This window comes from Solanum stenotomum, chromosome 10 (genome assembly GCF_019186545.1).
Source record: "Solanum stenotomum isolate F172 chromosome 10, ASM1918654v1, whole genome shotgun sequence".
NCBI lineage: Eukaryota > Viridiplantae > Streptophyta > Magnoliopsida > Solanales > Solanaceae > Solanum > Solanum stenotomum.
In genome coordinates this window covers 25,324,151-25,381,187 of record NC_064291.1, presented here as the reverse complement: position 1 = coordinate 25,381,187, position 57,037 = coordinate 25,324,151, and the positions used below count along the sequence as shown (strand labels likewise).

The window sequence follows — 57,037 nt, the reverse complement described above, 5'->3', positions numbered from 1 at the left end:
ATAATAATAATAATAATAATTATAATAATAATAATAATTATGATAATAATAATTATTATAATAATTATAATAATAATAATTATAATAATAATAATTATTATAATAATAATTATTATAATTATAATAATAATAATCATAATAATTATAATAATTAATTATTATTATTATTATTATTATTATTAGAGGGTAGTTTTGTCATTAGTTAATCTAATGCATGCATTAAAACCACTGCATTGCTAATACCTAGAAATCTATGGTATTTGCAATACACACTTTAATACACAATAGAGTGTATAACTAATGCAAGCATTAGTTATACATAAGTTGGAAAAGAGTACCAAACAAGGTACTAGTAATACACAGTGCTAATGCATGCGTTATTTTTCCTAATACACTCTACCAAACGACCCCTTAAAGTTAAAATGAAGTTGTTCTTACCCTCGCCGTTTACTATACTTGTCACTAGGGGTGTACAAGCCAAACTGTAAAGTCAAACCGAACCGACGAATCAAATCAAATCGGAAAAAAAAACTGATTTGTGGTTTGGTTTGGTTGGTTTGGCGGTTGAAAAAAAATCGACCACTCTTGATTTGGTTTGGTATTAAAAGAAAAAAAGGCAAACCGAACCTAAACCAAATCGACATAATATATATATATATATATATATATTGAAAATTATAAACTAACTAAAAATATATTAACAAAGTAAATTATAAATAATATTTTTATAATTAATTTAGCATAATGAACGTTGATATTTAAAAAAAAATATTTTGTACTCAAATGAATTTTACCGTCTTTTCTAAAATTTCTATTCATTTAACATTTTTCAAGTTTAGCTTATCACATAGGTAAGTGAAAACATATTTGATCTCTTTTTCAAATATCGTATAATTGTAAAAAATCGAAAAAACTGAAAAACCGAAAGAACCGACTAAAGCCAAAACCGAAAAAATTGACTTTATATGGTTTGATTTAGTTTTTAGATTTAATAAACCGACATAATTGGTTTAGTTTTTTTTAATGAAAAATCAAACCAAACCGACCTATGTACACCCCTACTTGTCACCCGTACCCCTCAATTGAATGGAAAACTCCAAATCAACTAAAATTACACAATTTCAATTAAAATAACTCGATTTCCTATTTTAATCCAAACCGACCCACTTAAAACCAAATGAATTCATACCAATTTAAAACTCCAAAACCATCTCTCTAATCTTCTTCATCTCCTTCACCATTCTACTTCAAATCCACTAAAATTACCTAATTTTCCTTTTTTATCCAAACCTAACTCACTAAACCAAATGAATTCATACCAAACTAAATCTCCAAACTCATTTCTTTAATCTTCTTTCTCTATTGGAACACTTTTGAATCTTCATCGACTCCTTATGTCCATCTCTACATAAATCATGGTTTACGAAAAATAAGTAACGAACACCATTACTATTATAGTCAATTTACCCACTTGGCAACCGTAATTTGCCTAATATATTTTTCCAAAAATTCAAAGGCAGGAAGATGGAAACATCTGCCACTGTAACATGGTTGCCTTCCTTCATTGCATCAGTCTCTATTAATATATAGGAGGGAGAATATTGGAGAAGGGAAAGCGTGAAATGCTGAGATCTTGTGGTGAGAATAAAAAATCAACACGAAAGTTTAGGAGAGAAGTTATAGTGATACATTTGTTGATGGAGTTCTTTGTTGGTTTCATCATCGTCATATCAAAGAGGATGCGATCTTGACTCAACCACACAATTCTGCAGATACCCATTTACAAGGAAAAATAAGAAAATAAATACGAATTCAATATCCCTCAAAACTTTGACATTCTATTTCAATGACAAAGGAGATGAAGATAAAAGAGATGGATTTGAGATTTTAATTTTGATATGAATTTATTTGATTTAGCAGGTTAGATTCGGATAAAAAAAAAAAATTGGGTAATTTTAATTGAAATTGGATAAGTATAGTTGAATTGGATTTTTCATCCAATTGAGCACATCTCCAACCCTACACTCTATTTTCATCTTCAAATATAAAGTTTTCTATTTTTTCAAACAACCAACTTCAATCCAATTTTTTATTACATTCTCTAAAAAAAATAAAAATAATTCTCTCTCCTTAATATTATATTATTATTTCTATTTCATTCTTATTTTCTTATTTCATAATATAAATCCTTTATTTTTTTCCTAATAATTACTTTATATAAATTATGAAATTTTTTATTTAATATAAAATTGTATTTTATTCTAAATTTTTAAATAACATAAATTGCAAGAAAATATTATATAATATACAAATTAATGGACAAATTCAAATAAAAGTGAAATACAATTACATAAACACTCAATTTTTGAAAGTATCACGTTACTCCCATAAATGCTCTATTAATGCATTAAGGAGTTCAAAATGAGTATTTTTGTCCTTAATTTTTTTATATGTCTAGCTAAAAATTGTTCAAATCGGAGATTTTCATCTACCACCATTTCTGTCGTTGGGGTTGGAACCTTTACGACATCTTGAATTGGTGCATAAAGATCACGTTCATCCTTAATTATCATGTGCAGTATAATTCATGTAATCATTATATCATGTAACACTTTCTTTCTCCAAAATCGTGACAGTCCTGCAATAATTGCAAAACGTGATTGCAAAACTCTGAATGCACGTTCAACATCTTTTCAGCATGATTCTTGTTTCATCGCGAATTAATTATTATGTTATGTATTGTATTGTATTTTATCTTGTATTTAAATTATCATATTATATATTGTATTTTCAAATTAAAATTTTCATCTAATCTTTTTTATTTTGTGTATTCTTTATAGTGAAAGTTAATAATAAAATCAAATTATATTATTGACGAAAATTAGAAAAAAAATAAAATACTATTAATTCGGGATGAAAGTAGTATATATAAAATAATATATTTTTTAAAATATCATATTACGTTTAAAAAGAATTGTTAATATTTGATATTTAATTAATGACATTATATGTAAAATAATATGTTAATTAGAAAGTTATAGAAATAATAATAAAATAATCAAAAAGTGAAATAGAGAGTGTGAATAGTAGTTTTCCAAATTTGGAGAACTACTATTAACCTCTCTAAATATGAAGAATAGAGAGTGATATGGAGGTGGGTTAGAGTGTCCATTCTCTATTTTACTCTCCAAATATAGATAATGGAGAGTAAAATAGAGGTGGATTGGAGATGATGAGGGGTATAAATGACAAGTATAGTAAAAGTGAGATAAGAATAACTTTATTTTAATAGTAAGGGTGAAGTCAACTAATAACTGAAAGTTAAGGAATATTTTTAATCAATTTTTTTAATTATTTATGCATTAATTTTATAAAATAATAAATATTAAAAATTATTTATTTTTAGCAATCACAACATATAAATCGAAACGAAGGAATTATATAAAAGAACACTCAAGTAGAAGGTAGGAGAGTTTGACGAAATGAATTGTGAAGGAGACTGCTTGACAAGGGAACCTACAAAACACTTGTCAAAAATAGAGATGTGACAACTATTATAAAGAAAGCTCTTATCCTACAATAACACCACTATTTATTTATATAAAATAATAAAAAAGATACAACCACCCACAAAAAGTAAAAAACAAGTGTTTGTTTTAATATTTTATACATATTAAAATTACCCTTCAAGTATAATTTAATTAATTTTTATTTATTTCAAACACAAGGAGAACATCCTTCAAGAAAACTTGTACATTTTGACCCAAAAACTATGTAAAAACAAAATTCAACTTAGGAGGGGTATGCGAAGCTCTTCTTCCTAATGACCTTATATTTCAATTTATTCAACAATACATGGCTAATAATTACTTGAGTATATTTAAATGGTGAGAACCAATATGTTTAAGATGAGAAATAAATCAAAACATTTTCTTTAATAAAGCGAATGAATTTGTTTTATAGAGTGGGAAGCGTTTTACTAGTTGTCTAGTTTTGATAAACATGTTAGAGCAGTGGCAGAGTCAGAAATTTTAATAAAGGGATTCAAAATCTGAGAAGTAAGTACACGAACTAGTGGAAGGGGATTCGACATCTATTATACATACCTAAAAAATAATTTTAACCATGTATAAATAGTAATATTTTTCGCTGAGGGATTCGGATGAACCCCTCATTTTATGTTGCCTTCGCCCCTGTGCTAGAGTTTTAATGTCAAAGTAGGGGTGTGCGGAAATCTAATCGATCGATGAATCGAATCGAAAAAGTGTTATTGATTTATTTTATTGGGTTATTGAGTTAATGATTTTTAATAGTTTTATAAAAAAATCGGGTTATTAGTTCGGTATTTATTTTTTAATATTGGGTTATTGAGTAAACCAATAACCCACTAAGACTAGTAATTTATTATTTTTACTTGTACATAAATATTATATATTAATCTCAATATCTTACTAGTTACTGTCTTTGTCCTTTGACCTTCAATTAACCACTTCACATTATACAAAACGTCTAAATCTAAAATAAGAACTCTATTCCTCTTAGTTCTCTTTGACTTACACTTGTGTAATTCTCTACATGTAAAGTTACATTATTGTGTTGTCACGCCAAAATTATTAGAGAAGTCATATATTTGTTTTATAAGTATTTTCTTATTGGTTAAATTGAGAATCGAATCGTTAAAGAACAAAACAGATAAAAAATATCTTATTGATTTAACCTATTTAAAAACCAAAAATGATAAATCGGACCAATAATATATAAAACCGAACTGAACCGACCGATGCACACCCCTTCAAAGAATCAATATATAATCCAACGAAATTATTAAAAAAAAAAAGAGTGAGAAAAATAGAAAGATAATGCCAATGATTATTACCTATAATAATAATAATAATAATAATAATAATAATAATAATAATAATAATAGTATAAGTTTGAGACTTACCTATATAAGACGGCATGATTGAGGTGTGAAGTATTATTCTATTAAGTATATTTTCCTCCCAGCCAATAATACTTGTTTAAAAATTGGGTTATGTCCATATTATGCCCCTATCTCTATATGACTAATGAAGGCACGCCTAGGACAAAGTTATAGAATTTGAAAATCATTTTAAATATTTGCATTATTAGTCACTATGTTACCTACTTAAGAAAATAAATATTTATAAATGACATTAATGTTTCTCCACCATTCATTTGACGGCAATTCCACATAGGATGCCCTGGCCCCTAACCTTCATTTGTCCTGTCCACTAATCATTACTTATCAACAAATGACATTATAATTTAATTTCACTGCCATTGCAAACAATCAAAGAAGAAAAAAAAGTAGTTGTTGAATGTTGATGGAAAGTCATGCCTACAAAGGACATCAGTTTTTGCTTACTTCCATCTGAACTTATCCAATATATAATCCTTCAACTTTCATTGCCAGAGATTATCCAACTCAAATCTGTAAATAAGTCCATTTTCTCTATTATTTCTGATGGAGACTTCATTCGTAACTACAATCATCAATCAAGCTCCGCCACGTGGCTGTTCCTTTATAAAAAACGTTGGCGTCGTGAAGCCCTTCTCTATGGTTTTGCTGATTCTTCCAATCGTTGGTTCAATATATTGATATGTGATATGTTGAAACAAGTGGTACCACCAGGTGAAGATGTCTACTTTTTGACAGCTAATGCTAATATATTCCTCTTCGCTTTGAATAATACACAACAACTCATGTCAGTTGATATTATGACTAGGATTGTCAAAAACATCCCTCCAAGTCCTTTAGGTCCACGTGGTACATCCTCATGGCGAAGATCCGGTATGAAATTATTATCTTGCCCTAATTCTAATTGTAACCATTTTAGATTCTTGTTTGCTGAATACCATCAAAATCGTCCAACTTTATTTGAGTATAATTCAAGAGTTGAAACATGGGAATATAGTTGGGGAACATCAGATCATGAGGTTGTTAGTCAAGACTACTATTTGGATGATGAATTTATATTCTTAAGTGCATCTAATGGAAGAAGTGGAAGTGTTATCATAGGCGTTGTGCGATCTTATGAATGCAACACTACTATCACTACTACTCCGCTAGTCATCAGACCAACATTCAATGAGCAGCATGCCGAAGATCATCGATTAGCCGTTGGATTTAGTTGGGGGGATTCCATAGATCTATTACACGTCTATGGTGATGGGAATATGATGACTATTAGATCAGACAAAGTCAATAATAATAGTAATAAAAGAAAGATAAAGAGAATAAAGTTATGGGGTTTGAGCAGAAATAATGGGAGGTATTGGGAATTTGTATCAACAGCACCAAATGAGTTGATTCATAAAATAAGTAAACCATATGGTGCTATGATGGGGTGTATGCAAAAAACACAAGGCATAACAAGGGCAATTTTGATGACAAATCTTGAGGGTACATGGGAAACTATTTGGTTAAGCTATAACAACAACAACAATCATTGGGCCTGCCTTCAGTTACCTGATTGCAACATGACAGGCTCAAACCTGGCTGGAGTCACATTCTCCTCTGGTTTAACATTGTCCTAGCTACCTACCATATATTCTAGGCACAATGCTTAAACATGACCCTTAACTTGACGTCAGTTGACAACTTTGACCTTTAACTTTGGATGTGCACAAGTAGACACTTAAACTTGTATAAAATTGAACAAATGAACACATTCGTCCTATATGGCACCCTATATGACAATTTTGAGTTCTACATGGCGTCCTACATGTATTGTGCCATGTAGGACACTTATGTCTAATTGTTCAATTTTATACAAGTTTAAGTGCCTACTTATGCATATTCAAAGTTGGAGGGCATAATTGTTCGTTGAAGTCAAGTTAAGGGTCATGCGTATGTATTATCCCTATATTTTAATTGCAATTTCAATGTCACATATACATACATGCATACCATCAAATAATAATAATCAAACATTTACACTCAAATATTGTCTTTATTACTTTATGTTTTGCCTTGTATCAATAAACATTAACTTTTTAAGCGCCACCTAAATATATAATAATAAAAATTAATTATGCCTGGATAATAAAATATAACTAATAGACATAAATTAAAAGTTCCTAAAAAATGATAAACGCTTAATTATTGATCATGCTTTGCTAACTCACTAAATGAAGAACCCATATTTTACAGAATTATCCTACTATTTTAAATATCAATGAAAACTTGAAAAATTAAAACAAACTAAATATTCATGGGTATATCAACTAAAGTACCCTTGATATAATTAATTATTAACATACTTTGTACTTACAATGATATATTTAAGTGTGTATATTCTTAAAAATTTTGTTTGGAATCATCAAATAAAAATAAGATGTACATACAGCTAGACTTTTGAATTTAAAATATATTATTATTCATCATGTTATTTCTTCAGAAGGTTATTTTCACAACTCAAACTAGTAGCCTCTGGCACATGACAATAACATTATCAATTATGACAAGGCAACCTTTGTTTATTAGACTTAACATATATTTATAAACTAAAATTATAAAATAGCACAAAACGAATCTTACTTAATGCCATCTTGGAAATTACTTTTATTTTCCCTGAATATGTATATAAACCTAGAAAGTCGCCGTCACTGGTACTTTTTTATTAGAATTTTACTCTATAGGTAGGTATCGGCGGGGCTTGCGTAATGTAGTTGTAGTTAAGGCTGAAGTAGCGCTTTTTATTTTAGAAGATTTACTGAAGTACCAAAGGCGAACGGGGCTCCCAGGAAGTGTTAATATGATGTAACTGAGTAGTTCTTATTTAAAAATTCATTACCAAAATTACCAAATTTTTATAGAGCAAAATTACCAAAATTTTATCGCAAATAGCAAAAGATCGAAAATCCAAAATAGCAGAAACAGAAATAACAGAAATTCTGATTTTTGTAAATCCTACTCAGTACTCCCTCTCACTCGGTGTCCTATCATGTTTATCTCAGAGAGTTTAGCCTGCTTTTTCCCTTTTTTTTTTTAATTTACTACCCCGTTCATCTCTTTCTTTTAACCTATATTCTTAGTAACTTCTTCTTTAACCCCACCACGGAGATGGCCAACAAGATGTCCTGTAATTTCTGCGGACTTTTTAAGGCCTTTAAAACATCCTAGGAATTTATAGATTAATCCATCGTTGTTATCAAGAAGTTAAAAGCTTAACCATATACTAAGGATAGTTCGTAACATAATATATAATTTGAATACAAACATAACGTGAATACAAACATAATTTACATAATTATTTTTAGGGAAAAATGCAGAAAAACATAAGCGACTTACATGATTTAGACGGAGAGAGGTCTCCCTTTTGGGAATCCGACTGACCCTTACACACTAAAAAACCAACTTTTTTTAGAGGTCTTTGGTTTGGGTAGTGGAGAGGATTTTGCGGAACATTGACAAGGGGAATATGTTGTGTTTTTTTTTTCTTTCTTTTGTTTTTTTTTTCTTCTTGCCTTCATTTTGTGTGGAGTGGTGTCTTTTTATAGAGGAAAAACACAAATACTAATGCCCTAACGTGGCAGACACACTAAGGTAAAAGTGGGATAAAAAGTAGTGGCCTAGAGTTGGCCGACACTTTTGAAGATAAGATCAAATAATACACGTCGGCTACACATTTGGGCCCCATCGTCACTGACTTTGACGCGTGCTTATCAATTTTTTCCTCTTTAGAGGATAATGATAAAGTAAGCACTCACACGACAAATGTGGGCATACTCACATGACACACTTTTATTCCTACCAAAATTATTGTCTTTGCCTTGTTTGTCTTCAGGTATCAAGGTTGTGCAGAGCTATGGAATCAAAACTCATTCCGGAATCATCATCTTCATTAGGATCTTGATAATATGAATGTTCTCCATAGTCTTCTTCTCCGGAACTTAGGGATCTGGTTATGTTATTACCCGAAGTGTCTCTCCTTGAGCTTGCATTAGTTCTGTCGCGTTCTGTATCTGGTACCAGTCTATCTCCACTTGGATCTGGATTTTGCAGAGTAATTACGTGTTTGTCCTGTCCTTGTTGAAATTTTTTTTTAAAAATCCTTTTTATTATGCTTTCTATTTATCTTTTTTTTTTATTGAGCATATTTTTCTTTGTTATTGTCTCTACCTGAGTAAATGATCTGGGTAACCTTCGTCTTGATGAAGAACCTTCATCTTCACTTTTTGGCAAAGTGAAAGCCATAAACGGGTTTGATGTGTCTTTATCAGCTATCGTTTGAACCGGACTAGTTGTATCTTTATTATTCGATTCAATGGATCTTTTTGCATTCGTTGGGGAATGCACACCCTGCTCATCCATTTCATCTTGAGATGGAAAACTCGGTTCTGAAGTTTGTGTGAATCTTTTGACTGGAGTCTTGGTCTTTGAATAACTTTACATGATCCATTAGTTTAGCATTTTCTTGGAGTAAGGCTTCTACCTTTGCATTTAATCTTTTGAAGGCTTCAGTCATTGAAGAACAGTGGTCGCAGAAGATTATTTTATCTATGTCTTTTTGGATGTTATATTGCGGGGTCTTTTGTGGATTTTGTCTGAGAGCTGGAGATATATAGTAATTTGGACCAAGTATCCTCTTGCATAATCTAATGCTTCAGTGAAATCATTAAAACATTTAAAAAGAAGAGTTTTAACTCCGTTTATAGAGTCTAGTACTTCTATCAAAGTCTGAAAAATACCATTAGTTTTACCATGTATCACCACATATATTTAAATTTGTTCTCTCTACTTTTGTCGGTAAAATATTGACATAATAAGGCTATAAAATATTTACTATCTTTCTTATTATCTGTAATCCATAATTGTCTGTTAAACATTTCTGAGGTTTATCTAACACACACTCTGACAGTTCTCTAAAAGATAAATTTGAATTTGGGTAACATATTAAATTATGCTTACCGAAGAATATACGGTCCATCATTTCTATTGATGTTGTCTGAGGTCTAAACTTCATATTACCTAATAGAGTCTGAGCGTATGTGACTGATGCTGAGGCTATTCCTTTGTCTATTGAACCTGTTGGTCTCATGCTGAAAACAAATGTATAGTTAAGTTATTTTTATATTTAGTTTACTTAACTGATCTGCTAGACTGTTATCTTTTCCTTTTATATATTCAAAGATAACATTTGGATAAATAGATATAGTATCCATAAAGTTTAGCCATCTTCTCTTGCTACTAGCCTTTTGGTTTATCTTTTGATGAAATTTAACTATTGCTTCGCAATCAGTCCGTACTAATATCTCATTTTTATTTAAAACATATAACTTAAAACTATTGAGGCCATATATTATTGCTAAAACCTCTGCATCTATACTACTCATATTTCCTTTCTCTTTATATTTTCCACTTTGATAAGCACAAATCTTTTCTTCTGTCTTATCACTGTATTTATTTGGTGGTCTAGCTTTTAATACAGCTCCCCATCCTTGGAAACTGCCATCTGTTTTAATTATTAAATAATCTGTTTCTAGTGGTATGCTTAATTCTGGAATATTTTTAACTTTTTCTTTAATTTGTTTTACTAATTTAATGTCTTCTATGTTGAATATTTTTTGCTACCTGTTTTTGAGTATAATGGTCCTGCTAGTCTTCCTAAGTCTTTAATAAAGTTTCTAGCATAATTTACCAATCCTAGGAATTTTTGTATTGTCTAATTTATCAGGCATATCTAATACTTTTGTCGCTACATGTGGTTGTAATTTAATTTTTCCTTCTCCTAATGTTACTCCTAAAAAATTTATATGGTTCTTACATAATTTCATTTTCTTTTTACTTGCTATTATTCCATTTTTCACAAATAATCGAAACACTGTCTGTAGATGTCCTAAATGATCTTTAATGTCTTTACTGAATACTAAGATATCATCTACATATACTAAGACAAAACGTTTATAGTCTCCAAATATATTGTCTATTTTTCTTTGAAATATTGGCGGGGCAGATTTTAGCCCAAATGACATAGCTAACCATTCAAAATGTCCTTCAGGGCAAGTGAATGCTGTCCATTCTATGTTTTCCTCATGCATTTTTACCTGCCAATATCCTGACTTACAATCGAATTTACTAAATACCCTTTTTCCTTGGATTCGATTGATTAATTCATTTTTATTCGGTAATTTATATGCAGCTGTTCTTGTATTATCATTAAGTCTTTTGTAATTAATTATTATTCTTGTTTTACCTCGCACTATCTCATTATGATTTCTAACCATGAATGTTGTTGATCTATGTTTTAAATAAAAATGAGTAGTATAGATGCAGAAGTTGTAGTAAAACTAATGGTATTTTTCAGACTTGGATAGAAGTACTAGACTCTATAAACGGAATTAAAACTCTTTTTTTTAAAGGTTTTAATGATTTCACTGAAGCATTAGATTATGCAAGAGGGATACTTGGTCCAAATTATTATATTTCTCCAGCCCTCAGACAAAATCCACAAAAGACCCTGCAATATAACATCCAAAAAGACACAGATAAAATAATCTTCTGCGACCATTGTTCTTCAATGACTGAAGCCTTCAAAAGACTAAATGCAAAGGTAGAAGCCTTACTCCAAGAAAATGTTAAACTAATGGAGTAGGTAAAGTTATTCAAAGACCAAGACTCCAGTCAAAAGATTCACACAAATACACAAACTTCAGAACCGAGTTTTCCATCTCAAGATAAAATGGAGGCGCAGGGTGTGCATTCCCCAACGAACGCAAAAAGATCCACTGTATCGAATGATAATGATACAGCTAGTCTGGTTCAAACGGTAGCCGGTAAAGACACCTCAAACCCGTTTATGATTGTCACTTTGCCAAAAAGTGAAGATGAAGGTTCTTCATCAAGACGAAGGTTACCCAGATCATTTACTCAGGTAGAGACAATAACAAAGAAAACTATGCTTCATAAAAAGAAAAAAAAAATGATAAAATAGATAGCATAATAGAAAGGAATTTAGAAAAGTTTTTCCAACAAGGACAGGACAAACACGTAATTACTACGCAAAATCCAGATCCAAGTGGATATAGACTGGTACTAGATATAGAACGTATAAATACAGAACGCGACAGAACTAATACAAGCACAAGGAGACACTTCGGGTAATAACATAACCAGATCCCTAAGTTTCGGAGAAGAAGACTATGGAGAACATTCATATTATCAAGATGCTCAAAATCCTAATGAAGATGATGATTCCGAAATGAGTTTTGATTACATAGCTCTGCACAACCTTGATACCTGAAGACGAACAGACACCTAAAGACGAACAAGACAAAACAAGACAAAGACAATAAAATAAAGTAGGAATAAAAGTGTGTCATGCGGGTATGCCCACATTTGAGGCCGACACTTTTGAAGATAAGATCAAATAATACACGTCGGGTACACATTTGGGCCGCATCGTCACTTGCATTATTGTCACTTATTGACACAGACTTTGACGCGTGCTTATCAATTTTTTCCTCTTTAGAGGATAGTGATAAAGTAAGCACTCACACGACAAATGTGGGCATACCCACATGGCACACTTTTATTCTATATATATATTCTATATATATATATATGGCACTTTACCAAAATTTAAGTTTAAAATATTGAACAATACTAATGTAATTTGATGCGATAATAAGACCGAAAAAGATTTTGGTGTAATAATGATATAATACTTTTGAAAATCAAAATTTTCAAACCAAAACTTTTAAGAGTAATATAATCCGAACCGTGCCATAATTAAACACTCCTAGGAACAAGTAGTGAAAGATCTATGGAAAAACAAGTGAAACAAATTTTCAATCCATTATTTTATACAATGGAAGATGGGATTTTTAAAAAAGAGCTATGGAAAACAAGTGAAAGAGAGAACTGATCACCAAATGATATGGCGCAGTGGAACCAGAGGTCTCAGATTCGAGTCATGAGTATGAAAAAATCCTTGGTAGGGGTAGCTACCTCAAAATAGAACCCTATCTAGCGTGAAACTAAATTAGTTGGACTCCAATACGGGTACTAAACACCGAATGGAAAACCAAACAAAAAAAAGTGAGTGAATTGTGTTACAATAGAGTGTCTGTAAAAAAAGAAAAAAGAAAAAAGAAAACAGAAAAAAATGCAAAAGGGGAACGTAGGGGAGAAGGAGTGCTGACAAGGAGGGTCCCAACAAAAGCACTTGTCCATAATAGAGAAATAAAACGTTCCTCCCAATCAAACATTTACATGCATTCTTAACATTTTCAAACAGCCAAAAGAACAAAAATTCTCCACCAAAGACTATATATTTCTGAGTGCCAGGAACGAAGATTTACAGTGAAATATATCAAACGTAACATATATAAGCCCCTTGTGGGGCCAAAGGAGAGCTCTGGCCACTAGTTTCAGCCCCTTCCCATCGTACACCAAGAAAATTAGTAAGGGGGGTAATCATATCATGGAACTAGACGAGTATTAAAATTCGATTAGGGAAAGCTCTTAACTGGCATTAAGGGCCCATACATACATCATCTGCACTCTTACCTGGCTTTATATGCATACATATATCCTCTAAGTTTCCTCACTTCTTCAGATGACACATTTAGTAAATACTCTACGTAAATGCACACTCCAGCTCCACTGCAATTGCAAAGATCAATGCAAGTTTTTCAACAAAAGGAGTAATTAAGAATGTGGAAACAGTCAAGCAGGCTTACCTAATGGGACCTAATGGTAGCCATACAACATCCCATCTAAACTTTGCCAACCTGCAAAATGTAGGTCAAAACAACAGCTTTGTAGGGCCCACGGATCCAAATTGAAGAATGCAGGCAACGACAAGTGTATGACATAGGTGCATAGGCATTCAATTATTTTTTACATGGATATGCCAGAAGTGATACAACACAGGCATATCAACGATAATAGGAAATATGATGGCAATTTTTAACAGATAAGTCGGATTCATCATCGTATCATAGTATAAAAGTAAAAAATCTCTAAAACTAAAGTTGAATCACCAAAATTACAATAAAATTCGGACGACCATGCTACACTTCTTTTGAACTCTTATAAAATATTTGTACCAAAAAGTAAATTTGATCTTCTAATAAATGATAAATAAACTTACAACTTTATACTACAATCAATTCCTGGTAAATGAAAAGGCAATTGCTGTAAGATAGCTAAAGTAGACCAAGTAAATGATAAAGTTGCATTGATTCATGGCTGCACCCTTTCAACTCCTTGATAAATTGCATTACTGCAGCCTTCCAAAGCCTTAGAATTACTTCCATCTTCTCTTAATCAAACCATTGTAATGGAAACTTCTATTTTTCCTTACAATTAAAATTTTCAAGGAGGTTGTTAATGGTGAAACGGCAGAGTACTAGAAAAGACAAAAACATCTTTCCTTCTTTGTTGCACCTTAATCAGAGTTGTATTTAATTCTGTGTTGCCTTTCGCATACCAATTTTTTGAAACTGTTGAGGGAAAGGAGTAACAAACTTGCGGTTTTTACTGGATATGATCTATTAGATTTTGCTACTAAAATGAGTTTCTTTTTTCTCTTTCTAGAATTCTTTACTTAACCTTATTGATTCTTCTTAGATTTTCTGATGATTTTTACATGGCATTTCAATTTATTTCTAGAAATGTTAATGAAAATTTCCCTTATACATATATCAGCTCCACAAAGGATGTGCAAATCATATTTACATTCCAAAAGAAAGAGAAAAGAACTCCTTGCTCTTCGATTAATTTCTCTTAGGGTCTGTTTGGAAAGCCACCTGGTAATTGAAATTGGTGTAATTACTAGGGTAGTAATTACCAGCCTAGTAATTACACTAACATGCTTGTTTGCCTCAGTAATTACACATGTCCTGTTTGGATGCCACAGTATAATTACACATGTTTTGTTTGAATGCACAATTGCAATCATAAAATTATATTAAATTAAATTTTAAAAATAAAAATTAATTATTTAAAATTTATACTAGACAAATAAGAAACTTTATAAATGATATTAAATTAAATATGTAAGATTTATATTATTTTTTGAAAATAAATTAATTAATAAACATATGTTCTTCACTAATATTATGAAAAAATAATTGATTTATAATATTTCAATTGAATTGATCATAAAAACTAAAAATATGAAGTTTCTACGAACATCGTTAAATGCATGTTTGATAAAAAGATTAATATATAAATAAAATGTCATAAATTATTAAAATGTTTGACAAAAAGATAATCTATCAAGTCTAATTAAAAAATGACTTGCAATGTGAATTCAATATTAAAGTGGTCTATAATCTGGTGGATGCCCAACAAATGGCCTTCATAAAAGGTAGGCAGATCATGGATACAATTTTGATTGCAAATGAATGTGTGGAGGAGAGAGAACAGTAAGGTGCCAGGCATTTTATGGAAATTGGATATTGAAAAAGCCTATGACCACTTGCATTGGGGCTTCCTCTGGAAGTCCTTGGAAAACATGGGATTTGGAGGAAAATGGCTAAAATGGATTAAGTTTTGCACTGCAACAGTGAAGTTCTCTATTTTGATAAATGGTGGCCCCTCTGGTTTTTTCTCATGAGAGAGAGGACTGAGACAAGGAGATCCTTTATTTCCTTCCCTTTTTATCCTGGCGATGGAGGGCCTAAATGACATGCTCAAAACAGCCCAAACAAGAGGATGGATAAGAAGATTCAATGCTAATATGAATGACAGACTAAGGTCTGGCCATCTCCCACTTACACTATGCTGATGACACATTGATATTTTGTGATGCAGACAGCTCTCAACTAAAGTACTTGAGAGTAATTCTGATCCTTTTTGAAGCCATCTCAGGCCTACACATCAATTGGGGTAAGAGCTTCATCTTTCCTGTCAATGAGGTGCCTAGGATAAACATGCTTGCAAATATACTAGGGGGGAAGGTAGGAGATCTCCCCACAACATACCTTGGCAAGCCTTTGGGTGACAAGGGCAAGTCAAAAGGTATTTGGAACAACATTCTAGAAAAATGTGAGAAGAAGCTGGTGAACTGGAAAAGTCAATATTTGTCCTTGGGAGGAAAAGTCATACTCATCAACAGTGTGCTAGATGCTCTACCCACATATATGATGTCTGTTTTCCATATGCCTGCAAATGTGATTGACAGAATGGATGCAATTAGGAGGAATTTTTTGTGGCAAGGAAAATGTGATCCTAATAATCATAAATTCCATCTAGTGAAGTGGGACCAGTCATTCTCAGCAAAAAGGAAGGAGGTTTGGGGATTAGGAATCTGAAAATCCAGAATCAAAGCTTACTTATGAAGTGGTTATGGAGATTTGCCTCACAAGAACAAGCTCTCTGGAAGGAAACAATAAAGGCTAGGTTTGGTTTGGAGAATTTGTGGATCACCAATCTGTCCACACAACCTATGGGTCTGGAGTATGGAGATCCATCAGAAATTTATGGATCAAATTCTTTAACATATGCAAAATCAAGGTAGGGAATGGTGGAAGGACTTTGTTCGGGGAAGATAAATGGGTGGATCAGGTGACTTTGAGAAATATGTTCCCTATTTTGTTCAACATGAGCCTTCAAAAAGAGGCTACAATCAGAGAAATGAGAGATAATCAAGGGTGGATCTAAGGTTTAGAAGACATCTAAATGATTGGGAGGTCAATAAAATAGTTGAGCTACTTAACATTCTAGGGCAGTGCAAAGATCTAAACACAAATGAGGACAATCTATTTTGGAATCCAGAAGAGCAAGGCAGATTTTCAGTTGGCTCGGCTTATAGAAGCTCACAAAGACCTGGTACTCATATAGGTGGATGGCCTTGGAAGATGATTTGGAAAGTCAAGATAGCATGTTTCACTTGGCTGTTAGCCAATCAGGCTGCACTCATTCAACACAACCTCATGAAAAGAGGCATGCAAATCTGTTCCAGGTGTTGGTATTGTGAATGTGAGGTCGAGACAATAAACCATCTCTTTCTATATTGTAGAGAGACTGCAAAGTTGTGGCAGATTTTCATCAACTTAAGGGGCATCAGTTGGACTATGCCAAGAAACATCAAAGAAGCTCTAGCTTGCTGGAACAGAGATGGGAATCAGTCAGGACACAGGGAGAGATGGAGGATCGTCCCAGCTTGCATTTGGTGGTCTATATGGATGGAGAGGAACCAGAGATGTTTTAAAAACAAGAGTTGCTCTATGCAGAATTTGAAGCTGAATTGCCTGGTTCTTTTCTTTTTTTTGGTGTAAACATGAATATCCTCAAGATGCCGAGAATATTCCTAGTATTTTAGAGTTCTTATGACCTCCATAGGAGTTCTTTGATTTTTGCAACTTTTGGATGTAAATATTACTAGAATACTCCTTATGTATTCTTTTATTTATAATACAAGTTACCTTTCTAAAAAAAAATATTACAAAAACAAATGAAACTGAAAATATAACATAAGTTATAAATTCAATATAGAAAATTTAACATAATACTCTTATTGCAAATTTCAACATAGCATACATAAATATGATTTGTTTTTTTGTTTTAAAAAAACGTAAGTCTATAACCTTACTTAACAATAAATTCTATTTTAATTTAAAGATTAGAATACTAATAAAATTATGCTAATGAGAAAATAAGCATGGCATAAAGAATAGACAATACGAAAAAAATTTGCATAGAATCACGTGAAGGTTGAGAATGAGAAGAAAATGAAATATAATAATATAAAATAAAAAATAAACTTAGAAATTTTTAGAATAATAAAAATAAAAAAGAACTTAAAATAATAGAAATAAAAAAATTAAACAAAAAAATAAAAATAGAAATAAAAAGAACAAACAACAATTCACAGCCTCTCCCTGTGAATTGGAGAGTGTAATTACCCTGCTAATGGTGGCAAATGGGCGGGTTGGGCCAAATTTGGGTGGGTTGAAAATGGGTCCATTTCAACCCGCCCATATTTGATATGGGTAAAAATTGATTGGGTAACAAATGGGTTGGGTAATTTACCCATATTTTCATGATTAAATAGTACTCTACTTAAGAATTCAACATGGAAAAAATATTTTAGTCTTTTCTTAGATGAAAAATGTTGAAAATGCTTCATTTAGTTTTATTGTATCATAAAAGTAAAAAAAAAAAAAAAAAAATCATAACTTTTCAATATAAAATAAATTTATGTAATAACAAGGGGAAAATATTTTTGATTTCAAAGTAATTGAATAGTTGCATTTTAAGACTAAAACATGCTTAATGCACTTTAAGCAATGTCAATACTCAATACTAATACATGATTTGCTTATTTTACACTATTATTTATTATCCAATATAAAATTAAACAAATAAAAATATATAATTATAATTAACAAAAGAAATGTACATTTAAAATATATATTTTTGGAGGGCCAAAGACTTTATCTTTTCAATTATAGAGAAAAATAATTAGTTCTATAGAAGAACATAAAAAGGAATAGAAGTTACAAATTTCTTTTGTGATATCATGAATTTTGAGTGAATAAAAGTTAGAAGCTTAACCCATTTGGCTAATCCATATTTTACCCATATTTTTGTGGGTTGAATATGTGTATCAACCCATATTTTACCCATGTAAAAAAGTCACTCACCCAACCCATTAAAATATGGGCGGGTTACCAAAATATGGGCTCATTTTGCCGGCACTACCCCCTGCCAATTACACCATTACCTGCAGACCAAGTAATTACATGTCCAACCAAACAGGATAGACAGTGTAATTACACCCAATTACACCAAATCCAATTATTAGGGTGGCTTTCCAAACAGGCCCTTAAGGATTCAGCATCATCTAGGAGTTCTTCAGTACACCAAAAGTAAAATTAGAGCAAATAGTTCATCCTAATAATTTGTACCGAGTTGTAGGTTCCTTCAGAACCTTGTGTTTCTTTCCTACCACACAGTCCATCACAGGCAGGCAGGTATTTTTTGCCACCATTGTCTTTGTTTGACATTTCCAATAGTGTTATTCCAACATTCCAGCAGCTCTTTAGTAGACTTTGGCATAGTGCACTTGATTCCTTCCATGTTCAGAAATAGTTGCCACATCAGATCAGTAACTCTGCATTGTAAAAAGAGAGGATTTATGCTCTCTTTTTTTTAGAAAGAAAAAAAAAAGGGTTTATGCTTTTGCTTTATGAGTCCTTCCCAGACAAATCATTTTGAACACAACTGAAACCCCCTTGTCATCAAATTGTCTTGTGACTCACACATGCTTCTTTTGCAACCAACCATGAAAAACATGCCACCTTATAAGGAATCTTTGCTCTCCAAATGTGTTTTCAAGGCCAATTAATCCCCCTGCTGTCCAGTTTGGTTCAGAAATATGTATGCTGACTTGACTGTGCTGTGCAATCACCTTTCCATGCCTCTACCATATTAATATGTCCTCATTAGCTGTTGTACTTGGGAAAATCATCCAAATTTTTGAAGAACTCAGCTATTCTACTCATTTCCAGTCATCAAACAGACTTCAAAAGCTTAAATTCTACCCCTGTTCCCAGACTTAGTTGCCTCGGACTGTTGATTCAAGCTGAAAAATGTAGAGGAAAAGACCTTTTAGTGGTCCATTGGGCCCAATCCAATTATCATTCCAAATAAGAAGTGTTTCTCCCATTGCCCACTTTTATCCTAACATTATTGACAAGATAAGGCCAGAAAATTCTAATAGACCTCCATACACCGACACCATAAGCAGAATTACCTTTCTTGAGCACCACTTAACCTCTTCTCCATATTTTTCTCTGAAAACTCTCCTTCACAATGCTTGCTCTTCCAAACTAAATCTCCACAACAATTTCATAAATAAACATTTATTGTGAATTCTCAAATTCTTATGCCTAAGCCCCATCCATCATGCTAATGGTGAGAGTTTTCCACTTGACCATTTCACAAAATATTGTGCATTCTCAAATTTCTTATGCCTGAGCCCCCATCCATCTTGCTAATGGTGAGAGTTTTCCACTAGACTAAATGAAAGCACCTCTTATCTCTATTAGCTTGCCAAATGATGTTTCTTCCTCAAAGAATCAAGTCTATTCTCAATTTTTGTAGTCAAAAGGAATAATGACATCATGTAAGTGGGTAATGAGTAAGGAACTGTGTTTACTGGTATCATCCTACCATCCAGAGATAGATATTGGCAGTTCCACCGAGCCAATCATTTTTCCAACCCTTTCAAGAACTCCATCGCACATCTCCTGCGATTTGTTTTTAATCCCAGGGGCATGCCTAAATAGACAGTAGCAAGACAGTGAGCCTGAATTCCTGTTGCGCCATTTATTGGAAAAAGCAAGATCTTCCTCCAATTCACCTGTAGCCCAGACATCGCTTCAAACACTGCTAAAATGAGTCTCAAATGCCCAAGTTACTCCACTTTAGAGTCAAGAAAACCCAAGGAATCATCCGTATACAAAAAGTGTGAAACTTCCATGTTGCTTTTTTCATTGAAACCTCTTAACCAATTGCTTTGGTTTAGCAAATTTTATCATGTTTTTTAGCCCTTCCATTAGAATAATGAAGAGAAAGTGAGAGGGGATCCCCTTATCCCAATCCTCTTCGGGAGGAAAAAGACCCTTAAGGTGCTCCATCTAACAAAATTGAGAATCGTGCAGTATGATACAGAAGAAGACCTAGTTGACCCATTTGTTACCAAAACCCAATATCCTTGAACCTCTTAATCAGAAAGGCCCAATTTACATGATCATAAGCCATTCTGATATCTAGTTTGCACAAAGCTCTTGGATTCCTCTCTTTCATTCGGGTGTCCACACACTCATTAGCTACTAATGTTGCATCTATTATCCGTCCACCTTTAAGGAATGCCATTTGATGGCTATCCACCAGCTTGTGTATCACCTTCTTGAGTCTCTTGGAGTTTCTATAGGCAATTTGGAGATAATATTGTATACACTTCCTATTAGGCTGATAGGTCAAAAATGACTTAGCTCCGTAGCCCATTCTCTTTAGGAATTAGAGCCACATGTCGAATTAAAACTTCTCTCAAAAATTTCTCTTGAGTGGAAATTTTCCAAGTGTCATTATAAGGTCACTCTTGATGAACCCTGGTGTCTTATTAAGCACACATCTTGAATTCTTGATACAGCCTAATATCTCCTGTTCTTTTCAAATGGCCATTGTAGACACTACTACTCTTCCACATTGATTTTAGGGCATTTCAGACAGGTGAATTGGGTCTCCAATCTTCAATTTCATCATATAACTTTTGATAAAAGGACACTACCTCCCTTTTGATAGCAACTTGATCTTGTACAGGTTCACAACTTACTACAAGCTGTGAACATTTGCCATTTGTTGGGGCAAAAATTGTGTTTCTATCATCCTACTTTAGCCATAGAAACCTTGACTTCTGTCTCCCAGCTATCTCTTCATTATTGCATTCTCCTGTATCTCCATGAATAAGCTAACCTTAGGTATCAATTCCTCCACTTACAATTCTAAGTTCTTGAATGCTATCCAGTTCTGACATTTGATCCAAGAGCTTAGTTTTATTCTTCCTCAAGCTGTCAAAATTAGTAGAATTCCATTCCTTTAGTTTCCATTTAAGTGCTTCAGCTTGCAAGGATGTAATCAGTCTACCATAAACTTCAAAGAAGACCACCCAGACTTCACTTTATCAGTGAACCCTTCAACCCCCAACCACCAGTTTTCAAACTTGAAATATGATTTTGAATCTCCCCATTCCCCACACTGTAATGAAATGGGAGTATGATCAGAAAAAGCCTGGGCAACACAGCTTGTCTAATATTTTTGAATGTCTCGTCCCACTTTGTTGAGAATAAGAACATATCGAATCCTGAAGAGATCTGTTGATTATCCCCTTTTGTCCAGGTAAACTGTAAATCTTGACAGTTCAGTTCGTAGCCATCGTCAGAGGAAAGAACTAATATTACAAGAATTCATGAACTGTAAATCTGGCAATTCCTACCAGGATGGTGGGTCAGAGCGGGATCCTCCACTGAGGGGAGGATCTATGAGCTCCAAGTCGTCAATGAAATCTGAAAATCCGAGCATATCCCTTGTGAGCCTGTTGTTGTTTCTTCTTTCTGTACAATACCATGTAATATTATGATATTCACACACCACCAAATGTCCTGCACATACTCTGCTAGTTGCTGCAATTTTCCGCCATAGCTTCATATAAAGTTGTGGGGTACCAGCGACAATTTAGTTGAACTGAAGCTAATTGAACAGTAATAGTATAGACCCCTTTGTTTATTACTTTCCTCTTCCCATACCTTGAGCAAGCTGATGAAAGTGTGGCATATTTGTTTTTGAAGTGTGTGGTCTCCTCAACAATTTGGAGAAAGGTACTAGGCTGGCAAGGAATAACAAGGCATCCCATGGAGTGGTATGAAGAGTTGCAAGGGACTATCTCATTCTATAAAGGCAATAGTGCAGCTGCAGAAGTATACAGAATGTGCCTGGCCTGTGCTACATATCAGATTTGGAAGGAAAGAATACCGGGATCTTTCAACAGAAGCAGAGGAGTATAGAAGCAGTGATCAAGCAGATTGTACACGAAGTGCATGTTCAAGGTGCAACACGACTGAGAGTAAACAAAAGTTAGATAGTTTGAATTTTTACCCTTAGCTGATGTAGCAGGGTAGTTAGTTAGTAAGGACTGGAACTTGTTGCTTAGTTGCAGTTTTGATTTGTTTTGTGTTTTTCTCCTTCTTTGAGCTGTTCAACTGTTACTTTGTGAATAAAATCGTCCAATTATTTGCCAAAAATAAAGGATCATTTTCATAACTCAACATAATGTTCAATTAAATGCATGTGATATTTTTAAATTGTATACTCATTGATATGCGGTACAAGCACAAAACACATGGCCAAAGACTAGTTGTCAATGGTTTGGGCTTGGGACTTCCATGTTGGAGGTCTCAAGTTCGAAACCCCTTGCTTGCGAAAGCAAAGGGTTTGCCTTCTAGGTCGAGCTCGTCGCACCGGCCTTGCCTAGTGCAGGTTACCTCTCCTATGCGGTTTGCGAGCTATTGCATAGGAGCGGGAGTTTTGCCCTATGCGCACCAAAGGGTAGCGGCGGCAGGTTTCCTTGTCATAAAAAAATAAAATAAAAAAAAAAGGAATGATAATTAGAAGAAAAAGAAACTGGAACTATTACAAATGTGGTGGGCAAGGGGGTGGTGGTAGCTTATTTGTAGGAATGCAATAGGCAAAATTAAAGTCTCCATTTGGTTACTCCTTTAATTTCAGTTGTTTAGGTAGTTTCAATTCCCAAAAGTGGCTGTTAAACAACCATAATTAGAAGTAAATAAAAACTTTATTGTGATTAGCAGCTCACCTTAGCATATGATGCAACCAAAACACTGCCACTATCATGCCAATGCAGCTTGAAGACCATAGCCACCTCCTATGATGTTTTGATTCATGCAATAAGCCCTTTATGGTCATTAAGCACGTCATAATAGCTGCCCAATCTGAGAATTTTTCCAGTGAATGCCAACAATTAGGCTGTGAAATATTTCTTTTAGTGATAAGGGAACCTGCAGCTGCTACCCTTCAGGTGCGCACGGTAGGCCATGAAATATTAAAAACTGCTTTCTCATTTACTAATGATAGCATATATTTTCTAGCAAATTTAAGACTAAAAATAATGATCCTCTAAGATTATTGCCAAAATAATCATCTGCAGGACATGCTCTTTATGAAATAGGAACAATTGTCTTTCAACGGAAGAAATAATCAAATGCTAGCCTGCTTAACAGCTTTTTCACCCCTAACCAAGAAATAATTTTAATAATTACCAGTACCTTATCTGAGGTCACCAAGTCAGTTCCCTTGTTCATTGATTTTGTTTTTTGGTTTTATTTTCCATTTATCTACTTTTCAGAGGGTAAAACATGGTCAACAGAAGTTTCCAGTAGTGCTAGAAATAATTTAAAACTTGTGCCCCTCCAAATGAAGGAGGGGGTTATAGCCATGCAAGAGATTACTTGTTAAGTAAGCTTATACCAACACCCTTTTTCCAGACTCTAGCAAAAGATTTCTAGAATTTAGGCTACAAAGTTCTGATTTCACAAGATGTCTTTTGGAGTTGATATTATGATCACTTCAGAACCATTAATGGGAAGTTAGAACTATTTAGCATGGGCTTCATCGATTGAGTTGCGATGCAAGGGTCAACGTGCCCAAGATCACTTAACAAACAATGATAGTGTGGTAGATGAAAAGACAAAGGCTATTGAGGAAGATGGAAAGGCCAAAGCACAATGGGAGAAGGTTGATGCTTAATTATGTAGTCTCCTACGACGATCTATTGATTCCAAGTTGATGTCCTTGTTTCATCCATTCCAGACATGTTATTCAATTTGGGAAAAGGCTTATGTTTTATACACTAATGACATATCTCGTTTTTATGAGTGATATCTCAAATGACCAACTTAAAGAAACAATAATCCAATATGTCTACTTACTTGGGCTAGGTACAGGCAGTCACAGGGATTTGAAAGGTTGATGTTAGTCACTATGAACGTGAAAAAACAACAGGAGCACAGAGCGACGTTGTTTCTAGTTCTACGATCCCATCACAAAGTGGTTTCATCATCCATCATTAACTCCTTTTTTCTCAGATCTCAAACCATAGAAAAGAGAACATCTCAAGCTATGGAGAGTCAACAAGGAGGAGGTCGCTTTGGAAGATCTCGACCTAACTGTAGTTATTGTCATAGGCTTGGACACACTTGTGACATATGTTATACTCTTCATGATGAGTTCCTTTAGTATCAAGAAAGTAAGCGAACATCTCCACAAGTAGCCTCGGTTGCTCAACCTTCTCGACAACCTTATAATGCTCATATTCCTCAAAGCCTCAAACAGAATATAATGAGTTCCTTCACTATTGAGCAAGTAAGCTAACATCCCCACAAGCAGCCTCGTTTGCTTGCTTATGTTTCACAGTCTACTAATTTTGGACCATGGGTCGTGTATTTGGGTGTGCTTTTGATCGTATTTTTGGTAATATTGTTTATTCACAATCTCTTCCTACAAATACTTTAGCCAATGGGATCTAGACAAAACCAAAAGGAGTTGACAAGCTAAACCCTTGTCCTCTATCACTTTAAACTATGTTCTTTATGTCCCTGATTGTCCTTTTAATTGTGCATCTGTTAGTCATGTGACGCATGCCTACATTGTGCCATAACATTATTTGATGATTTTTTCCACAGGTATGACCGCAGTACGAGACAGACAATTAGCGGAGGGCTGAGGGCATGAATCACAAGGCCTCTACGACCTTACCTCTCCAAATTCCTCCACAAAATGCTCCATTACAAATCCTTCAAACCTAATTCACAAATGTATGGGCCATCCGTGTGTATCCAAGCTATAGATGATGGTGTCGAGTTTGTCTAGTCTATCCACATTAGATTATGAGTTGTATCAACTTGGGAAACACACCCACACTACCTTTCCACATAGTCATTCAAAGTTTTTTCATTAGTTTTGATATTTGGGGTCCTAGTAGAGTTAGTTCAACTTTGTGATTTTGTTATATTGTTAGTTTCAATAATGATTATTCAAGATGTAATTGGATTTTCTGAAAGATCATTCTAAAGTATTTTCTATATTCAAGAGTTTTAGTGTTGAAAAACAAAATCTATTTGGATGAGTTGAGGGGGTGGCTTGCCCCATTGTTGAGCGATGCCACTCCTCCATGGATTGCAGAGGGTATGGTGATTGAGAAGAGGGACATAATTGTGGTTGTGCGATATTGGCTAGGATTCATCTATAGCTCATTGATGTCATCTCAAAATGAGTCTATTATTCGCCACTTGTTGGGTTCGATCATCGAGCGGGAGCAACTTAATTTGGGGATGATTATTGCTTTGGCGATCGCAATGCGTGCACAACAAAATCAGACTTCTCTCCATTCCCATGCCTCATTATTGAGTTGTGCCAAAAAGCAAGTGTTCCTTTTATGGCCAATGTTGACTCACGCAGCCAACCTGAAGATGGCTCACATAGCACATTCAACAGATGTGCGAGCTTCCTGTTTGAAGGCTCAGGTACCCATCATGATTAATAGAGCGATTGAGTGCCCTTGCACCTCTCTGGGAGGAGATACAGGGTTATATGAAGACTTAGCACACATACGAAGAGCACATTGATAAGTTAGCTTCTAGGGTTGATGAGCGTAAGCAGCAACATAGCATTGGTATAGGTGTTGATTGGTCGGCCTTAAGGATGATATTACTTAATTGCAAAAGGATGTGGATGAGTTGAAATCCACCAATATCTTGTATTTGTGGACTGATAATAGTATCCTCGAGGATACACATATGGAGGTACCTCTGGCTACTGTGACTAGTGTTGTATAGCCTTGAGTGATAAAGGATGTAGATGCCTCTGAGACTGATGAGGAAGAGTTGGGTGTCGAGCACCAGACTGAGCCCGTTGCATAGACAGTTTTGTTATTTCAATGGAAGGGCTCCCATCACTGAGGCCATGAAAAATCAAAGAAGGTTTGAATGATGTTTTGTGTTTAAAAAGTAGTGAAATAATAAGAGTCGTGATAATGCTTCATGAAGGTAGTGTCACTTTAATCAAAAAAAATTCCTACCTTGCCCAATAACCTCATTACAAGCCAATGAAAGACCTTCTGATCCCGCGAGAACTAGTTCATTGATCGTTTGGAAAAAATGAGCAAGCTTATGGGTTAACACATGCATGTTATTCTCTTTGTGAGTACGAGTGTTTGTTGTGATCCTTGGATGATAAAATGCACGTTGTTTGTGAGAGCAGGGGATCATTTTTTGTGTGAAGACACTCAAGTACATTTGTCGAGCATAATTTTGCACCTTAGTGAGCTATTGTGAGCATTTGCTTTAATTGATAATGGTTAGTCAATGCTTGAAGCTTATAGTGCAATAATGCATAATTGGAAGTTGTGAGCTTTAGAGCTAATCCAATGATCCTTGAGGTCATTCGGATAACACTTGCATGCTAACTCTAAAGTAGCACTTTTTGTAGACATCTTTGTTGAGCTAATTGATATGATGTTTTACTTGAGGACAAGTAAAAGTTAAAGTTGGGGTGTTGATGAGTCGAAGATTTACGACTCATTTAAAATAGATATTTCATCAAAAGTAATGTCCTTGATGCCCATTTATATCCTTTTCTGATCATAATGTGATTATATTTCATCTATGGGAGATTATGGAGTGGAAAGAGATAAAAAAGAAGCCAAAAAGATGGAAGTAGGCAAAAATTACATTGAGCATCGCCAATCTAACACGGCGCATCACCGAGTGGAAATCAGATCGCCGAAAGTAATAGTTCATATCCCTAAGTTCATCTCAATTTGGCGACAAAGAGCAGTCGGTGCATCGCCAAACCAATTCGGCGAAGGACTGAAACATCGCTGAATTGCATAGTAGCCTAAAGGAAGAATCAAGTTTTCAAGTCAGATTGGCAAGGAAGATGACCATTCGGCGCATCGCCGAACAGTTAGGCAAGCTAGCTCGAGTTCACCGATTGGACTTGAAGAGCAATTTGGTGAAGAATCTCTTGAATATATAAATAGATTTTTGAAGTGAGAGAAAACCAACTTTTACATTCTAAATTTTTGAGTACCTTTTCTGCAAAAAAAACCTTACCATTAGGAAGAAGCTTGTATTGGGAGATTTTGAGGAACCTTCTTTTGATTGAAGGTTTTGAAGATTCAACTATTTAGGAATTCAACACAAGTAGCTATTATGGTTGATAACTTCGGTATATCATCTTTAATCCATGCCATGAACAGCTAAAATTCCTTAGTCTTCGGGGTGTGCAATGTATGAATGACTAATCTACACTTGGGTGTTGTTTAATTGCTTATTAAATGTTGAACTGATTTGGGTTCAGTTGTCTCTTTATGTTCTCATATAGAATTTGAGGTTGCAAACTCTAATTTATTTTAGATCTCTCATGTTGCAAGCGAAAGGACATTAGAGTGAGAAAAGATAGTTGACAATGACTCGATTGAATTCGTTTGACAGTTGAAACTTGAAATAGTTTAGTTGAATTAGAGTGTTAGATTGGTTTTAATGGATTACATGTTGGGGTTTGATGAAACCCATATGATTTGTGATAGTTGATTGACAAATAGCTATCATTATCTATAATCTAGCTTACTTGATGACATTCAACTGATTCTAGCAATTATCAATACCCAAGTTGCAAGATTATAGTTCATGCTAGCACACTCCTAAGAGTCTCCACACACTTGTGATAAAACCCTATTCTAAGATTGCGGTTGTTAACTTGTAGTGATTAAGTAATCATTCAGATTTTGCATTCAAATTGTTACTCAAACCTCCCCCTCCCCCTCCCCTTACTTTCATGCATAAATTGTATAAATGTACAAACTTCTAGTGAGACAAAACACATTGTAAGGCGAATTATATTCAACCATTCCCAGTGGAATTGACTCCAACACTTAGTTGGGTTATATATTGCAAATGATTGTCTACGCATTGATTTTAAATGTGTAGTTGAACGTTATCATGCACCAACTTGAGGGGAAGTGTTAGAATAGGAATAGTATGGAGAATCCTACTTGGATAAGGTTTGTAATGTAGTGCCTATAAGTAGGCATAGTGTAATGATGTAGGTACACAATACATAATATTTTTCTCTTAAATTTCTCACAAGAATAATATCTAACATTTTGGGAAGTCCTGCAATAGAAAGAGTCAGCCATATAATTTGGAACGAGGAGTACCATTTCTTCATAAATTACTGAAGTGATTTAACTGAACCATTGAGTTAATAAGCAAGTGAACAATGAGATGAAAATAACACAAAGGGTATCTATGTGTCTATTGTTGTCAACCTTAATACTATGGGCCACATCATGTTGTATCCACCATAACCCTCTATAATTTTACCATTGTCATAATAAAGCCCAATGTATCACAAGGCTTGTCTTCCTAGAAAGAAAGGAATAAAATTGCAGGAAATTTACAGTAGGCATGACAGTGGTGTCAAAGACGTTCTCATGCCCTGAAGCAAAGCTCAAAACATGTTGAGCGCTTCATCTCGCGTAATGTGCACTTTAGTGTTGTCATCAAGGTTTTAAGGCATAATTTTCCTTGCTAATGAGCCTCTTCTGAAGAGGCAACGCTAAGCAATTGATATTTCACTTTATCATTAAAAAGAAAAATCAATTCCTTTATTCATATATTTGGATTTGGCTTATAAGAATTAGTCTTGGATTAAACATACATATTTATATTTGTTTTTCTCCCTTTGCGCCTTTTTTCATTAAATCCCACTCTTTATTTGTTCTTTGCGCTTAATGCCCCAAGAAACCTAGAGCTTTTTTGCCCTTTCTGCTTTTGATAACACAAGGCTATGATCAGAAACAGGTGCTATGTTCAAAGTGATCTTTTAGGCAATGAATAAGCTGCAATGCCAAAGAAAAGAGGGAAATAGTAAAAGAGACAAACCTGCAGCAATGATGGTCCAAGCGTCAACTTCATACATGAAGTAAGCATGATATCGCTGGTAATCATATAAAAATTCAGAAATTAGCAAGCATTAATGAGGACGATATTGTATGTAGTAGATACTTGACAATACTTTGTACTCTTTAGAATTTACAATCACCTCTTCAGTTGAAAGTAAGTGCTGTCAAACAATTAGCCCAAGGCTTTTATTAAGGGAAAAAGTGAACGTCTTATACATTTTATACTTTTCGAACAAATATACTCCTAATTTTACTATATTTATCACATATGCCCCTACTTTTAATGGAGGTCTATCATGGCAAGGACCCAACTATTGAATCCTATGTGGCCTAGCATTTGTGTGAGGTTGACGCCACATGCGTGCCACCTCACTACCCTTACCCAATTTTACCCCCTCCCAATAATTCTTGCTTCCATAATTTGATTCCACCATAAACCCCATCAAATCAACCATGGCCAAAACTAAGAATCTGCTAAATTTTCCATTTTTCTTATAAATGAAACATGTGATGAGGTAGTTGCTAGAAGTGAGGACAACTCTATAAGTCCATAATTTATGAAATTCTAACTCTATGGACTTCCCTGTTAAGGTCACTATGTTCCAAGAACTTACTCTCAATCTAGAAGCTCCCTTAATCCACTTACCACCCCTAACCTCGCCTCCATCCCCAACCGAGAACATGACCCTAGTCTACCATCGTTCCCTAAAGCAAATAAAAACTAGTCAAGGGTTTACACTAAACACGCAGGAATCAATAGTAAAGAACAAGCAAGAACCTAAAGGCCAAGATCAATAAGGAAGGAATTCAAAGGGCACGCAAGTAAGAATCTAAAGGCACAAACAAACTGAAACAAATTCTAACAAAATAATCAAAAGAGACAATTAATTTAGTAAACCTAAAGACACAACTGAAATAAATTCCAATCTATGAGCAAGAGTGAAAACGAAATTAGACAAAGCATAAGCAAAATAATCAAAACAAGTAACAACGCATATACCAAATGGGGGGGAGAAAAGAAAGATTAAGGGATAGAAATCACTGGGATTGGGTATTGGTTGGTTTTGTTGGTCGATTTGATGGATTCCGGCTAAATCTATTGCTGAAATTAGTCACCAGAAACCGGTCGGATCTTACCCACATCGAGAAGGAGGGGAGGGGTCGGTCGAGAAGAGAGAAGTATGAAGAGATTATCTATTGTAACCGGTGAAAGAGGTGGTCACCGATGGTGAGCAATTGATGCTTTAGCACATAGAGAGAAAGAAAGAGACGTTAGAAGACCAATTTTGATGGTTTCCGGTGGTGTGAATGGTGGCTGCCTTAGTGGAGAGAGAGAGTTGTATTAGAACTATTATTATAAAAATCCATCATAGGTTTTAAGATTTTGTTTTAAGTTTCTAGTGCTTGTACTCCTGCTTCTAGACTACTTGTTCATCTATTTCTTGGATGGCTGCATTCAGATTACCCAAACTACTTGAAGGATTCTTAGTTTATTATAAGTCAAGTTTGTAGTTTCAGTTCTCTGTTTCCAGTCCTGAGGTCCACCCTTACGTTTTCACTCGGGCTAGTGGGAGAGGTGAAAATGAAGAAAACTGAATAAGCTAACAAAAGTGCTATTGAAAATTAATGAGTTAAAACAAGACTTATTACTTTAGACCTATGACCATAATCAATGATTCAATATGGAAAGTCTAGTAATTGGGAATAGTGAAGAAGTAAAGAACCGTTTTTATATAGCCGTGGTGTTGGGGCCAGCTTGTACGCACCTCGGCTAATTCCATGAGATACTTGTCACCTCTCACTAGCAATAAGTACTTGGTAAATCTCTACAAGGATAGGGAAGATAGAAGAAATCACCTAATATATTGTCTTTGTTGGGATTTTAACTTGAAACCTCATGTTCAGAGTATATAGATGACCTTGTGGCTATTGTAGACATTCTAGGGTCCTTATAAAGATGAAGGAGGATCTAGGGATAGTTTCTTTTTTCTTCTTTCTTTTCTTTATCTTTTGTTTATGCCAGACAGACAAGAGTGGAGGTAGGATATAATGTAAGTTTTTGGATACCAGCTTTGAGTTGATGATTGATATGCAAATGTTACCTTTATCAAACAAAAAAAAACCTCATGGTTCTCAACAGACTTCATTGAACCTTATCGGGAAAAAAAAGAAATAAATAGTTAAGCAATACAAAAGTTCAAAATAATAATATTTCTCCTCTCATCATTCTCTGAACTCGCATTAAAGCTAAATGATAACACTAAACCTTTTAAAAGGAATGCTTTGCAAGCAAATCCCACTGGTAGAACAAAGATGAGCTCAAAGCTCTTCGGCTTCCCCCAATGAACTATATTGCAAATCATTTCAGTAGAAGAGTCTCAAAAATCCTTGACATATTCATAAACATGAATGGTGTTACTCAGTAATGCCCATGGATTTGATCTATTAGTAAGAGTACAACATGTACGAAGCTTGGTATTTAAGTAAGGCATAGGGATGGGTCCATTATTCATCAAGTTTTGAACCGTGTAACACTGGCCCTTGAGTATTTCTTGGTTATCAAAAATAAATAATGGAAAACAACTAAACCAAAAACTCTCTATCAAAACAAAAACTATGTAGACATTTCTTCTGTGTACATGGTATTTCTCAGTTAAACTGGATATATTTCCAGTGAAGCCTCTTGATTAAAAAATAATTTCTACTGAAGCCTCAGTTTCCCTCAGGGTTCATAATGTTCCTGTTCTCTAAGCTTGATTTAGTTGCTCACATGAATCCATGCTCTACAGGCTTGATTTCAGGGCAACAGCTACATGAATGGGCCAGATAATGATTGGTAATGACCAAGGAACTGTTATAATTCATGAGTTCATTTCACTGAAAAAGGCTCCTTGTTTGGTATGGAGAAATATATTTTCCAGTGAATACATTTCCATACTAAAATTATTTTCTCACAATTGGTTACGACACATCACTTTCTATGGCCAAATCAGCATTCTCATACCTCAGAATCCATTTAATATACTTATCACCTGCCACATGCTTTATACCATACAAACACATGAATAATGTTATATTAGTATGATCTAAAATGTGTTTTATTATGACATCAGTACAATGATTTATTCATTTGTCCATTAATCTTGCCTACGCCACTGCTTGTTACCTTCCCGTTTGTCCCACTAACTCTTGGTTTTTGTTTGCTTCTTGCATACTATTGACAAGATACAAGGTGAAATACATCTGTATAAGGAGCAGAGGAATACCAATTCCCAGGGATAATAGGCCTGTTGATAGACTGAGTATAGGAGAAAAGCCACATAACACGAGAGTAGCCCTGAGAACACACCCTGCGTGACATGAAAACAGGTTAATAAGACAAGCTAAAAAGCAAATAATTCCAAATTTGTAAAATTTTAGATGTACCCTCCAGAGAAGAGATTGCTGGGTTTGAACATTCTCGAAAGATCGAACCAATTCTTCTTGTTCTGCAAATCAAACATTAACAGATAAAAAAAATCCTAATTCATTAGAGATTGAGGATTTTTACTAACAAAGATTAAAGAAGCCATGGATGACCTTGGGAATCAATGGGACGATTTTCGTCGCGAGTTGGCAAAGAGAACTTATCGTCCTCGTCGAAATGAGATTCTCGTGGAGATTTTCTCCATTTTCTGGTGAGCTTCTGCATTATCCTCCTCCTTATGTCTTTGACTTTTTAGGACTTTGAGCAAAGCTTTTCCTGCCGGGCGACGCCGTTTAACCAGTGGAGTATGGTATCATCGGGCGAGAAAATGATCAAAATGATCCTTCATGTACAGGATTGAATTATTTTGGTCCTTAAATATACCACCTGATAGAAATAGTAATTAATATATGTACAATGAGTATTGTTTTGGTCCTCAACCCTAAAATTAACTGTTCTCTGTTAAAAACTAACAGTTCATTCCTTTGTTCCGCCTCCTTTCTATTTATCTCTTTATTGCATCATCTTCCAAAAATAGATTTAAATTCAACACTCATTGGAATACTTGGATGAGAAATTCAATGGTACTTATTTGAGCAGAATGTTTCGTTTTCTCGTAATGATTTATGATTTTTGACAAAAGTATGAATGACTATTTTTAGAAACTTTGATTCAATTCTTTTTAAAAAAAGAGTTATCGATTTGAGGATGATTCATAGGATAAAATTGGTAATATAATGACACAGAGCAGTATTAGATCCAAGCTCAAGGATGGCATACCTGATACACCCACAAAAAATTATCCATTATTTTGTTATTATTATTAACTTATAATCTCTTTTGAATGAATTAGATGGTTTTTGGGTTGACTGAGGCTAGTTAGTTAATTCTATGAAACATGAAATTAGCAGGTTTGTGCCCTTTTACTGAATTCGTGTATTTTCAATTTGACCCACAAGCTCGAAGTTGCTTAAAAGAAGAAGAAAAAAATATTTGTTTTGGTTGCAAAAACTATGAATGAGTACTTTGAATAAGCTTCATATAGATAGGGTGGACTATGATCCTCTTATTGAGGAAGAACATATACTGAAGAAAAGAACTAGGAAGAGGGCGGGCCAAGCAAAGAGAAGAGAATTGCACTTGGGAGGTGGATCGTTAGTTTTAACAGAGAAATGTTAAATTTAGGGGTTTGGATCAAAGTGATACCCATTTTGCATACATTAAGGACTATTTCTATCAAGTGATATATGCTAAGGATCAAAATAATTCAACCCAAATACATGAAGGACCATTTTGATCATTTTCTCTCTACAGGCTACCAGTTAAAACTATCTATATTACTTAGTTTAATTTAATAATTAATTTAAAAGTAAAATTTGTTATGAAATAGGGAAAAACATAAATTCCCCCTAGAACTTATATCAAAAAGTGACTTACACGCTTAAATTATCATGATGACCTATAACACAAGTTTACTATTCAAAAGTGAATTTAATATCACTCTCACACGTGTAACACCACTCTCACAGGGTGTGGTGTAATATACTCGCCGCCATATCAGTGCTACGTCGGCGCCATGTCAGAAATTATGATTTTTTATAAAAAAAATTGTTTTGTTTTGTTTTCTTTATTAATTACTTTTCTTTTGTTAACAATATTTTACACTAATTAATCTCTAATTAATTATTAAAATTCTCTAATAAGTATACCTTCTTCATCACAAAATCTCACCCACTCCATCTCTTATCTCGTGGAGAAATCATATTCGGCACTATTGATTCTTTGTCTTTCACCACTATCATATCACCTTCAATTATTCTTCTTCTTCTTTGCCATCCACCACTAAATATCACATCACCATTCCTAATATAAGTTTTTTCTTCTTCACCATCTTTAATTTGCACTCTTTTTTTTCAAATCGTTACCTAGCACCACCACTGTAACTCTCTCAACTTTTACAATACAAACAAACACTTATATATATATATATATATATGAACTGATATGTTTGACTGACTACAATTACAATATAACAGGACATAAACAAAGGAACTATAAGTACACTGATACAAGGAAATACAATTGAAATCTGAAACTAGAAGCCTAGAATTGGGTTGAGAAGATAGAAGAAGAGGGAGAAAACTTTCAGAATCATACTTAACTGCCTACCTTTTCCTACCCACGTTTTCACACTTTTATACAACTTCCGTAACTAACCGTCGCTTTGCACACGTGACTTTCTTTCTGCCCAAAAGTAACTGTCCAACTTTTTAGGTGGAATTACACTTCTAGTACTCCGACGTCGCTTGTCAATGTGAATATCACTAGTCTCATCCTCCTTATCATTCATAGTAGCAGATATTTCCATTGAGTTCACAACATTACTCCCACGTTGAAAATCGACCTTGTCCTCAAGGTTGAAGTCATCTATCGCAGTCTGGTCAGGACAATCTTGGAGCTGCAATGGTGTTACCTGTTGGATAGGCTCCCCCAAGCAACGCTTAAGTACTGAAACATGAAACACAGGATGTATCTTGGCCTCGACAGGCAACTCCAATTTATATGCCACCTCTCCAATGCATTTGATGACCTTGAAAGGACCAAAGTATCGTCGTCCAAGCTTATGTCCCTTTTGCAGTAGCATAGAAAGTTGTCGGTACGGTTTCAATTTTACGAAAACCCAATCACCCACTGTAAACACTAAATCAGTACGATGTTTATCTGCAAATATCTTCATCTTTGTTTGAGCTTTGAGCAAATTATTTTTCATCAACTCTAGAACTGCATCACGCTGAATGAAGTAGGCCTCCACCAATTCACTAGCAGTGTTCCCCAAAATATATCGAGCAATAGTTGGGGGTTCTCGTCCATACAACGCTTTAAACTGTGTCATTCCAGCTGATGTTTGGTACGAAGTATTGTACCAGAATTCAGCCCAAGGCAGCATGGCTACCCACTTGGTTGGAGCATCAGCAACATAACAACAAAGATATTGTTCAAGACATTTATTTAGAGCTTCGGACTATCCATCAGTTTGAGGATGATATGCAGTACTCATAGCCAATGTTGAACCCTGCAAACGATTTATTTCTTGCCAAAAAGAATGGAGGAATCGTGGGTCACGATCAGTGACAATAGTGCGAGGAGGGCCGTGAAGGCGAATTACACCAACTACGAATGCTTCAGCTACCAGTTGAGTAGAGAATATGGAAGGTAAGGGAATAAAATGACCATATTTGATCAGTCGATCCACCACGGTAAGGATAGTAGTTTTCCCTTTGGAACTTGGAAGGCAAGTGATAAAATCCATTGCGATATCTTCAAAGACTTGATCTGGTATAGGAAGAGGCTGCAATAAACCTGCTGGATGCAAGTTTGTGTCTTTCATCTGTTGACATATCTGACAAGTTGTAACAAATGATTTCACATCATTGCGCATCTGTCGCCAATAAAAATTTGAAGCCAATCGATGGTATGTTCTTGCCACACCAGCATGTCATCCAATATTCGTGGCATGGAATTCAAACATTAGCTTGTGTCGTAGTGGTGCATCTGATGGAATCACAAGCCTGCCTTTAAAAAATAACAACCCATCCTTGAATTGGAAATCCATGTGAGTCTTCGGATCTTTTTGTAGAGCTTGCTGAATAGCCAATAGTTCTGGATGTGATTGATTCAAGGATTTCAATTCTTGTTCTAGATTAAAGGTCCTGGCATAAATGGCCATAAAAGAAGCATCTAAATTACGAGAGAGGGCATCAGCGGCTGAATTTTATTTCCCAGGCCTGTATATGATATGAAAATCATAACCCACTAGTTTAGTGAGCCATTTTTGTTGCTCAGGAGTTTGGATGGTTTGATTAGTGAGGTTCTTCAAAGACTGCTGATCTATTAGTATTGTAAACCTTCTACCAAGAAGATATTGCCTCCATTTACTCACAGCTTGAGTAATGGCAAACATCTCACGATGATATGTTGAAGCCCGTTGCATCCTTGCATTCAATTTCTGACTAAAATAAGCGATGGGGTGCCCTTTTTGAGATAGAATGGCACCAATTCCTTTCCCCGAAGCATCAGTCTCTACTTGAAATTCTTGATTGAAATCTGGTAATGCCAATACTGGAGTGGAACCCAATTTAGTCTTCAAAGTTTCAAATGCAATTTGAGCTTCTGGTGTCCATCGAAAAACTTCTTTCTTTAGCAAATCAGTAATTGAACTTGCTATGGAAGCATAATGGTGGATAAATCGTCGATAGTAGCCTGCAAGGCCGAGAAAACTCCACACTTCTTTCACTGTACGAGGTGGTGCCCATTGCTGGATGGATTCCACTTTTCCTGGATTGACAGATAATCCTTGAGATGAATAATATGTCCCAAATAGTCCACTGATTCCTGTCCAAATAAGCATTTGGACCGCTTGGCCACCAATTGATATTGACGCAATAATTGAAGAACCGAGACCAAATGTTCCAAGTGATCAATCCAAGTAGGACTATATATCAAAATGTCATCAAAGAATACCAGGACATATCGACGCAAGTAAGGTCTGAATATCTCATTCATAATTACTTGAAATGTAGAGGGTGCATTTGTAAGGCCAAATGGCATGACGAGAAATTCATAATGTCCATCATGAGTGCGAAATGCCGTCTTAGGGACATCCTCCGGACAGACCCTAATTTGATGATATCCAGACAATAAATCCAACTTGGAAAAATAGCGAGCACCATTCAATTCATCAAAAAGTTCATCAATTGTAGGAATTGGAAATCTATCACGAATTGTGATTGCATTTAATGCACGATAGTCAACACAAAACCTCCACGTGCCATCTTTTTTTCGAACCAGCAATACTGGAGAGGAAAATGGACTAGTACTTGTTTTGATTGTTCTTTCTTTTAGCATTTCAGACACTAACTACTCCATAACCTGCTTTTGAAAATAAGGATATCGATATGGTTTCACATTAACCGGTCCTGCACCTGGTACTAGATGGATTGCATGGTCCTGACTTCGTGAATGAGGCAAACCTAGAGGTTTTTTGAAAGACATCTTCATATGTATTGAGCACCATTGCTAATTCAGAGGGGAAAGTACATGAAGGTTCTGAATCAGATACCAATTGTAGATGAAAATAGGAGGAAATTACATCTGTAGCAGCCATTCTTCTCAGACTATGTAATTGCACTGGTTGCATATCAGTAGGTGCATCCCCTTTCCACGAGATCTTAGAACCATTCAGAGTAAATTCAAATATTCTCTTTGCATAATCAGTAAGGACAGGACCCAAAGTTGCAAGCCACGAAACCCCGAGTACTATATCAGCACCATGAAGGGATAAAATGTATAGATCTTCCACTATTTTGTTGCCCTGTATGGTTAATGGAATTTTTTTAGCCACTCCCTCACATCATAATTGCTGTCCACTTCCTACCACCACCGAAAAGCTTGGCGTTGGTTCAGTTTCCAACTGAAGAAAGTTTGCCATCCTCGCCTGAATAAAATTATGTGTACTAGCATTATCCACAAGCACTTGTACCGGTGAACCATTAACATGACCAGTAAATCGGAGAGTAGTGGAAGAATTTCCTCCAGATAAAGCATGATATGAAATAGCTGACTGTTCTTGAACCTCCAAACATTGTAATTTCTCCGCTAAGACATCATCCGACACAAATTGATCTGGTAAGGTAGCTTCAGCCTCAGACTCTTCAGATAACAGTAGAAGTTGCGGAAGTGACTTACATTTGTGACCAGGAGAGTATTTTTCATCACAAGAATAACAAAGACCACGTTCTCGTCTACTTTGTAACTCTGCAGGGGAAAGGCGTCTTATGGGCGGACGATTTGATGCAGTTTGGGAAATTGAAGCTATCTGATTCGATATGGAGGGCTTTGAGACTGTATAAGGATGAGTGGGAGTTGGTAGAAGTGGTGGAGCCTTACTGAAAGCAGGCTTAAAGGAGCCTCGTTCAAGTTGGATCTTTTGCTCGTATAAATGGGATAAACGTATAGCTTCATTTAATTTTGTGGGCTCACGAATTAAAACAACCGTTTTAATATCAGGTCTCAGTCCAGAAGTAAAAAAATGTGCTAATACCTGATCTGGAAAATGCATCGTCTCATTAGAAACCGCTTCAAAACGACTTTGGTATTCAGCCACCGTAGTGGTCTGCCGAAGTTTAGCAAGTCGACCCTCTGGTGCCTCTAGATCTCGTTTCTGAAAACGGACCAGCAGTTTCTCAGCGAAATGCTCCCAATTAACTAACTGTTTATTGCGAAACAGCCATCTGTACCATTCCAATGCATCACCATCCAAGTAGAACGATGCTAGTGTTAACTTATGATCCTCCGTGATTCCATAAAATTCAAAGTAGCGCTCTGCTTGGAAGACCCATGATTCAGGATTCACTCCATGGAATCGTCCTAATTCAACCGAAGCAGGTTTGTGTCGCAAAGTAGGAGGTGTCTGTGTATGCCCTCCATAAACTTCAGTAGTTTGACGTGGTCGAGATGTTGCCACTATAGGAGTACTATTCTGAGAACCTAGCGCCATCACATGACCCACCACCTCTTTCAACATTGATCGAATTTCAGAGATGTCACTCAAGAATGATTCTTTCACCACCCGTATGGAGTCTTCGAGGAACTTGAGTTTTTGGTCCTCTTCCATTAGAGACCTCTGGATGAAAGCACCAATGTAACTCTCTCAATTTTTACAATACAAACAAACACTTATATATATATATATATATATATATGAACTGATATGTTTGACTGACTACAATTACAATATAACAGGACACAAACAAAGGAACTGTAAGTACACTGATGCAAGGAAATACACTTGAAATCTGAAACTAGAAGCCTAGAATTGGGTCGAGAAGATAGAAGAAGAGGGAGAAAACTTTCAGAATCATACTTAACTGCCTACCTTTTCCTACCCACGTTTTCACACTTTTATACAACTTCCGTAACTAACCGTCGCTTTGCACACGTGACTTTCTTCCTGCCCAAAAGTAACTGTCCAACCTTTTAGGTGGAATTACACTTCTAGTACTCCGACGTCGCTTGTCAATGTGAATATCACAAGTCTCATCCTCCTTATCATTCATAGTAGCAGATGTTTCCATTGAGTTCACAACAACCACACTCATAAAGTTGTCATCTTCACCAAATTCAAAAATTGATTAATCTTCTTCACCACTTTCATTTTCCTTTTTTTTTCACCCATTACCTAGAACCACCATACCCATAAAGCTACAATTTTGAACCAAACCCAAAAATTGATTAACAACCAAAATTTCTTTAACAAAGTCAAAAAATAGAAAAGATAGAAACAATCAACCAAAATCACTTAAACATAACTTAAGGATTTATTTATTTAGGTTTATCCTAAATTCTTTTTAGATTATTCCTTTAGTAAAAATTATCATGAAATACAATTATTCACTAACAAATCTATGAGAATTAACCTAATTGCTAATCAAAAATAAAAGTTGTGCTTTGAGATTGTGATGTATAAACAATGAAGAAAAAAAAGATGTGAAAAAGAAGAATAGGTGTGAAGAAGAAGAGGTGTTGGGGTAGGGGTGGGGTGGAGGAGGGTGGGGGGTTAAAAGTTGATTCTAATTATTATTTTTATTTTTATTTTTATTTCTAACTAACGCGTTTAGTTTTTATTTTCATTTTATTTCTTTATCACGTCAATTTTAAGGGGTAAATAAATTCACTTTTGAATAGTAAATGTGTGTAATTGATCATCATGATAGTTTAAGCGTGTAAGTGACTTTTCGATACAAGTTCAAGGTGGAATCTATGTCTTTTCTCTATAAAATATTGTGGTATGGATGTCTACTTCACCAAGAAGTTACTATGACTAATTATTTCCATTACCTCCCCCTCCATTATGAAGATAACTTCCACCTTTATGACCATTATTCTTGTAACCTTTCACCTCCATAACCCCCTCCATTATATTCATGTTAATGTCATGTTTATGACTAACCTTTTGTATGCCTCTATGTTACACTATAAATAGAGGCATAAATGTTCATATTGTAGAGACTTGAAGAATTGGTGAACACTTGAAAAAAAGAAAGTTATCTCATATTGTTCCTCTTGTCTTATATTCTTCTTGTCTTCATCTTTATATTGCTCTTTTGTTCTTAAGTTTTACAACACGTTATCAGCATAATTGTTCCACCATTGAAGGATTGAAGCAAAGTAAATATAAAGAATCGAAGGTAAAAATAATTGTGTTTATCTTTCTTTTGGGAACAAGCTAAGGTAAATTAGTATAAAATATGTGTAATATTTTATTTATGATTATGCTCACTATTCTGGTTATAATATAAGCTTTTAATTTATATTATTTTGTGTGTGAAATATTTTGGGTTCACATGGAAATTGAAAAAGGTTGATGGTATTAAGCAGTTTTATTTTAGTGTGATTGGAATTATTATTTTCTTAGTGTGCAATTTTATAAATGTAATTCACTAGCTTAATTATTTTACACCAAACATAATATAATTAATACTATATGTAACTCTCTGTTTTGACAAGTTTAAGATATTAGTACATACTTTGTTGAGTATATTTTTATTGTGTTTCTTTTGTCCTATATTTATTTGTGCATGTTAATCACAAAGGGAAACATTTTTTTAAGGCTCAATGGTGAGTCCTATTATATTTGGTTTATTATGTCATTGATTGAGGGTAAAACGAAGGATTCAAGTCCTATAGCATCAAGAGCACAATGCATCGGGTGAGAGTTCTGGTGCATCATGATAATAAAATGTTGGGTTGGGTCTCAACAAATAATGACCTAAAATGCCTTCTTATGGGTAAGATGTTGGGTTCAAGTCCCAACATAATATAATGATGATGTAATGATGACTGAGCAAATTGATACGCTCTTGATAAAAGTCATGAAATCCGCCCAATTGATTTTCTCCATTCTCTTATGTGAATGTGGTAGCAGGGGCATGATATGTATGAGAATGACAAGTGGTTGAATATGAAATATGGGTGTGGTAAAATGTTAATGGTCATCATTGTGGTAATTAAAAGGAAGAACATTATGGGTTCTTAAGATGGTCCTTCAAATGTGAAGGTATTTTTTGTCCATCAAAGTGGTATGAAAGGTTTTTGGGCACATTGTTTCTTAAGATGGTCCTTCAAATGTGAAGATAATTTTTGTCCATCAAAGTGGTATGAAAAATTATTGGGCAGCTTGTTTTTGGTGCAACCAAATTTGAAAACTTTTGTAAACCCTTCATCAAAATAAAGGACTACAAAGTGGTAGTTCACTTGACCTTTCAAGGTGATGTTGAGGTGGTTCATATAAATATGTTAAATAAAGTATGACAATGAGTTTCTAATCAAAACTTATGAAGCATGTATAAATGGTTATAGTCTATTTCTCGAAGAAAATGTGTCGTGTGTTCGTATGGATAAGGACATGTTATGTATGGTTGGATAAATGTCGCATCTCACCTCTACGGGAGGTTTGAGAGATTGAAAAGAAATATTTTAATATAAATGATCATTTGATCATATATTTTGAAAACTACAAAAATATTGTGGTATGTTTTATTATGAACTATTAAAGGACAAAAGAAAGAAATAATTCTTTCCTTTAAAGGTTGTGGTCATGACATAAATTAAATATTATTGTGTGGTAACACAAATTTGTCATTGGCCGTCAAGAAATAAGTCTTGCATGTAATAATTTTAATCATGACAATAATAATAATTATACCTTGAAGGAGATGGTCGTCATAAGAATGATGTTATGAAATTTGTGGCAGTACACAAAATTAACTGAGAGTTAAAAGGACTAATTTGTTACTATCCACAAAATGAAATAGGTCATAATATTGGGGTAGTAGTAAGTCTCAAAAGAAACTTTTTAAGCTTGGAGGAATTGAAAAGAAAAAAAAAATTATATTGAGACTATAAATTATTGAAAGATTAAATATCTTCATATTACTACAATCAAAGCCGGTTATGAATATTTACGTAAAAGGTTGCCCGTCTTTCTCTTGTTTGTTGCATAAAAATATGGGCATGATGAAGAAATCACATGCAAAAGTAAACCAAAAGTTTACTAGAATAAATATCAGTTGGCATAACCGGTTGGTTATTCCGGTTCAAATGTGATGCAAAAGAAATTGAGAATTCACGTGACTATATGTATGAAGAAATAAAAGATTCTTCAAGAATTCTCTTGTGTTGCTTGTTCTCATGATAAAATAATCATTGTACGAGCTAAGGTTGGGATTGTATCCCTTAAAATTATTTGGAACATATAAAAAGGTGAATATGGGCCCGTTCACCTGCCATGTGGAACACTTACTATTATGATTTACTAGGTGCATCTATGGTATGGTCACATGTGCATTTGTATCAACTTACAAATTGATTTTTGTTAGGTTGTTTGCTCAAATTGTTAAATTAAGAGCAAAGTTTCAAACTACAAAATTATGTTGATAATGTTGGTTGGTTTAACAGAAATTGTATGCCTCCAATTATAGCTAGACCATTCATTATGAGAACTCCCAAATGAAATTTGGTATGAGATGAGTTTATTTAACATGTATGCTCAAGCCAACAAAGTTCTCCCATCACAATTGGTTCAGGGTCAGGAACCAAAAATTTTCCATCTAAAAATTTGATGTGTGCACATCTGATTTTATTGCTCCACCACACACAGAGATGGATCCCCAAGTGAGGTTGGGGGTAAATGTTAGATTTTCTAACATTAGGGGGAGATATGATTAGCAGCTGAAAATTACGTGCGGGTGAATTATCTAGATCCTCGTTAAAAATATATAAACTTGAAGTTCAAGAGATAATTTATTTGCAAATAATTTACCAAATGTATTTGTTGACCTAATATTTAATTAAGCTGCAAATGCTCGAATAAATGATCCTTGAAGGACATAGTCTATGGTACATCAAAAGCGTCATAGACCAATCGGTTCCAAACGTAAAACTCCATTAGGAAAGAAAGGAGCAAATTATCAAAATGATCATGATAATGAGGCAAGTACTTTAAAAGAGCACCATGTCATAACATTTCATAAAACCTTCGCAGAGGTTCAGGTACCTGAAAATGATGAAAAATGAAGAGATCTCAATAAGTTATATTGTATTGGAATCAATATCAAAATGAACATCAACGGTATCTTTGATATGAAGTAGTACTGAATGCTATAAATGATTACGAAGATCTTGAATTCAAATCTGTTGTATAATATGGACAGATAAATGATTGGCCAAATAAAATTCATTATTCCGGTATATTTTGTTTCAGTTAGAAAAGTGATGTTTTTGAACTTATAGTTCATTGATCAAAATACATGTCAGTGGAGTTTGTGCCTCGGTGCATAAAGGATTTTCACAAAAGTTTTGACATTATTAAATGGAGATATGTTCTCCAGTGGTGGATGCAATGAGACTTATTTCAGTCTGGCAATAGAAGAAACACTTGAATATATATAATGAATTATTATCATATCTAACTAGGCTATGAAGGTTATATGAAAATTCTTGAAGGATTTAAAATGTCTTAAAACAATTCCATTGAGTACCCAATGGTTCTGAGATTGCTTAACACAAAGAAAGAATCTATTCGACCTCATGAAATGATTTAAAATGTCATGTATTAGTGCAATTGATGCACTTACATATTGTTGGTTATGCAACTACTAGAATATTATTTGATATACACAATGAAAGTTATGTGAAGGGATTGTCATATTATCATTCAAGTTATGCCAAGAAACAAACAAAGCAAGTGACTCAACACATAGAAGATGTGTGATTTTATTTGAGAAGAAAAGACGAGCTTCAATAAAATTGAAATGATCAATCTCCGAGTCAGAAATAATTTGATTATGTAGATGCATAATATTTATTTGATCTGCATAAAGCTCGATCGCAAATGGTCTATTTGCTTACATATGGAGGCACAACAATATTATGAAACATTAGTAAACACTTCTTCAAATCATACAAAAATAATATTGATCTATGAAGTAGTCGAAAGTGTGTTTGGTTGGAATCATGATCTATCATATTCAGAAAATATGTGATTTTCCTTTGGAAAAGGATATTCTAGCCACCATATACGAAAATAATATATAGCTCAATTGATGGGATGGTACAGTCAAAGGAGATCGCACATAAAATATTTCACCAAAATTCTTTTTCATACGTGATCTTCAACAAAATGGTGAGATAGACGTTCAAATACCCGTTCAAGTGATAATCTTGTAAACGTATTCACTAAGGATTGCCACCATAAATATTTGAGAAGTTTTGATATAAGATTGAAATGCATCATCTCCGAGATATCAAGTAAAATTTAAATGCATCATCTCCGAGATATCAAGTAAAATTTTTATTAGGGGGAGAAAAATACGTGTTGTACTCTTTTTCTTAACCATGGTTTTATCCCAATTATTGGGTTTTTTTTATAAGGTTTTAATGAGGCAACATTCAAAGCGTATTAAAAGATATGTGTACTTTTTTTCCTTCATTAGGATTTTTTCCATAGGGTTTTTTCCTAGTAAGGTTTTAACGAGACACATTATCTTTGGACATCCAAGGGAGAGTGTTATAAAATATTATGGTATGGATGTTCTCTACACCAAGAAGTTACTATGACTAATTATTTCCATTACCTCCCTCCATTATGAAGATAACCTCCACCTTTATGACCATTATTCTTGTAACATTTCACCTCCATAACCTCCTCCATTATATTCATGTTAATGTCATGTTTATGACTAACCTTTTGTATGCCTCTATGTTACACTATAAATAGAGGCATAAAATTTAATATTGTAGAGACTTGAAAATTTGGTGAGCACTTGAAAGAAAGAAAGTTATCTCATATTGTTCCGCTTGTCTTATATTCTTCTTGTCTTCAACGTTATATTGTTCTTTTGTTCTTAAGTTTTACAACAAAATTACGTAATTAAGCAAATATAACCAAGTATATGTTCATAATCTAGCATATTTCTTTGACATTTTTCTACTTAAAAGGTTTTTATAACAAATATATTCTCTTTTTTTCTCTCTCATTAGTCACTCTCCTTCCTCTCTCGCTTTCTTCTCTCCTCACGCATTTTCTTCTCACCATCTCTCTAACGCGTGCCTTCAACTCGCAAGACTAAGTCAATAAGAGATATTTGTTTCCTTCTTCTCTACAATTTATTGTATGAATCTTTATTCTTCTCAGTTCTCTCTGCTTTTTATATTAATACAAACTCCATTAAAATTTACCTACAATAAAACCTCACTAAATTAATATAGGTGAGATCATGAAATATTATTACTTTTTAGAAATATTATTTAATCGATACATTAATATTTATTAATTTAAAGAGTATTTTGAGATGTAATAAAGGTTAATTTTAATTACATCAGAATCATTGTATCTTACTAATTTATGTGTCATGTGTATTGAATTCAGATAAAAAAAATGAATTTATTCTACACCAGTATAATGAATACATTAAAATCATTGTATTTTAATAAATTATGTTTCATATTTATTTAATTCACATAAAAAATAAATTCATTCATGAACTTGAGATCATGATTAACGATCTCAGTTACCACAATACAATGGGCGTCAACAACTGTTGGATATAACATGTTTAGAGGTCCAAAGCTTAGAAGAAATTGTTAAACCATTGGAAAAAACAATGTTGATGATAGTTGAAGACGATATAATACCTTTGGAACTAGTTATGCGAAGGAAACACTTATCACATCTAGAACTCTTTACAACTTTATGGTGTAGTTCAAAAAGACCACCGAAGTTTTGGATGCAATAAGAAAAATTGAAGATGAGCTTCAACTAGATCTAAAATTTAACAAAAAACAAAATACAATAGAATCATATTTCACTAAATTATCGTAGATATATTTGTACTTTTAAAGAATTACTAGTTTTAACGCACGTGAGTTACACGTTAATATCAAACCATGTACTACACTATTTTAAAAAATAATGTGAATATTATTAAATAAAAAAATAGGTAAGCAATTCTAAAATAAATGTTAAAGTATAACTTCCTACGAATAGTGGATGAAACTTTCTTATGATTACTACTGAAAATTAATCACTCTTAAAATCGCTTAGTTACACCCCTTAAATTTACTTTCTCCTCCTTGCCCCATAGTGCATTACTTAGTTATTAGTGCATTGTTGGAGTTCTTACTTTTAATATAATATAATGATAAAAATAAACAATTATATAAAATATATAATATATACTAAATTGGATGTTTTTAGTTGGAGTATTATATTAACTTAACATTCATGTTAGGGAGTTTTCAAATTTCACTGAACTTGAGGAGAATAGAAAACAAAAAAAATAATCTTACTTTTAAAATGTGAGGAAACTCCTCCATTTATAGTTAACGAATGGTAGTATGAGCATGTGCATATTGGTTCTTATGCACATCGAAAAAGTCACAACTCTTTGAAGAATTGTAACCATTCAATGTGAAATGGTATCTTCTTTTAATATAATATAATATAATATAATATAATATAATATAATACAATACAATACAATACAATACAATACAATACAATATATTATAATATAAATATAAAATATAGAAGATATACTAAATTGGATGTTTTAACAAGAAGAAGAACAATGAAAAACTTTAAAAAGTTGTAGTTAAAAAATTTGAGGAAACCCCTCTTTTTATGGCCAACAAAGGGTAGTGAATGAAAAAATGCATATTGTGCCTTATAAAAAAAAGTCACAACCCTTCAAAAAGGTCACAACTAATAGAAAAAGTCAAAACTCTTTGGAAAAGTTACAACCCTTTGGAAAAGTCATAACTTTTTGAAAAAGTAGAAATCCTGTAGAAAACTCACAACCCTTCGAAAAGATCACAACTCATCGAAAAATTTATAACTCTTTGGAAATGTCAACCCGTCAATGTGAAAATGTATTTTCTTTTAATATAATATAATATAATAGAATATAAATAATTATAATACAATACAAAATATGGAAGATATACTCAATTTGGTACTTTATGTTGGTGGTATTATAATAATTTGACATTTAAGTTAGGTAGTTCATTCCTCAAAGGTAGTATAGAAGATAAAGAAAGATAGATATAGATTTGTCTGATTTTAATTTGACATGAGAATTTTAAAAAATAAAGAAGACTTTTAATTTAAGGATATGTAGAATATATAAAATTGTCTTTAACTTTTTGGTCTTAAAGAAGCGTCCCCACCCCCAAGAAAAACGAACATTCTGTATTAAACTGAATAAAAATTAAAGTACAACAAATAAATTCGAAATGAAGGAGTACCTATTAAATCTAGTCTGGACTCTTCAAACAAGTTTTAGATCAAATCCCTTTTCTCCAACACTTTGAGACTTACACAGCTTGAACACCAAGTTGTAGTTTGTGCAGTAGAAAATCATTAGACTTCTTATCAAGTAGAAGTTGCTGCAAAAGTATATTAATGACTATGAAATGAGTACATATTAATTATCTAGATTGTCTTCTCGTTTAAATTTGAGTTATCACATTCTCCTTGTTGCATCTATTTTTGTTGATCTGCCTAGTTTACCCACAAAAAATATTGTAATTGTATAATTGAACAACTATCACAATCTTTCTTGATTTAAGAAGAAGAATAAAAAACTTACCAAATTCGTAGTTTAAAAGTGTGAGAAAACCTCTCTATTTATAGACAACAAAGGGACAAAGATTTATCTAATGTTAATTTGACATGAAATTCAAAAAATAAAGAAGACTTTTAATTCAGGAATATGTAGAATATATAAAAATGTCTTTTAACTTTGTGGTCTTAAAGAATCTCCCCACTCCCAAGAAAAAAGAACATTTTATATTAAACTGAATAAAAATATAATGAACAACAAATAAATTGAAAAGGGAGGAGTACCTATTAAATCTAGTTTGGAATTTTGAAACAAATTTTTGATTAAATCCTTTTTCTCCAACAGTTTGAGACTTATACAGCTTGAACACCAAGTTGTAGTTTGTGTAACAAAAAATCATTCAGCTTCTTGTCAAGTAGAAGTTGTTGCATAAGTGTATTTGTGGCTATGAAAATGAGTACATATCAATTATCTAGATAGTCTCATCGTTTGAAGTTAAGTTATTCCATTCTCCTTATTGCATCTATTTTTGTTGATCTGTCTAGTTTACCCACAAAAATATTGTAATTGTATAATTGAACAACTCTCACAATCTTCCTTATTTTAAGAAGAAGAATAGAAAACTTAAAAAAATTATAGTTTAAAAGTGTGTAAAACCTCTCTATTTATAGACAACAAAAGATAGTATGAAAAAGTGCTTATCGTGCCTTATTTGATAAGTCACAACCATTTAGGAAAATCACAACTTTTCGGAAATGTCATAACTCATCGAAAAATTCACAACTCTATAAAAAAGTCACAACCCTTCAGAAAAGGTACCACCCATCAATGTGAAAAGGTGTCAGTTTTTACTATAATACAAATAAATAAATAAATAAATATAATATAAAATATATAATAAATACTAAATTGGGTGTTTTAAGTTGTAGATATTATAGTAATTTAACATTCAAGTTAGGGAATTCATGTTTTTAACGTAGTATAGAATAGATAGATAGTGAGATATAAATATATTAATTTATAATATTAATGGGACCATATATTTATATAGGGGTCTTTTGAAAATATATTATCTATTATCTTATCGAAATGCATGATTTTTTCCATTGGCCCAAGTCGGGACTGAAAGAAAATACTATCTTAAAGCGATTATTAATTTATCGAGTATTAATTTAGTGAGGTTTTATAGTAGATTATTTTATTTACATCTATCATTTGGGTTTCTTAATTTATTGTTCAATGTCTGCATAACGAGGGTGAAAATATGTATCATATTCTTCTTCACTTTTGAATCTTCTTAGATTGATATATCCGATTGAATATTTGTATCAGGAAAAAATTATATTTGTATATTTGACAAATTGATACACGTATTATCAAATTGTATTTATTTTAATTGACTCATATTGATACAACCAATTGTATCTATGTATCAGGGGAAGATTGTATTAGAAAAAGTGAATACAAATATTATTAGACTACATTCGTATATCTAAAAAGAATTGATATAACTATTATTGATGTGCCGTGAAATCTTTGCACATTTGACACTCAAAACTAAGGAATATTATGAGAACTCAAGTGTATTTATGTATATTTGATGTGTTTGTTGATGTTTAGACAGGTTTACACTTGCGTGGGAAAGTTAGAAAAGAATCGTGAAAGAAATGCATTGAAGTAACATCATAGAGCCCCAGACGGGCCGTGGTTTTTATAATGATCCATCATGAGGCTCGTGGAGATGAGACAGTAAGCAATGAAGGAAGGTCAAACGGAAAATTGGCCAAGTAACGACCATAGAGACCCAGACGGGTTGTGGTTCTCCTGACGGTCCGTCCTGCAGCCCGTGAGAAGGGTCTGGTGTGAAGGCTTTGAGGAGCTAAGTCTGGGTATGGCCAAGTAAGGACCATGGAGGTCCAGACGGGCCGTGGTCCCCCTGACGGACCGTCTTGTAGCTCGTGAAGATGAAAAAATGATGAAGCCTCGAGGAACAATATCTTCATTGAAGACCACGGGACCCTAGATGGGCCGTAGTGGTGTCAACGAGTCGTTTCATTGCCCGTGAATGATACCTGGAATGGGAGTCCTACACTGTCTAAGTATGGGACCACGACTGGCTTCACGAGCCATCTGGCTCTTGACGGACCGTTGTGGCTCCTGTGAAGTCCCCCGATAAGTCAGTCCTACTTCAAGTAGGACTCATTTTGGAAAAAAACTATTTGAATTAATTAGGTTTATTTTTGGTATTATCTTGTCATTGGATGAATGATGAGTCCACAAATTGGACTCATTTAGGGCAGTGTCCTCAAATGTTTATTTTGTCTCAATATCTGATGAAAACTCTTAAGTTTCAGGTATTTGAGGTTTTAGTGGAAACATGGACACTTAGGCACAAAAAGGAACAAAAAGGCTGAAAAGAATGAAGAGGCTGAAGCCTGCGCATCGCCAAGAACTCTTGGGGATTCACCTAAGGGACACACTCCGCCCTTTGTTCCAGTATATGAAGCCTTGAAGGAGCAGGATCAAAAAGGCGATGAAAGGAGCAGTCGACGTTTCGCCAAATAATTCTGCAAAGCAGTACTAGGTCGCGCAATGACACAGAGCACGACGATGCTGAAGGCTAGTGCAAGACGGCGATGAACTACACCAAAGGGCGAATCGCTGAGTTAATCGACGATTCTGACTAACCTCGCCGAAAGATCCGCCAGCACTATTTTCTGAAGTCTATAAATACTAAACTTGTTATTAATTTGTGGGAGTCGAACATTTATTTTAATTTCCAGAATAGAATAGTACTTTTTGGATATTTTCTCTCAAGTTTGGAGAGGGTTTTTGGGAGACTTGAAGAAAGAAGTATTTCATCTTCCCCAAGTTGGAAGTGGGTCTTCTCCATTCTTATTCCTTTGCTTAAATCAAGGTTTAATTCCTTATACCCATTTGATTTTAGTATCATTTTAGGTGTATTTTGTTATTTCTTGATGTGTGGCTAAAACTGCCCATTCTTGGGGTGTGATTTAGCAAGTATGTGTTGATATTGTTGTTGGGTCTTACTTGCTAATAGGATAGATGTATTTTGAAGGTGATTTCACCTAGTGGTTGTGGTTTAATTTAATGGTTTGTAGTTGCAAATACAAAACCACCCATGTGTTTTTAGCTTGCCGGAGAGGGAGGTCGCGAAACCAAGACCGCTAGACTAATGGCCTATGGAGTGGGTTGACATGAGGTTCAACCCGAAAGGGTGAGCCCTAGTCCTATATCCTAACACTCAACTTGAGAGAGTGAGTGGGGTAAGGCGTAGGCTGGCCTTCATGCGGCAAATGGGTGTACGAGATGAACACATTTGAAACGGGGTAAGTTGCCCGAGAGGGAACTTATTTCCATCTAAAGCTTAGCCTAGTCACTATTATCATGCAAATTTCATATCGAAAGCATGTATCCAACGATTTATCTCAACTTGTATTGTGGTCACACCCCAAGAACTTCTCCCCATACTTGATTTTCCTTTTTTCTTTTTGTTGTTTTTGTTACACTTATGACAAAACCCCCATTTGTTAATTGACACTTTTGTGTCACCCCCTTTGATTTATTATGTTTTTAATTGTTAATGTCTTTCGCTACGACTAGTTAGAACTAAATTTTATTTTTTTACTAATTCTCAAAACCACTCCCTTGGGACATGGCCCCAACCCTTGGTTGGGTTACTATATTATCGATGAGCGTAGACACTCATACTATAGGTTAGTGTCGTTGGTCACGATAAGCATCAAAATGACGCCGCTGCCGGGGAGTGGTGTTGCTTGAGAATTTTTAGTTTAATAGAATTTTTGTTCTTATTAGTTATAGTGTTACTAATTTTACTTTTAGTTTTGTTCTTCGTTGAGTTGTCCATTTAGATGAGCATGGCTGGGCAGAGTAGTGGCAATTTGGTTGAAATGGGCCAAGGAGTCTAAAAGGACCTCATGCTGACCGCACTGACATCTCAGCTAAACGACTTGGCCACCAAAATCTTAGAGGTGGAAGTCCAATGCAACAACAAGGGGAGGTATATACCCCCTCATGAGCGGAGGAAGCCTAGAGATGGAGGGGGGATCGTGTCGAGGGCACACTTCAAATCATTCTCCAAAAGATCACCGATCAAGATCAAGTGTTGGAAGAAATGAAGGAGAATATTGAAGTGTTGAATCAAATGATTGGATCTCACTCTAGATCAATCCAGCTAATCAGGTCACTCTTGAGTTTTACAATGCCTCATCTCCACCCAAATGACATATTGGGGTCATCTAGTGACACTAGGGTCAACTCCAATAACGGAGAATGAGAAAGGACTTGCATCGTGCCACGACGTTAACTAAGACGCTTCTTGGGAGGCAACCCAAGGTAATGTTGCTTTAAGTTATTCTGTTCGAATAATGGTGTGCTGATTTTGTAGGTTAAAGTGAGAAAGATGTTGAAAAGTGCAAGTTGGCGAGCCAAGGATCCAGTTGGCGAATCGCTGGACCTATCATCTATTCCGATTTAATCCGCCGTTGTGACCCCAAATTAAGGGATGTCCTGTAAAACTCAGCGAGATGAGTATACATTTGGCGCGTCGCCGAGTTTATCGACGACAAGACTAACGTCGCCAAATGGCCGAGAACTGAATGGTTATATAAAGGCCAAAGGTCAAATTTTTGAATCTCTCACTTTCCCTCGTTTCGAACTCCTCAAAATCACACCAAAGGTACTTTTTCCTAGATTTTTTCCTTCCATTAGTATTTTTAGTCGGTGACTAGTGTTTGGGGTTGGATTTCTTTGCTACGTAGTATTTCAAAAATCAATTTGATCAACATCAAAGGTTAGTCTCTAAAACTCCAAACTTATTTTTTATAATTTTGCACTCTCTTGTAATTATAGTACCAGGATGATATGTGCTGAGCCTCTCTGATAGAAATAGGGTGTTGTGATGCTATTATTATTTCAAAATTTCTGTCTAAAATGCTTTAATAGTCGATTGCCTTACTGTTTGTGCTTTGATTTGAATGAACTTGAAGTGGGTGTTGCGTAATCTTTGTTAGGTTGGTCGTTCTAATTAACAGAATTGAAGTGGCCCATATTTGTGCTAAATAACGAAAAGGCTCACTGAAGGAATGGGTGACAACATTCCTAAGGGTAATCTTAGTTAATTAGCCAAATTTTGCAAAACTGGAAGAAGTCTGAGTAATCCGGGGTGATGGTAAGTATGTGTCTTGTGTAAATTTCATGTATGCATACTTTTATTTCGTTTCCAGGGCTTGTAAGGTCGATTCTAAGAAGTGGGTTGAAATATAGGCACGTTGAATCATTTGGTGAGCTGGGTCGTGCTCGCCAAACGACTCGGCGGTTCGCCTACTGGTCTTAGATCACTCTTTATTCATTTCCATAGTGTTGAGAGATCTGTAACTTTTGGCAGACACGTTCGTGATCGCCTGAAGTAGTCGGCGACTCGCCGATAGGACTTTAGACCGCCCTTTGGATGCCCCTTTTTGCCCTCTTTCACTGTATCTTTTGGCGGATAGCCTTGTCGTCGCTGAATGTAGTAGGCGTCTCGCCAAATAAAATTTTTCATCGTTACTTTGCCTAGATTTCAAGCTAATTCCTTCGGTGATTCCGACCTAGATCACCAAAGACATTTGGCGATTCACCGAATGGATCGACGAGTCCTTCTGTAATAAAATTCTCTATTTTTTAGTTGAGTTTTGCCTAATCTCTTGATCTTTTGCAGATATGGTACGCACAAACTGAAACGAGCCATGTCAGAAAAAGTCAAGGGGCATTACATTCAATGAAGGAGGATCACGACCTTCATAGAAAAGAAAGCAAGATCTCCCATCGGGAGGTAAAGATAAACGAAAGAAGCATATCGCTAGAAAAAGGTCAGCTATTGAGCCAGATTTTTCTGAGCCGAAAGATGAACAACCCTTGATTCACCAACAGAATAGACTCAGGGATAGACCTCAAGCAACACCTATCAGAGTTACATCAGCTGCAACTCCTCCGACTACGGAATCAGTGCCAAACCTGGCACCACCTTCAGTGGCCCCTGCACTCCCCGTAGCTCCACCTCCACCCAGATTGCTGAACAGATTGAAAGGCGATGGTTTACGAACCATTCTAGAAGAAAAGTTACTATCTGTGAAGGGTTTGGAAGGTAAGCATGCTGAGGTGCTTGACACGCTCAAGTATCATGAGTTCGAGTAGTTCACTAGGCCACGGGGCCATTACATCCCTTCCTGGGTTCAGAAATTCTACTTAGCCTATGGGGAGTTGGTCTCGAAAAATAAGAAAAAGGCTAGTGAGTTCCGACCGGTGAAGTCGGTTATGGTTAGAGGCAAGGAGGTATAGTGTCACAGCAAGCATATCAATGTTGTACTAGGTCGACCACTGCACTTGGTACTACCCTACCAGGGTCTGCCTATTGTTCCGTCCCTAAATGATTTGAAGGGTTGGTTAGCTCCGATGATTTCTGACAGCACCCCGAGGTGGTTGGGTGCGGGAGCTCCGATTGAAAAGAGGGATATGAACATCGCCTCCCGGTACTAGTTTGGTTTCATCAGCAACATTGTCATGCCATCTTAGAACGAGTCCATTCTGTGTCATCCTAAGGCGGCTTGCCTTGGTTCTATCATGGCCAGGATGCAGATCGACCTAGGACTGCTAGTTTCACATGATATGGCTATGAGAGCCAAACAGACAGAGACATCTCTGCCTTTTCCTGTTCTGATCACCAAGTTATGTCGACGTACCGGAGTACCTTGGGACCCTGCTAGCGATATAGAGATCACCCTGTCTTTTTCCACTGATATCCGACGTATAGAGGCCTAGTTCACACGAGAGGAGGTTGACAGAAGGAGAGAAGCCCCATCAGATACGTCTCTAGAGGTTGATGTTGACTCTTTGCTAGCAGAGACATCCTCATATACTTCGGTTTCGGAGCTTTCAGGTATACCCACTCCTTCTTTCCCTTTAAAAACTCCAGGTACATCCTCTTCCTCCTAGCCTGCCAGGATCACTCAGGCTATGATCATGAAGATAGGGCAGTTGGCGTATTCAGCTGATGTGAGAGCAACCCGACTGGAAAAGTCCGTTCCAGGGATGATCAACAGGACCATACTAGCAACACTTACCCTACTTCGGACCGCTGTTGATGCCTTGACAGTGATAGTCATTGCTTGCGAGAGCAGACAGGGAGAATCCTCTGAGTTGGCAACTTTAAAAGTCGAGATTACGAGTTTGAGGAACGACGTAGACTATCTTAAGTCTATTGACTTCACATCACTAATAGAGAGGGCAGATGAAAAGGATGCTCTTGATACCACCGGAGATGTACAGGGGGATGGTGCAACACATGCAGAGTCAGATGTAGAGACCGATGAGGAGTTGATATCAATGGATGCTGAGGAGACACAAGAAAACAGAGATGAGGGCATATTCAGAGACTTGCTATATCTTATAAAGACGGTTGTGCAGCCAGCTGAGACGTCCACAGCAGCTCCAAGCGGATTTGGCACTGCTATTCAGTCTGAGACTACTTCGGGTACTGATGCCCGTATACAGACTGCTCCATCAGCCACTGAGACCCTAACAAAGAGAGAGAGACTGCATAGACACAACCTTTCTTCACCCCCACTATGTCCTTCTTTACTTTGCCTTTTGGATTTTGTATGGTTGGTTTTGGTTGTGAGGCTTTCATTTTAAGTTTTTGTCGTTAGACGTTTTAACTTTTAAGTTTTGACCAAAATTTGACTTTGGTCAATATATTTGGTAGTGAGCTCAAATTAGATTTCTATCAGCGCGGTTAGCTCTGAAAGGTTATTTTAGGTCTAATAGGATATGGTTGGGTCGATTTTTGACGCTTTCATTTTTAGTTTGTGCCGTTAGTCGTTTCAACTTTAAGTTTTGTCCATACTTTAACTTTGGTCAATATATGTGGTAAACGTGCTTATATGAGAATTTCCTCAGCGCGGTTAGCCCCAAAAGATTTTTAATTCATCTGATAGGATGGTTGGTCGGGGTTATGAAGCTTTTGTTTTCAGTTTGTGTTGTTAGGCATTTTAACTTTTACGTTTTGAAATTTTTTTGACTTTGGTCAATATATTTGGTAAACATGCTTAAATAAGAATTATGTCAGTGCGGTTAGCTCTGGAAGGTCAACTTTGGTCTAGTAGGATGGTTGGTTCAGGTTTTGAGGCTTTTGTTTTGAGTTTGTAGCTCTAGGAGTTTTAACTTTTAACATTTGACAAATGTTTAAATTTGGTCAACATTCTTACTATAAGTGTTGGGATGAGAATTTTGATAGCGCGCGATTAGCTCAGGAGGGTCCTTTTTGGTCTAATAGGGTGGTTGGTTCT

At 34.7% G+C, this 57,037-nt stretch overlaps 2 protein-coding genes across 2 annotated transcripts; one reads left to right on the top strand and one right to left on the bottom strand.

Annotated features, from left to right (window-relative positions):
* The first annotated feature begins 5,322 nt into the window (after positions 1–5,322).
* On the top strand, positions 5,323–6,821 carry LOC125878287 (uncharacterized). The gene has a single exon (XM_049559510.1). It carries the CDS (start codon positions 5,359–5,361, stop codon positions 6,559–6,561), a length of 1,203 nt encoding a protein of 400 aa, XP_049415467.1. The 5' UTR covers positions 5,323–5,358; the 3' UTR covers positions 6,562–6,821.
* Positions 6,822–13,178: 6,357 nt separating this feature from the next.
* LOC125878293 (uncharacterized) lies at positions 13,179–33,332 on the bottom strand. Its single transcript, XM_049559519.1, has 7 exons — positions 33,105–33,332; positions 32,952–33,013; positions 32,792–32,875; positions 29,506–29,560; positions 23,358–23,493; positions 13,711–13,761; positions 13,179–13,633 (listed from the first exon to the last, which is right to left on the bottom strand). The coding sequence occupies exons 1-7, from the start codon at positions 33,214–33,216 to the stop codon at positions 13,534–13,536; spliced, it is 600 nt and encodes a 199-aa protein (XP_049415476.1). The 5' UTR covers positions 33,217–33,332; the 3' UTR covers positions 13,179–13,533.
* Positions 33,333–57,037: the final 23,705 nt, after the last annotated feature.

What these genes read in the sequence shown, in the direction of transcription:
- LOC125878293 (XM_049559519.1), bottom strand. Translation starts at nt 33,216, where the DNA reads ATGCAGAAGCTCACCAGAAAATGGAGAAAATCTCCACGAGAATCTCAT. An exon ending in CCTATTATCCCTGGGAATTG is followed by an intron (nt 29,561 to 32,791) that starts GTATTCCTCTGC and finishes TATGATTACCAG; the next exon opens with CGATATCATGCTTACTTCAT. An exon ending in TTGGACCATCATTGCTGCAG is followed by an intron (nt 23,494 to 29,505) that starts GTTTGTCTCTTT and finishes AAAAATTCTCAG; the next exon opens with ATTGGGCAGCTATTATGACG.
- LOC125878287 (XM_049559510.1), top strand. Translation starts at nt 5,359, where the DNA reads ATGCCTACAAAGGACATCAGTTTTTGCTTACTTCCATCTGAACTTATC.